The 72,089-nt window shown below is 39.7% G+C and overlaps 1 protein-coding gene across 1 annotated transcript; it reads left to right on the forward strand.

Moving 5' to 3' along the window:
* Positions 1-10,088: 10,088 nt before the first annotated feature.
* On the forward strand, positions 10,089-54,769 carry SPRY3 (sprouty RTK signaling antagonist 3). Its single transcript, XM_082263772.1, has 2 exons — positions 10,089-10,552; positions 51,833-54,769. Exon 2 carries the CDS (start codon positions 51,930-51,932, stop codon positions 52,800-52,802), a length of 873 nt encoding a protein of 290 aa, XP_082119898.1. The 5' UTR covers positions 10,089-10,552; positions 51,833-51,929; the 3' UTR covers positions 52,803-54,769.
* The last annotated feature ends 17,320 nt before the right edge of the window (positions 54,770-72,089 follow it).

Genomic DNA, 72,089 nt, shown 5'->3' on the forward strand with positions numbered 1-72,089 from the left:
TCGAGGACATAAGGTTGAGCTGAGCTGCAGAGAGGGATCCAGTGTGCTGAGAATCAAGTGGAGCTGTGGGGGTCGGAGTTTCCAGGAAAGCAGTGTCGTGAGTACTGTAAACTGTCCCGGGGTCTGCCTAGGATACGGGATCCAGGCGCCAGCTAGCCTGTGCAGCAGATATAGAAAGGTGATGCCAGTGTCTAGACCCTGAAGAGAAAGAGGATGCCAGGGTGTGGGCCCTGAAGAGTTAAGAGTTGCAGCAGTGCTTACAAATAGCTACCTCAGCCAGGAAGGCTAAAGGGAGCAGTACAAAGGACTTTTGAGTCACAAGGAAGTGTCAGAAGTCGGTTCAAGTTCACAGACAGCAAGTCAGTGTTAACAAGTGCCAACTGGCGTTGACCGGCATTCAGCCAGCGTCAAGTTAGCGTCAAGAGGCATTTTTCTCAGTTGTCCCATTACATTGTGTATAGTCGAGCCAGAGGAGTATCCCACTCATTCCCTTCTCCCATCCATAAATAAATAAATGTATACAGTTGGTTTGGGCTGCTCATTCACAAGAATTACATATATATATATATATACATACATACATACATATATATATATATATATATATATATATATATATATATATATATATATATATATATATAAAGTACAGTAAAACTACAGGAAAGGGCACTGGGTGGCAAAGTAATGATTTCTTTTATATTTTGAATTGTATCAGTGTGTTTGGTGTGTTTACATTTGAATTTGCCGCCGGTTCCACCCCCCTGCAAACGTCACGTCGCAGGAGAAGGAGAGGATCGGGAGGAAGATCCGCCGCGAGACACAGCCGGGACACATCGCTGGATCCCGGTGACAAGGTAAGTAACCCTGCTTACAGGATCCAGCGATGCTTCTGGCGGTACCCCGAGTGTGGCTCGGGGGTTACCGCTTTTGGCTCTGAAATTTAACCCCGAGCCACGCCCGGGAATACCGCTAAGAAGGTTAAATGTGCTGTTGTTACTAGCGGTATCCCTGGCAGACCCACATCCAGCACAATGGCTGCGAATTCTGCTACACATTACATTATCATTAGTTCACTTTATCACATGAAATATGTTTTAATTACTCACATAGTTATAATATATATGTTTGTGGTGGCAACAGCTATTTATATTCATCACTTAATAGTTTGATTTTTTTGATTTTGTGATTTATTTTCTGTGTGTATTTACATTTTTAATCACTAGTGCTGTCTGTGATATAGTAGCGCTGCACACATATTGTTTTAATTTAATATTCTGCTACATGTCTTTGTTAAAAAAAAATCCTATTACATATACATTTGTAGCGCTACCCCAATAGGAGCTTTTTGAGTATTACATAGATAGTCCTTACTTCTTCACTGGCACACACACACACTTAGGCTCGTTGTAGTCAAAGACCAGTCTAGGGGTGTTGTTTTGTAGTTTTATTTTTTGTAGGAACTTGGATAGGGTAGGAGATTTTATTCGGATACTCCGGAAGAAAACTATGCACAACTTGAGGACTCTAGCTGATCTAGAATTGAGTAGTAGTTAAGGACTCTTGCTGAGAGTAGATGACTTCTCCTGTGTAGCAGTGTAGAAATCAATAGCATGAGCAAAGTCTCTTGTAGTACAGGACAGGTAGACAGAGCTCTTCAGGTATAAGCCAGTTATGACAGACTGTTTGATACTCCAAAAATAGCGGAACTGAGCAACAGTTGGACAGGCTCTTCAGATCACAAACTAGTGATCCCTATAGGTGGACCCTTGGCTGACTGTACTAGCACACAGGAGTAGCCAAAATAAACAGGACCTTAGCTCATTGGTCTATACTCACTGGAGTTGAAAGCAGATCCTCTCAGGCACAGCTCTTTAGAAGCACTAGGGTCACTCTTTCCTTTAGCTTCAGGCCCTTGGGTCGACCACCTTAGGCCGCATGGTAGCAAGTGCAAGGGGTAGCAAGCCTGCCTCACCCCCAGCTGGTGTACTCCACTATCTGGAAAGGAACCCAGAGCTCACATGTTCCCTGAATATATAGGCCAATCCCAGCATGCCCAGGGGCACCTCCCCTGTAATTGGCTGGTACTGCTACATACTCATGCTGCCCTTTTGCCTAACTCCCACCCATTCTCCAGAAAGCTCTACTAGTTTCTGGAAGACGGGAGGAGTCCAAGCAAACTCAACAGCACCAGAACAAAGAAGCAGCCCTTACTAATACATTGCAGTATTCTGTTAAGCAGACCTGCTGTTAAATAGATTTGCCTCTAGCCCCACCGTTAGGCAGAAGAGCAAATTACACTAGTCTAACTATTTACATCCTAGCACCTAAACTAGGAGGGTGATATATATTGATTGTTTTTATTTTTTACACTATTAATAGCAGTGATTACACCTTGGTCGATCAAGGGGTCAAATGTGTTTGCACAAGAAAAAAAGGGAGAAGGCCACATGTGCTTAGACCAAGGTAATATTCAGTCCCCAATGGGACTTTACTGAGTGATACCAGATGAAGTAAATAACAAAATATCATAAAAATACAAACAATTTTTCATGTTGTATAAAAAACAGACAAAGTCCAATTTATAGTTATATCATCATGAAAAGCATGTCACCAATGTACATACATATTGCTAATATTAATGTAAAGATATTTTTACAAGGGTGCTTAATTCTTTTTTCATAAGAGCTGTAGTCTCTACACATTTCATGGGACAGTGTCTACTTCCTCGGTGAAAAGCCATGATTGGGTTTGCATGTATCTGTGGAAAGACAATGTAATGAGCAAAAAATTAACAGCCAGTTGCTTTGCTTTTTATGACTACTCAAAATTAAATAGCAGTAAGTCAGCTAGTGTGCACAGCCCATACTTACACAACAGTTAGTACATCAAGAGTATAGGTGCATAAATGTCACAGTCTGAATCAGTGTATCCAAAGTCCCAGCAATGTGGAGGTGCTTCCACATATTAGGTTCCAACCGGGAGCTGATGGCGGTGGGTAAGTCCGGGGCCGGAACATACAAAAAAGGGCAGGAATAAACAATCCCTAGAAAAATGAGAGGTAACAAAGAATGAATGGGACTGGAACCCATTAAGTGGAAAATAAACTAGTTTATTTAGTTAGTAATTTATTAAGTGAGTGAAAATCGAACCAAAAGGAGACATATTGAAGGTAAGAATCAAATATAAGGGTCCTATGGTGTGCAAGTTGCTGTTTTACAAGGTGGAGACTTCAGGCTAAAGCAGCAATACTGTATATGCAGCACTGGACGTGGCCTGCTTTAAGGAGAAAACAATTATTGTAATGATTGTCACTGTGTATTTATCTGTTTTGTTACAGCTGCCCTGTTGTGGGTCAGAAAAACATTATTTCACACCCAAAAGAGAGGTTGAACAGAGTTCCCAAAATATACAGTATTCCTTCAGAAGCAGTTTGCTGAGAAAGGACCCAGTGTTGGGGTTGATTTACTAAAGACAAATAGACAGTGCCCCTTGCAAAGTACAGTTGCACTCTACTAATCCAGTTGTTCCACAGCTTTGTAAATGAGCATAAGCGTTGCTGACTTCCATCATTCAATTATGTGCAAGCAAAAATTCTGTTTTTTTTTTTTATTTTTCCTTGCGCCTAATTGGGTATTGGGCAAAGTGAAGTATTACCTCATTTACTAAGCTCTGGAGCAACTGCACTTGCATAGTGCAACTGCACAGTGTGTAAAGAAACCCCATTGTGTGGCTCTGTTATTGGAGTCCAAGGTAATGGCTGATGTCAGCTTAGGCGTTTACTATCTTGCTGCAATAAAGGTTTTTTTTTTTTAAAAACTTTGTAAACCTAATGCCTAAGTGACACACATGTTAGTAGTGGCTGTGTGCATGGGCGTGCGCACAGGGCATGCCAGGGGTGCCTGGGCATGCCCTAATCACCCTGTGTGGTGCATATTCCCTCTGTTTAAATCCCTGATATTTCACCAAAGCCCCCTAACAGGGCTCCAAAAAAATTTGTAAAAAAACTATTGAAAAAAAAAAAGTTGTTTAAAATAATAAAAATAAAAACTAGTACTGACACCATCCACTGCCCTACTGACACCATCCACTACCCTACTGACACCGTCAGTATAAATACACATGTACACGCACATATGTGTTTGAGCTTTGAGGTGCATACCCTAATGCAGTGATGGCGAACCTTGGCACCCCAGATGTTTTGGCACTACATTTCCCATGATGCTCATGCACTCTGCAGTGTAGTTGAGCATCATGGGAAATGTAGTTCCAAAACATCTGGGGTGCCAAGGTTCGCCATCACTGCCCTAATGCAATAGACTGTGCACACCTATGGCTGTGTGTAATGTATTCAGTGGAAGAGAGATGTAGCCAATGCATGTATTGAAGCCACCTACTAACTGCTGTACATTGCAGATAATCTTCATTCACATTCTCCTGAAGAAGTGAACTAAAATTCACAAAACGCATAGAGAAAACATGTCCTCAATGACCTACACTACACTGAGCACACATGGTTTTCAATGACAATATTGAAGACTGAGGGCTGAAGTTTTCCTTGAGTTATGCTGCAATGTATATAAGCCTAGGTCAGTGATGGAGAACCTTGGCACCCCAGATATTTTGGAACTACATTTCCTATGATGCTCATGCACTCTGCAGTGTAGTTAAGCATCATGGGAAATGTAGTTCCAAAACATCTGGGGTGCCAACGTTCTCCATCACTGGCCTAGGTGATTGCATCTGTTTATGTATTCATTACATTGTAAACTTTATTTAATAAAATTATATGTCTTTTAACCTGGACACATTCTGCAGACTTTGGTTGGGTGCCAGGATGCTCCTATTATATATTTGTTGTAAAATGTGTAGGCTTTTATCTGTCTGGCTGTCTGTCTGTATGTCTGTCTGTCTTCTATCCAGGGATGGCTTCAGACAATTCTTTCACATGGGGTCCCTGCATATTGAAAATGAAAGATGTGTGTTATACAGAAACTATTCACACTGTACATTCACACTGTGGCAAACTTTTTTTTTAATTTGGATAGATAGAATTGAGAGGGATTAGAACACCTGTCAGTTTTTATTGCTGACTGTGCCCCCATTAGAGAGATTCACCCTCTCTGTTTGTCCTTTTTATTGTTATTGAAAGTAGACATGCGGCAGAGGAAAAAAAATTGCTTTGATTTGTTAATCTAGTATTTAGTTTAGTTAACCTCCCTGGCGTTATGATTCTTTGAATTTGCCGTCACATCGCAGAAGACGGAAGCCGGGGCACAGAGCATCAGTAGGAAGATCCGCCGCCGCACACTGCCTGGATACATCGCTGGATCCCGGGGACAAGCTAAGTACCCTCTCTTACAGGATCCAGCGATCTTCCTAGCGGTACCCCCAGTGTGGCTCGGGGTTACCGCTTTTGGCACTGAAATTTAACCCCGAGCCATACTCAGGAGTACCTCTAGGAAGGTTAAATTCAGTTCATTCATTCAATTTGGATTCGGAATTTGTATTTGGAATTCATATTCTGAATTAATTTTATGTCTTTTTCTCATTTTCTTAGAATTGACTGATTTTTTTGAATCGAAACGTTCGAATCGATAAATTTCAAATCGGTTGAAACAAAAATTGTAGATTTTTTTTCGATTTGAATGCAGGAAAGTGAAGAAACAAAAGAAACATCTTTATCAAATGATTACAATGACTCTTTAAATCATCTTTGGCTTAACAAAGACAGCATTATTTCAAAATGATACTTTAATAACACACACACAGTCTTTGATTTCAGAATTATGTTTACGGTTCAAATTTGGATGTAAAATGTAATTCTAATTTAAATTTGAATTTGTTTCGCTATTGGGAGCATTTGGTAAACTTAGTTTATTCCTTAATTTGGATATTCGGACATATCGGAATAATGAAAAATTCTTTTGAATATTTATTCAGAACGAAACGAACTGCACATGTCTAATGTGCACCTCAACAGTAACAGAAAATAAATCTTCCAATAGGAACACTAGTTCTAGTGACCCTGGTGACACCCTGGGATTCCCTCACTTTGGAGGCATTTTCCTTCACTTAATGTTTTGGCTATGGGACAAGAAGTGAAGGGAAAACTCCCCTATGGGACATAGAAGGCAAAAATAAACTTACAGGTGTTATAACCCTTCTTTACACTATTCAAAATGAAGAAAAAAAAGTTTGCCTATAACTACACTTTAGGCAAATTGAAGGGTACAGAGTGCATTAATCTGAAGTATGTACCATTGTAAAATAAGCCCTATTGCTGTTGTTAATTGCAGCAATAATAACCCCCAGAATTGGTTTCAGTGCCAGCAATGATATCCTCTGAAGTATAAGCTACTGTGGAGGTCTGCATTAAATGCAAAAATATATAGGCAGCCAGTGTATGCATTGCAGATCATTGGAGAATTTGTTATACCTTTTTTTTTTTTTCAACAGTCACTACAGACATCCTCAATATGCCTGATTTTAAATTTCAAATTTCATCTGGTGTGCAAGAGATGCTGGAGCAGCACATATCTTAAAATTAACCTTACCTTTAACTTAGAATATATAGATTAAGTACATTAAAGTGGTACCTAGCAATGCTAGTTCTCTGCATAAAGGTAAAAGAACGCTGTAGTACCTTTCTACAATCGCATATCCCCAAACACTCACCTGTAGACCGTTGAAACCGCTGCCAGGCACGGACAGCCTGTACAGCTTGTCTACTCTTCCAGATTCTGGAGGATGTACTGAGGGCAGGGGATCCATGGGCTCCTACTGCCATCAGTCAAATTGTTAGGAGGAGTGACGTGGAGGGAGTCAGGCCATGGACACACACAGCACCAGCTGGAAGCATGAATGCACAGGGGTTACCTAAGGACTAGCGAAGGAGACACTTGTAAACAGGGTTAGAGACTTGGAACTAGCCCAAGAGAATAAAATTGGCACCATAATTTAAAGTAAGTTTGGACTTCCTATTAAATCTCTATTCCAGGCAAAAATGAATTGTAAATCATGCATTGTGCATCAATTACCTTACTCCTCAGTCTTGATTCCAAACGCCTCTTCCTAAGCCATCCTGCAGTGTAATAGATGAAAGTCACAGTTTCCTCTGAGCCAAGCTAATTTCCTACTGTGGGGACCATTAATTTTGCCTTGCTTGTTATCTTCTTTGGCACTAGTCTCCTCACTGCCCATGTGAGTTCTCCTGCCTCTGAAGCATGTCAGAGAGAACCCAGCCACTGGAAGTGTCACCTCCACCAATAGGAGCTGACCACATCATGCAAGCATTGATGTGGATATCTGTCAGGAAGATCACGTACATGCCTTTGCCCGAAGATACCGGTATGCTTATGTGCATAGTACAGCTCATGCACCAGTGCACGGTATCAGGGCTGTGCGTGAGCCGATGCATGTTTGCTAATGTGCATGTAAATTAGCGTGAATGTATGTGCATGTTTGGCACTGTTTTTTTGGTGCCCAGTAGCATAATTAACCACTTTACGACCGCCCGCCACTGGCAGGCAGCCGCTCCTGCACAAACTGCCTAGGTTTACGTCGGTCGCGCGCAGGGATCGAGCACGTGCTGCCGGCCAGAGAGCTCCCACCCCCGCTTGTCAGCGGGGAAGCCGATGCAAGGGGCAGGCAGCTCTGATTGCCGCCTGCCGCCTGACACCCAGGATTGTTCCCCGCTGAGAGAGAAGAATGGACAGCTGTTGTAAACACAGCTGACCGTTCTTCTCCCTGGAATGATTTTGAGCCCATGTGATCCTTCTATATAGGATCGCAGGTCTCTATGGTCATTTCACAAGCCACGCCCCCCACAGTTAGAATCACTCCCCTAGGCTCACATTTAACTCCTTGATCACCCACAATGTTAACCCTTTCCCTGCCAGTGTCATTATTACAGTAACAGTGCATATTTTTAGCACTGATTACTGTAGTAATGTCACTGGTCCCCCCAAAAGTGTCAAAAATGTCAGTCAGGGGTCCAATCTGTCCGCCGCAATGTCGCAGTCCTGCAAAAAATCGCAGCTCGCCACCATTGTTAGTAAAAAAAAAAAACAATAAAAATGACATAAATCTTTTCTGTAGTTACTAGACGCGATAATGTTTGTGCAGACCAATCAAAATACACTTATTGCGATTTTTTTTACCAAAAATATGTAGCGGAAAACAAATTGGCCTGAAATGTTAACAAATTTAAATTTTAAATTTTTGTTTTTGAAAATGTTATATAGCAGAATGTGAAAAATATTGTTTTCTTTCAGAATTGTCGCTCTTTTATTATTTATAGCTCAAAAAATAAAAATCGCACAGGTGATCAAATACCACCAAAGGAAAGCTCTATTTGTGGGAAAAAAGGACATCAATTTTATTTAAGTACAGCATTGCACGACTGCGCAATTGTCCGTTAAAGTAACGCAGTGTCGAATCGCAAAATATGGCCTGGTCATTAAAGGGGCAAATCCTTCCGGTCCAGAAGTGGTTAAGGCATTACAGATTTTAGGAGAGTTGCTAAGTGATCATCAGTTTCAGTGACCAAACCTGCTTTCTGCTTCTTCTGTGCTTTGACCAGGATTGCCTTCTGACTCCGTCTGATCTTCAACTCCTGTTATTGACCTTGGCTTGTGATCTGACTCCATTTTTGGCCTTCTGATTTTGTACTGCTTCTTCCCGTGTCATACTGACCTCAGCCTGGCTTCTGATTATGCTTCTGCCTTCTGAATCTGTACTTCCTATGCTCAGTTGTTGCTGACCTTGGCCTGTTTGACCACAATTCTGACTCCTAAACCTGTTATTTCTTGTGCTCCATTTGTGTGACAGCATCCTGCATGAATTGCAGTCCTGTATCCACAGCATCCCAGTATTACCCAGACTGTCATCCGGTCAGGACCCATGCCATGCCTTACCCGACTATACCCTGTCACCAACTCCAGGGGGTGTGGGACAGGATGTGTAAGGTAAGCTCTACTGTCCGCTCAGCTTCTGTCTGGTACATGACAATATATAAAACAATGGCCCCAGGTAATAAACAGAAGGTGAGAAAAGGATCCTTATGTGACTTAGCTTTAGATAGGTAAAATGGGCATTTGGATAGGTAATCCCAGCAGTTAGTAAAAGGGGTAGGCTAAAATCCTGGAGTTGATCTGTAAAAAAATAGAAGTTTAATATTACTTTAAGGTCTTCCGTTTGCTGTGAGATTTCCTATGTCAAATATTTTAGTTGTGTGATGAGCTTAGTTGAATGTCTATAAAACACAACTGAAGCCCACTATGCAGAAAGTGCAGTTATGTACACCCATGTATTCAAAGTCTGCATTTTCACCAGGCACAGAAATAAAAAAAAACTGCACCAAAATAAATTCAAACATCTCCAAATCACCCTTTAAGCATGATCACAACAATAAAACTCAAATGATCCAATCTATTTTGAGCACAAGCCAGATGAATTGCTGCTTTAAAACCATTTTTTTTTTTTTTGCATTATTTTTTCCTTGTTTAATTCTGTTGCAGTCAGAGCCAAGGGACCGGATACAGAGAAGCCTATGGGGAGATCTAATGGACCGATTCAATTTCCAAAGCATGACGCCACTTAAGCATTAGGACTAGAGCAAAGGGAAGAGAGAGAGGGAGAGTGTGGGAGTGTGCACGAGAGAGAGAGAGAGAGAGAGGGGAATGAAAGGATGGGAAAAGATGAGACTGGAACATGCATAGAAAAACATTGTCATCAATTATTATAAATTATACCATTCAGTTTTATTTGTTAAAGGATTTGGTGGATTTGCAGGGATTAAAAAAAAAAAAAATAGGAGGATATTTAAATTTCTATAGAGCTTATAGTGTACGCCACTGAGTGTGATTGAAGATAGAGAGGAAAGGACATTTCAGTTGCATGGAGATATATCATAAAATAATGATACTATGGGAAGGAGAGACAGAGACATACACACAGCCAGTGAGGAGACTGACAAAACCCCTTGGATCCCGCCTCTCTCCACCCCCTTAACTCATTCACAAGATAACTGAGAATATCCGCATTCACAAAACACAGTGACACAGATCAGCACCACCTCTCAGCAGCAAGGCACAGTCAGTCTGTGCTGACCGGAGATGTACACATAGAGGAAGCCAAGGAAACACTGCTAGCTAAGGCTTGCAGACAAAAACCAATGCTTAGAGCTGTTCTAGAGATTTGCAGAGGAATATCACTTGAACTAAAGCCATATCTGTGGATTTATCCCAGAGACACTATGCAGCCCAGCTACAATCCTGGAAGTGATTGCATCTGTTTGTAGCATCTCTGGATTTCTGATGCTGTAAGCTGCAAAAAAAAAAAAAAATTGCGCGTGATCCCTCGCTGCTGGTGTGGTGTTTGGGGGGGACACACCTATACGTCAGTAGCCCACGGTCAAGGAGGAGTATTCATTGAGACTTTTCCTATAGCTGGGATGCATACAAAGGGCAAGACGGAGAAGCAGTAGCTACCTGGATCTGGGTGGAGACTATATACTTGCCTAGCACCATGGATCTAAATATGCACATAGGTAATCTGGATATATATTTTGTAACATTTATTAACCTTTTTTTTTTATGTCATCAGTCTTTTTATATAATATGAATGAACAATATTGGTAATGTGAGTACCCATAATTGGTTTGTGTTGGGTATGCACTTTGCACATCCGAGCTGTTGCTAGCACTGGTGTGTGTTGTATGTGCAATTCACATGCATTGGCCTTTGGTAAAGCAAAGAAAATATGCTAAGTGCAATAATGCATAGCAACAACCAATCAGAAATGGGTTGTCATCGCTCTAAATATTATACGCTGAAGAAAGTCAAATGTGATTGGATGCTTTTATTCAAAGCACTTGATGCATCACAGTTCCTCTTTGCATTGCCTTTATTAAATAATATCTATTGGCTGCATATTTTGTGATTCTAAATCTTAAATAAAGAAGGTGAGGTTGTTAAAAAAACTAGATTGATGAACTATGTAGCTGTTTAGTTATGTTTAACTCTACATAATCTACATTGTCTAGAGCGTTTACTATGAAAAGAATGAAAATGAATCTCAAAAAAATGTAGTGGACATTAATCCTTCCTTTACAGATAACAGGGCAATGGTCTTTACTCTACATCTAGCTTATAGAGAAAAAGAGAATATGCAGTAATAATACTTAGCAATGCCATTTTGCATATAAACCACACTATAAACATTAAATGAGGCAATGCAAAACCTTGTTAAGACTTTTAAAGAATGTGCTAAAAATGAAAATAAAACAAATTTTTTCTGTATACAGTATATTATACCATCAGCACATGCCTCCATGGTGGATTTCATATTGCTTAATTCTAATGTAGGATAAATAGCATCTGTATCTGTATTGATGCACAGCCTTCATGACAGCAGGCCTGTAACAGTTCAGAAAAAATACAAAAAATAACAAAGGCAGATTGTATATCATTGTACTAAATAATCTCATTTTAGCAGGTGGACTTTTCAGTTTTTTCTTTTTTTATCTGTATCCAATATTTTGCACTGGATTTTAACTCTCATTTATGATACAACAAGCTTAACCACTCCTTATTCCGCACGATGCAGCATTGTAGAGGCATGTATCTGAATTGTGCTGTAAACAACTAATAAAGCAGAGAATATACAAAAAAATACAAACTTTTTTGCTTTGATACTCTAACAATGATTATGCAGTTTAAAAGCCTGTTTGTAAATGCAAGTATGATTGCAGATGAAAATAGGTGGAGAAGATTCATAGTAAGAATACCATGATAAGAGCTTACAATTCTATAAATATTAGCAGTACAGGTACTGTATGTGTATGTTTATAAGGTCTATGGATTATAGTAGGGTAATGTGTTGTGTGATAAATGTATAGTAAGACATTTAAATAAATACTGTCAATAGTTTAGTTCTAGCAATATATTGTAAATGGCTCCTTAAATAATATTAAATATTCTTCCGGAAATATTGGGATTGTCACTATATCCTATAGCTTCCAATTTGAAACCTACATGAATGAAGAGGGAGTTGACTTACTCACTCATGCAGCAGATTAATGTTTTTCTTTATTCCTGGGTCCTTGTAACCTTGGCTAAATCACTGTGCTTCATCCATCCATATGGAACAGCAAGTTCTTGTGGCTAGTTACATCAGAGTCTGTGCCACAGATACAATACAAATGTTCTGTTCAAATTTTGGGTGCCATAACAACCTCAGTTCTTTTTTATAAAGCAGAGCTTGCCTTGTCTAGAATGACAGTTTAAAGATGGCCACACATAAAATCATACAATCTAATTGTACAATCTGTGTATAAGCTACTTTCAATTTTACCATCAACTGTGTAGTGTAAGGGCCTACTTTAAAATGCTATTTAATTTACGCCCCATTGACATAGGCCCATACACAATATATTGGTGAATCTAATCAGATGTGTGTGGCAGCATTAGGATTTTAAACAGGTCAATAGACAGATAAAGGGTAGCATGGGGTAGATTTATAAAACCGGAGCAATAGAAGTGAGATTATACCAATAATCAGTCAGTGGTATGTTAGCTATCATTTTCCTGAAAGATCACTTTTTATGCATCATCTCCATTGGGTAGTTTATCTGATAATACCTATTAGCTGAAATTATTCTATAATCCTAAAATAGATGCTTTATATTTAAGTATGTATTTTAGGAAAAGCAGGACACATAAATTACTGGCTATAATCTGATAATGAATATGTGTTGATGTTATTGCTAAACTAGCAACCGAGACATCTGCCTGATACTGCGTTGGGCCAGAGGTGGCTATCCACTTCAATACCGGGCATTTTTACCCCCTTCCTGCCCAGGCCAATTTTCAGCTTTCAGTGCTGTCTCAATTTGAATGGCAATTGGGCAGTCATGCAACACTGTACTCATCGTATATATTTATCTTTTTTTTTTAGACAGATAGAGCTTTCTTTTGGTGGTATTTAATCACCACTGGGTTTTCTATTTTTTTCTAAACAAATTAAAAAAAACTGATCATTTTGGAAAAAAAAAAGGTTTCTTAGTTTCTGTTTAAATTTTGCAAATAAGTAATTTTTCTTTTTTTCTTCTTCACTGATGGGCACTGATAGGCTGTACTGATGAGAAGTGATAGGCTGCACTGATGGGCACTGATGAGGCTGCACTAATGGAAACTGATGAGGCTGCACTGATGGGTCCTGATGAGGCTGCATTGATGGGCACTGATGAGACAGTACTGATAGGCACTAATAAGCTGCACTGATGGGCAATGATGAGGCAGCACTGATGGACACTCATGAGGCTGCACTGATATTGTGGCACTGATGGACACTAATGAGGCTGCACTGATGGGCATTGATGAGGCAGCACTGATGAGGCGGGACAGATTAGGTTGTACTAATAAGCTGCACTGATGAGGTAGCACTGATGGGCACTGATGAGGCAGCACTGAAGAGAAGTGATAGGCTGCACTGATGGGCACTGATGAGGCTGCACTAATGGAAACTGATGAGGCTGCACTGATGGGCCCTGATGAGGCTGCATTGATGGGCACTGATGAGACAGTACTGATAGGCACTAATAAGCTGCACTGATGGGAAATGACGAGGCAGCACTGGTGGGCACTCATGAGGCTGCACTGATATTGTGGCACTGATGGACACTAATGAGGCTGCACTGATGGGCATTGATGAGGCAGCACTGATGAGGTGGGACAGATTAGGTTGCACTGATGGGTACTAATAAGCTGCACTGATGAGGTAGCACTGATGGGCACTGATGAGGAAGCACTGAAGAGGTGGCACTGATAAGCTGCACTCATGGGCACTAATGAGGCAGCATTGATGGGCACTGATGAGGCTGCACTGATGAGGCAGCACTGATGGGCACCAATGAGGCTGCACTGATGGGCTCTGATGAGGTGGCACTGATGGTCACTGATGAGGCAGCACTGATGGGCACTAATGAGGCTGTACTGATGAGGCATCACTGATGGGCACTAATGAGGCTGAACTGATGGGCACTTCTAAACTGCACTGATGGGTAATGATGAGGCAGCACTAATGGGCACTGATAAGGCTGCACTGATGAGGTGGCACTAATAGGCAGCAGTGATAGGCTGCACTTATAGGCACTGGTGGGGTGTGCACTGATCATCAGGACACTGATGATCAGTGTGAATGTGCCCCGTCAGGATTGCTGGTTACTGGCTTTCCTTTCCTCATGCTGTGACAGCGCGTGAGGAAAGGACTGCTGATAACCAGCAAGTCTGTTTACATGTGATCAGCTGTGATTGGACACAGCTGATCGCATGGTAATAGGCCACTGTGTTTGGCCCTTTACTGCGATCTGTAATCAGCTGTGTCCTAAAGAGGAACTACAGTCTGCTCACATAATTTGTAATAAAAACATATTTGCCATTCTAAAGCTTCCCTCCAACCACTTTTCATATTATATATATACTGTGATTCTGTACTAAGCAAATATGCTGCAGAAATCTCCTTCCACTAAGTCTGGCTGCAGCCATTTTAACTGTGGGCAGCTGAAGCTGCTGCCTGTTAACTTCCTGGATTAACACAGACACACACACGCACACGCACACACACACACACACACACACACACACACACACACACACACACACATATATATACATACACACACACATATATACAGGCAGACACACTCATGCCACTACTTGCCTGCACATTTCTCCTCTGTGGATGAATGCACATGGGTCTCTGCAGTCTCCTGTTATCTCCACCCTCATCCGGCCCCCTCCATCTCTGAAGCTCACCTTGGTTCTCCTGTGATTCATCCCCTCCTCCACTCTTCTGCGGCAGACAAATTAGACACTAAGTCACACTTTTTACACTTTTTGGGGGACCAGTGAAACTAATTCAGTGATCAGTGCTAAAAATATGCACTGTCACTATACTAATGGCACTGGCAGGGAAGGGGGTTAACATCAGGGGCGATCAAGGAGTTAAGTGTGTGTATATCTGGTGTTTTACTGTAGTGGGGGAGGTACTTGTACTAGGGGAAAGCATAGATTCATGTCCCTTCTTTGCAGGAACACAGGATCAATGCCTTCTTTAAAGGTGATCTGCCTTGTTTCCATTGGCAAATCGTCGTTCTGCTTGTGTCCTGAATGATCAGTGAGTGCCGGCGGACATTGGGACCCACTAATTAGCTCCCGCTGTGTAGAATCACAGCAGGAGGGAGCCTCTGGTGGCATGCATTTTGCGCATGATATCTGGGAATGCAGGGTCAGGTATATATACATGATCCTGCCCAGCCCGGCCACCCTGTAGCAGTAAAACTGCTATAGGGCGGCCGGCAAGTGGTTTTTAATGTTAATTTATACCTTTTATTTTTTGTGTGGCTTTAAAGACCTGTGGTCATTAAATGCTGAACAGTAATAGCCATCCTAGAGGTGCAAATAATTAAATCCAGCTTTGATAGTAATAAATTGTGGTTTACTTAATTAAAGTATTTATTATCTCTTTGACTGCATGCACTCAATACAAATCCCAGAGTCTTCAAAAATAAGCCTAGAAATAAAGATGTTCTTTATAGTTACCAGTCAGAACTATCCACTATTTTACTGGTGCAGTTTAGAAAACATATAAAAAGATTGTATTGGTTGCTTTGAGCAACACTTCCACTGCTACTGATGCCTATGCCTGTGCTCCCCAGGCTATGATGGATATATATATTTCCACATTACACTTAGTCCCGTGATTTGACCTAATTTTCTCGTGAAGGACTGAAAATGTAAAGCAATGGAGCCTAAGCTACCTTCTTTTGCAGGGAACTTTTTAGGGTATTAACCACTTGCCAACCAGTCACGTACCTGGTACTTTATTAAACTGGTTGCACCAGGATGAGTCGGCTCTCTTGTAAAAGCAATCTTAGTGGCCAACTAGCCGATGGACTGCTTGGTTGCTTTACAAGCAGTGGAAGGGAGGCCACATTGGCTGTTTGCTATAGTAACCCGGAAGCGATAACATGACATCACTTCTGGTTTACTTGGATTTCAACAGTGTCATTTTTAAAAAATCAAAAGCATTCGAAGACACAAATCTTGGTGTTTTGAATGCCTTTAAGAGCAGAGGAGGGATTTGGGGTCTTATAGACCCACAACCACTGAATACATGACACATGCCTATTGCTGTCACACGGAACGGATGTTTACATTCCTTGTGACAGCAATAAAAGTTATAAAAAACAAAAAAAAAACTAATAAAGTGTCCCCTCACACTCCCCCCCCCCCCCCTCGTGCTTGCGTGCGTCAGTCCCGCACACAAACAGCAATTATCCCACTTGTGAGGTATAACCATGAAAGTCAGTTCATGGGCAGTAATTCTAGCATCAGATCTCCTCTGTAAATCTAAAGTGAAAACTTGTAAAGGCTTTTAAAACGTTGCCTATGGACTGTAAAATTTACGTTGTTTGTTGCCGCTGCATGGGCGTGTGCAATTTTAAAGCACGACATGTTTGGTATCTATTTACTCGGTGTAACATCATCTTTTATATTTTACAAAAAAATTAGGTTATGACTGTGTTTTTTTGCATTAAAATTTAAAAAAGTATATTTTTTTCCATAAAATTGCATTTGAAAAACCGCTGTGCAAATACCGTGCGACAAATAAAAATTGCAAACCCCACCAGTTTATTCTTTAGTGCCTCTGATCTAAAAAAGCATATAATGTTTGGGGGTTCTAACTCATTTTCTAGCAAAGAAGTACAGATTTTATAGATCTTTACATTTTACTTTTGTACCATGCGATCCGGTTACAGTGCATTTTAAAAAGTAGTGCATGCACTACTTTTGCTGTGGTGTGAGATTTTAGCCCATTCAAAATAATTGGGCCTGAAATTGCACTGCGCAAATCCTTATGTGAATCGCACAAGAGCGCACAACGCATTCCTGCGAGAACTGGCCTTTAATTGTTCATTTATACCTTTTTATTATTTATGTGGCTTCAAAGACTTGTGGTCATTAACCACTTCAGCTCCGGACGGTTTACCCCCCTTCATGACCAGGCCATTTTTTGCAATGCGTCACTGCGTTACTTCAACTGACAATTGAGTGGTTGTGCAATGCTGTACCCAAATAAAATATATGTTCTTTTTTTTCCACCTTCTTTTGGTGGTATTTGATCACCTGTGCGGTTTGAATTTTTTGCGCTTTAAACAAAAAAAGAATGACAATTTGGAAAAGAAAAAAAACAATATTTTTTACTTTTTGCTATAAAACATATCCAATAAAAAAATGTAAAAAAATCAAATTTCTTCAACAATTTAGGCCAATATGTATTCTGCTAAATGTTTTTGGTAAAATCCCAACAATCGTATATTAATCGGTTTGCGCAAAATTTATAGTGTCTACAAACGATAGGATATATTTATGGAATTTTTGTTTTTTTATTTTTATTTTGTACTAGTAGACACTAACACTTTTGACACTTTTTTTTTGAACCAGTGACAGCAATACAGTGATCAGTGCTAAAATTATGCACTGTTACTGTACTAATGACACTGGCAGGGAAAGGGTAACATCAGGGGAGATCAAAGGGTTGCATGTATGCCTAGGGAGTGCTTGCTAACTGTGTGGGGGTGTGCTTGTACTGTGGGCAGGCAGAGATCAGTGTTTCGGGTTAATAGAAACACAAGATCACTGCCTTCCCTTGTCACGGAACAGCATCCTGCCTTGATTACATAGGCAGATCGCCGTTCTGCCTGTGCCTCCTACGATCAGCGGGTCCCGGCAGACATCGCATTCACTGGACCCTCTGATACACACACACACACATATATGTATATATACACAAACACACATATAGGTGTGATGGGAGCGGAGCCCTATGCCTGCAAATAATTTCATTAGCGCAGGCATAGGGTTCTGCTACTTTCACACCTATATGTGTGTATGTGTATATATACATATATGTGTGTGTGTATATATACCCCTACACAGAAGTTCAGATGTCATGCCTGCCTCCAAAGACGTCCACAAAAAGGCCCAATAAACGCCTGCAACAAAAACGGCCAGGTTTTTTTTTCTACTGCAATTCTAAGACAAACAATCTTTTTTCTATGGCGGTCACCCTGACATGGAAGAGTTTGGTCACCCTGCCATAGCAGTCAGAGTCAGTTCACCCTACACTACACTACGGTCACCCTGACACTTTACACTTTCCCTACAGAAACTAGATTATTGAATCTAACTATAGTGGAAAATAGTACCCTAACTACACTAGATATCCCTTTCCTCACACTAATAATTGCTAAATGACACTTTTGAAGCAGGAGTAACAGAACTGCTTCCACTCTCTTCCACAGCCCCTGTATTACAGTGCTAGAGATTTGGCGGGGCTATGTTATATACTGGGGGGCGTATTCACTACTGATTGGCCTCTGGACCCCCTAGTCACTCCAATCACATTCCTAGCATCCTCCTGCCCCCTCAATTGGCTTTTACTGATGGTTCTGGTCCAATCGGGGGCTTTTAAAGCCCAGTTCCTGTCCCATTGCATTTTGGTCGGTTCTGGTTGCCGAATTCCAAACTTTTTCCGCAAAAAGTTCGGAATTCAGCCGAATTTCGAACAGTCAATGTTCGGTTCGAACCGATGGTCGACCCGAAACATTCGATCATCCCTAGCTATGAGCAATACGTCCACTGCTACTGATGTCTATGCCTATGCTCCCCAGGCTATGATGGATATATATATTTCCACATTACACTTAGTGCCATGATGTGACCTGATTTCCTCCTGAAGGACTGAAAATATAAAGCCATGGAGCCTAAGCTACCCTCTCTTGCAGGGAACTTTTTAAGCTATTATTTGATGCTAGTAACAATTCCCTATTGGACTTCAAATAGTAATTTCGATGCTCATTAATAACTTGTCACCAAATTGCAATAAAATATTTTTCTAATGGAATCTTTAAGAAACATAATTAAGGAAAACCTTAATTAAGGAAAACCTAGTCATCTTGCTGCTAAGCGAACCACTGGCTTTAACGTTTGTTACTTGCAATAGGATAAATTAATACAAGGCCCAGATTTCTTGAATGAATAAAGAATTTCCTTGTAAAGAATGCAAATTCTAAAATCAGGGGCAAGCGTTTGGTAGGATTCAATGGAAATAGCTGCACATTTTAAGTGACTTTATATTGTTGTAACCTACAGGTTTACTGTATAATTCTCTGTTTCATGTCTCTGTATATTTGATGGAATTAGCATTGCTGCTAAACATCTTTAAAGCGGTTGTATAGCGCTGGCCTTTTTTTTTTTCCTGCAAAGGTAAAGTTATAATGTGCTAGTATGCATCGCATACCAGCACATTATGTGAAACTTACCTTAAAACTAAGCTGTTCTAGCTCCATGATGTCAGCGATGCAGCCGCTTCTATCTTCACCCATCTTGCTTCCGGCTTTGCGGGCTTCGGGTCTTTGACTGGCCGGGGCCGTGATGACGTCACTCTCACACATGCGCGGGAGCGGCCGTTCATGGCACAGGGCACAGGGACCATGCCGTTCCTTCAGAGCGCATGCACCAGTGATGTCACTGGCTGCATGTAATGTAAATATCTCCTAAACGCTGCCCGTTTAGGAGATATTTACACTTCCTATAGGTAAGCTTTCTTATAGGCGTACCTATAGGTAAAAGTCAGGAAAGGAAGTTTACTTCCTCTTTAAGATTTGTCTTTGGAGGTTTGTATAACTGTGTTTCTACTAATAATGAAGGTACTTCCCCTCAGGCATCAATCAGATTAATACCTGCCCTGAAAGTGGTAGTGAAACCTCATGCTGATATATCAAGCCCCTATAAAGTACAATATTTTAATTAAAAATCTAAACCTGCAATGACACGTGACACTCTAGAAAGTGCTATAAAGAGAGAAGCAAAATAAATGTATAGATAATAAGCGAATATGGCTGCCAAAGTTTAGGTTTATACAATGTATTAAAAATAAAGTCACTGCATTCCACTGGGACTATTTATGAGGAAACAATCACATCTGCATGTCTGCCTATCAAAAATGTACAAAGGGCTCCTAGGCCCTAGAAATAGCATTGTCCCTTTATAATAAATTGTATCTAAACCCAAGAACATAGAAATGTGTAATATATTGCATCATTCCAGTCCTTAGATGAGGTGGCTGCATTGCTTTTCTTTTTTTTTTACTTATGTTTGCCAGGTGAATTTACCAGTAACACACATTATGTCCTAGTTTACAATGGTCACTAACTTAACAATATCTATGGAGGAACAGCATTGTCACCCTAGAAAGTTCTTTAATACCACAAAACATCAGCCCCTCTTCTTATCTCTGTAACATATGGGGAGGTGTTCTATAGTCCCCAGAGAGAGCTGGGAACAATTCTAATGAATAAATGTTAAAGCAGTATTGAACCCAAAATTAAAAATGTTATATTTTGCAGCTTACCAATTATTATTTTGTTCCCCTTTGTTTTCATCTGATGATCTGGCCTGTAACACACTTCCTCTATTGTAGTGCCTCCATTCTGGATGAAGAAGAAAAGGAGGCACCATTGGACAGAAACAGTGTCAGTCTAGGCTAGGGGTAGGGGATTGTTAGATGGACTAGCAGATTTAGCTAACAAATTGAAGCCAAATTCCAGCTCGCACTTTAGTTACACAAGCGATTACAGCAAACTTTTTTTATTTTTATCTTGGGATAAAGGTTTTACAGTATGTCACAAAAGTGAGTACACCCCTCACATTTTTATAAATATTTTATTATATCTTTTCATGTGACAACACTGAAGAAATGACACTTTGCTACAATGTAAAGTAGTGAGTGTACAGCTTGTATAACAGTGTAAATTTGCTGTCCACTCAAAATAACGCAACACACAGCCATTAATGTTTAAACCGCTGGCAAAAAAGGTGAGTACACCCCTAAGTGAAAATGTCCACATTGGGCACAATTAGCCATTTTCCCTCCCTGGTGTCATGTGACTCGTTAGTGTTACAAGGTCTCAGGTGTAAATGGGGAGCAGGTGTGTTAAATTTGGTGTTATCTCTCTCACTCTCTCATACTGGTCACTAGAAGTTCAATATGGTGCCTCATAGCAAAGAACTCTCTGAGGATCTGAAAAAAAGAATTGTTCCTCTTCATAAAGATGGCCTAGGGCTATAGGAAGATTGCCAAGACCCTGAAACTGAGCTGCAGCATGGTGGCCAAGACCATACAGCGGTTTAACAGGACAGGTTCCACTCAGAACAGGCCACACCATGGTTGACCAAAGAAGTTGAGTACACGTGCTCAGCGTCATGTTCAGAGGTTGTCTTTGGGAAATTGACGTATGAGTGCTGCCAGCATTGCTGCAGAGGTTGAAGGGGTCAGCCTGTGAGTGCTCAGAGCATACGCCGCACACTGCAACAAATTGGTCTGCATGGCTGTCGTCCCAGAAGGAAGCCTCTCCTAAAGATGATGCACAAGAAAGCCCGCAAACAGTCTGCTGAAGAAAAGCAGACAAAGGACATGGATTACTGGAACCATGTCCTGTGGTCTGATGAGACCAAGATAAACTTATTTGGTTCAGATGGTTTCAACTGTGTGTGGCGGCAACCAGGTGAGGATTACAAAGAGAAGTGTGTCTTGCCTACAGACAAGCATGGTTGTGGGAGTGTCATGTCTGGGGCTGCATGAGTGCTGCCGACAATGGGGAGCTACAGTTCATTGAGGGAACCATGAATGCCAACATGTACTGTGACATACTGAAGCAGAGCATGATCCCCTCCCTTCAGAGACTGGGCTGCATGGCAGTATTCCAACATGATAATGACCCCAAATACACCTTCAAGACGACCACTGCCTTGCTAAAGAAGCTGAGGGTAAAGGTGATGGACTGGCCAAGCATGTCTCCAGACCTAAACCCTATTGAGCATCTGTGGGGCATCCTCAAATGGATGGTGGAAGAGCGCCAGCCACCAGCTCCATGATGTCACCATGGAGGAGTGGAATCCAGTGGCAATCTGTGAGGCTTTGGTGAACTTCATGTCCAAGAGGGTTAAGGCAGTGCTGGAAAATAATGGTGGCCACACAAAATTTTGATATTTTAGGCCCAATTTGGACATTTTGACTTAGAGGTGTACTCACTTTTGTTGCCAGCGGTTTAGACAATAATGGCTGTGTGTTGAGTTAATTTGAGGGGACAGCAAATTTACACTGTTATACAAGCTGTACACTCACTACTTTACATTGTAGCAAAGTGTCATCTCCTTAGTGTTGTCACATGGAAATATATAATAAAATATTTACAAAAATGTGAGGGGTGTATTCACTTTTGTGAATTACTGTACATGAATAAATGCTAGCTAATCATTGTACACACCCCTATCAGTGGTAAATGTTTTTTATCAACCATCTTAACTGATACATCTGCAAGAGAGCATGTTCTGTTGAAAAACAACAAACTTACTGGCCAGATCACCAAGTGAAAAAAAAGAAAGCCTAAAAATCTAAATCAGCCATTACATCTAAGAATTGGTGAGCTGCTAAATAATCATCATTTGCCTTTGGGTTTATTACAGCTTTAACCACTTGCCGACCGCCGCACGACTATTTACTGCGGCGGTCAGCCCCTCACAGGCAAAGTGACGTAGTACTACGTCGCTAGCCTGTGAGGGTCTAGGGAGCGAGCACGCGCCGCCGGAGGCGCGCTCCCACTCCCGCGCGGTCACGGACCCCCCCGCGCGTGTGACCAGCGGACCCGATGTCCGCCGGTCACTCGCGATCGTCGGGTGGAGAGGGAGAAAGGCAGGCGGCTGATGTAAACAAGCCTCCTGTCATTCTCCCCTGTGTAGGAATAGTGATCATACGGTTCTACTATGTAGGACCGTTGATCACTGTTCCTACACCTCAAGCCACAGCCAGAATCACACCCCTAGGGACACACATAACCCCTCCCTCTCAAAAAAAAGTTAACCCCTTCACTGCCAGTGTAATTTTACAGTAACAGTGCATATTTATAGCACTGATTACTGTAAAAATGTCACTGGTAACCCCAAAAGTGTCAAAAATGTCAGTCAAGGGTCCGATCTGTCCGCCGCAATGTCACAGTACCGCAAAAAAAATTGCAGATCGCCGCCATTACGCGTTAAAGAAGAAACAACAAAAAATGACAAAAATCTTTCCCTTTGTTAGTAAACGCGATAACTTTTGCGCAAACCAATCAAAATACACTTTTTGCGATTTTTTTTTACCAAACATATGTAGCATAAAACAAATTGGCCGAAAATGTTAAAAAAATTTAGATTTTTGCATTTTTTTGGGGGGGAATTTTATATAAAAAAATGTGAAAAATATTGTTATTTTTGCAAAATTGTCGCTCTTTTTTTGTTTATAGCGCATGATCAAAAAATCGCACAGGTGATCAAATACCACCAAAAGAAAGCTCTGTTTGTGGGAAAAATTGTGTCAAATTTGTTTAGGTACAGCGTCGCACGTTAAAGTCACGCAGTGCCGAATCGCAAAATAGGCCCTGGTCAGGAAGGGTGGTAAAATTCTTCCGGGGCTTAAGTGGTTAAGCATAAGCACATGAAATTAGGTGCTCACAAAATTTCTGCCAGGTTTAACAGGATTTGTTTTCACTTATCAAACAGATATGTTTTCAATGGTATATTTAGCAAACCAAAATGAAGAAAAAACATAGGGATAATTGTTAGGGTTTTACGCTGCAAACAAAATAAAGTTGGGCAAAGTAGAGCTGTAGAAGGAAGCAACATCACTCAAAGCCAAGAGACAACTACAAAAGTTAATAAAATTTGGGTCTGTATAAAATAGAAGAACAAAACATGGTACAACTATAATATTGCCTCTGTATAAATCATTGCCAGAGTATGGGGTCCAGTTTTAGGTACAATATTATAAAAAATAATCTTGCGATTTTGGAGGGGGTTCAAGGAAATGACTAAAGGGAATGGCAAGTCTTATATACAGTAATAGATCAGAACAATTGGATATTTCCTAAAGATCTGGAAAGTCAACTCTTTATTTTAAAGAATGTAGGACAAAGGACAAGTGGATGCCAGTGGAAAAAAGATCTTACCATCAGTCTACGAAGGGCTTTTTTAAGAGTGAAAGTGGTTAAAGTAGAACTATAGGCTAAATGTTTTTTTTTTTATTTTGGATAGAGCAAGGGAGGGTTATAACCCCTGTGGGTTTTGATTTGCCATTGGGGAGATTTCCCTTCACTTCCTGTCCAATAGCCAGAAGTGAGGGAATCCTGGGGAGTCACCAGGGTCATCAGAACTAGTGTGCCCATTGGAAGATTTCCCCTCTATTACTGTTCTGAGGTCAACCCAAAATTTGAGATTTTCTTTTCACTTTCCATAATGGTAAACGGGACAAAAAGACAGGGAGAATCTCCCTAATAGGGGCACAGATAGGAATAAAGGCTCCGAGCACAGAGATCGGGATCTCACTGAGAGCCCCAGGTCTCATACTAATAATTGGGACCCGGGACTGTTGGTTCCAGGTCACCTGATAGCTGTGATAGCCTCGGAATGGCTATCACAGAGATCAGTCACTGTGAGCACACCCCTGTGTTTCCTTCCTCTTCTGCATAAAGAGAAAGATATACTGTTTCTTCCTCTTCTTGCAGCAGAGGAATTGTTAACAAACCAAATGTGTAAAAAAAAAAAAAAAATCAAATAAACAATGAAAAAAAAAAAGAATAATAATAATAATAATAAAAAATAACAAGATCAAGGTTGTCAGGATTAATGTAAGGGTCAAGGATAGGGTCAAAGGTCAAGGTCGGGGGTCAAAGGTCCCAGTCAGCATATTTTGGGTAGAACTGAAAAAAGAAATTGGTATCAGTGTCAGTTACGGGCAGTGTCAGTGTGTTTTAGGCAGGATAAAAAAATGCAAAATGCGCGCTACTCTTTTCTGGGGTATACTACGGGTACAAATAACAACTAACATACACATATGTGGTATCACTGCAATCGTCAGGAGCAGGAGAATTATTTTTGGATTGTTCTTTTGTAGTAAATTATGATAATAGCAAGAAATATACAGCTAAATTAAAGTTTTCCATTTATAATAAAATAATCAGGAGATATCCATTACCATTTACCACCAAAAGAAAGCCCAATTTGTTCTGAAAAAAAAAAAAACAAGGTATAATATCCACCTGGATACACTAAGTAGTTGTGATAATATGTACAGTTTTACTAACACATGTCAAAGTTGCAACATTGAGCTGAGCTATTTAGATTTGTTTTACCCTGAGGTGTGAAGGGGTTAAAGTTTTTGTAAATCCAAACCATTTCTTTTTTTTTACTATTGGAAGGAGTAGGGAATGGTGAAGACTTCTGGTTTTTTTTTTGGGGGGGGGGGGTCTCTGTATCCCATGAAGATTTCTCTTGACTTCCTGTCCTAGAGGAATACTGTCTAAAAAGATATATGTATCAGGAAGTAAGCGGATATATGCCCAAAATTAGAAAAAAATCAATTTTTTGGCAATTGCCACCAGAACAGGTGTTCCAATTGGATGATTTCTCTCCCTCTCACCGTAACATTTTAGAATTCCCATTACCTTCTTCCTCTTAGCAATTATGTTGTAAACCTCAAACATGAAATATGAACAAAGCATATCCCTGTATAGTGTGTATGTGTCTCAATTAGGAGCACTAAGTGTCATTTCTGTCTACTGCTAAGTTCCTCTGCTATCAGCATGAATTATTCTGTCAAGAGAAAAATGGTAACAGTGTAGGGACCTCCAGCAGATTGACAACCTCAGCTCTGTTCCTGTGTACTGTGTGGAGGGTGCTTTGTCTCTTCCCTCCAATCAGCTCTCAGAGCTATCCTCACTGGGCTCTGCAGAGTGTAATTTCAGCTCTTCGCCCCCCTTTTTTAGAACTCCCACACAAGCTTTATAAATTCAGCACTTTGAATGGATGTAGAGAAGAGAAGACTGCAGATAAAAAGGTACAACTAATGTATGAGGATTTGTTTGATCTCCGTGTATCGCCTGAGGCCCGTCACTTCACTGTGTATTTGTAAGGGTTTACTACCACTTTTAATACTTTCCCATGCTCCCCTCCCCCCCCTCCCCTCTGAGGCAGCCTCTGCCTACTGTTAGTTGGAAGCTGCCCCTGACCTGACTTCTTTCCTCCCCAGCAAAAATAAAATTGTCAAGAGGCAGTGGGTCGCATTGCCTGAGGTCCGCAGGTTGGACATGCCTGTTTTACACTATATTGATTCCCTTTGCTTTTCTATGCATCATTGGAATTATCCATGTCAAGAGACACCGATTAACAATATTTAAAGGGGGAGAACCCCCTGATGGAAAATTACAGTTAATTGGAACTCTCTGATACCAACATGCCTTACATGACTCATCTGTAGTGGGTCATTACTATCTGGTGAGTTCTCTGGCTTGGAAAGGGTGGGGGAGCACTGAAGGACTCGTTTGAAGCACTTTTTGTGTTATTTTAGATAGCACTTTACTTTACAGCACATTGGCACTTTATTGGAGGACTTGTAAAGCATCATTTACATTTTTGTGGACTGTTTTTGCAAAGTGATTTTTTAATAATTACATAGATTTATTTGTACTTTAAAAATTGCATGAATCATTTGCACTAATATATGATATAGCACATTTTCTACTACAGGTCAGCACTGTTCATAGAGTAAAGGCACATTATCATATCCCTTAACTAGGGAATATAGCACAGCTGCTTTTACCTGTTTAGTCGTATTTATCCTAAGCGCTTGTGGAATTTATGATTTACATATTAAGGCTACATTCACATTGGCGTTTTAGGCTGCTGCAAATTGTAGCGGCAGGGGTCTTCTGATTCCTGCTGCGGCTCCAAGCAGCTAGTTGGGGGCCACTGGCCCCATTCACTTTAAGATCCCTGCTGCTCAAATTCGCACCGCCCTAAACCACCGGTGTGAATGTAGCCTTAGTAACACAAGAGAGAAAGAAAGGTGCTTTTCATCCAACATAGTTGACCCTAATTAAATATTTATGTAAACAAATACTTTTATATCTTTTAGAGCAGGGGTCTTTAAACTATGGCCCTCCAGTTGTTCAGGAACTACAATTCCCATCTTGCCTAGTCATGTCTGTGAATGTCAGAGTCTTATAATGTCTAATGGGACATGTAGTTCGCAACAACTTGAGGGCCGTAGTTTGGAGATTCCTGTTTTAAAGGTTAAAGATGTGCTATTCAAATTGAGGGGATGAGTCATATTGGCCCTGGCCCCTGACCACATTTAACATATGTGACATATACATGTTTGTACATGGTTTCCAAAGCAATCACCATTCAAAAAATATATACTATACATAGAAGGAAGAACATAAACTAAATATGTGTTTAGAGCAAGGTTTCTCAACTAGGGTTTCTCCAGGGGTTCCTTGAGCAATGACCAATTTTTACCTTTCAGATAAGTTCCCATTGACATCAATGATCTTTTTAGCTATCTGTAAGAGGGAAATTATTCCCAATTACCACAAGTGTAATGAGGATTCTTCCCACTGACCATAACACTAATGTATTGTGAGTTCTAGATATATTAATTTTTAGCAGGGATTCCTTAAGAGCAGTAAGTGATTACAAGGGTTCATCTGTGTTGAAAAGGTTGAGAAAGCCTGGTTTACAGATGGTTCACATATATGCAATTTGGATGCGTTTTAAAATGCATCTGATTCGCAGGATATGTGAACCGGCAGTCTTCTATATGTCCATTTTATAAAAAGAGTCCGAAAATTGCGCTGCTGAACTGCTCTGCACATATATAAAACTGGTCTAAGACTGTAGAATTATTATTTCATTATTATAATCTAATACCTAATTATAATCGATATAATCGATATAATCTATAATCATCATTCATGATCAATATTATCTTCAAAATAAACCTAGGCACCATTTTCCTTTGTGTTTTTTCCATATTATGTCAAGCTATGACATTTGACACAAGAAAATAAGGAAAGAAAACACAATAACATAGTCAGTGTAATTAGAAAATGTAGGCGATGGAATAGTGACCAGATACAGGCAGGCAAATGATAATTGTGGGTAAAAATATACAAAGTATATTACACACGTGAGGATACCTATAAGGTATAAAAGGGCCTAGAAATATATAATAAATAGTGATATAATGAAATGTAAGTTGCAGCTGCTATAGTACATTTTTAAATTAATTTTCCACATTTGTATCTATTAAGCACTTTCATTGTCACTTTTTATTGACACTATTTACAGTAAGTTAATTAATTTATTAGATGGTTTATAACATTGTAGCAAGCGCTATAGGTAATCACATACTCACTGATTACTCTATTCACCAGGCAAATGATAATAACTAATAATACATTTTAAATCATGCCATTGACAAGGGGGCGGGCGGGGAGGGGGGGGGGGGGCGCTGTGTCCCCCTGTCTGTGTCAATGGATGTAGCAGCTTGGGAGCCAGCACGAAAGAGTGCCCCTATAGGAAGTAGCGTCCCGTGGGGCACTGGACAGAGAGGAGGAGCGCCAGCGGGGGACCTGAGCAGAGGAGGTTCGGGGCTGCTCTGTGCAATTCTATTGCACAGAGCAAGTAAGTCTAGAAATGTTTGTTATTTAAAAAAAAAAAAAAACAATCTTTTACAATCACTTTACAAAATAATCGTATTGCTGGTATAAAAGCAGCTGAGATCTGGATGCTAAGAAAGATACATATTTATTCAGTGTAATATTCTTCTAGGGTTTGTCTAGACTGGGGCCTAGGTTAGTACTGTAGACCACAGTTTGACTGAATGTGTGTTTTAGGGGAATGGTTGCAGGGGTTCGACTGTGACATTGCAGTGTACTCTAAGGCCTCATGCACACTAGACGTTTTTGCAGCTGCTTTAGATGCATCTGGCATTTTTTTTCCTACCTCTAAACATCTCTCCATGTTAGCCTATGTGTCCATGCACACATAGGCTTTTAGCAGCGTTTGATGGCAGAAGCTTTTAGAGGCAGGAGAAAAAAAAACACTTCCAGTGTGTCCAATAGCAACAGAGTTTGGGCAGAAAAAAATGCTTGAAGCTGCTAGAAGCTGCTAAAAGCTGCTAAACGGACTAAATGCACCTAAAAGCTAGTGCATGAGCAATAATTAATTTCAATGGCCAGAATAAATTATTTATTCTGGCCAATTAAACAAATTAACACCCAAGAGCTTGACACATGTAAAAGCTCCTAAAAGTTTGTAATAATTTTATATACTTTTACAAGCATCAGGGCCTTTTTTCTGCAAAAACACTACTGGCTTCAAGGAGAGTTAAAAAAAATATCCTGTGTGCATGAGGCATAATAATAGGGAGAATTTTTGGTGGCTTTATGGGTGTGCATTTTTCTACATTTCCGGGATGACTAGTCTCCTGGGCATATATTAAAAGGCAGCACAAAGTGCAGTGACAATGTGCTAATTGCAGTAATCACTATCAGCCAATCACATTTCAGCATACTCTAGTTAGCTCTGTAAAAATACGCATTTCAATGGGCTACCTCCGGTAATCAGTTTGCAATGCCTTACTTAAAAAGCCAAAATATGTTGCCGCTCTGACTCCTTTGTGTTGATTTACTAAAGGCAAACAGGCTGTCTACTTTGCAATGGAAGTTGCACCTTGCAAGGGAATTTGCCTCAGAGCTTAGTGAATGTGGTGAAATTTCACTTTGCAAAGAATACCCAAGGAAAATAATTGAATGCATACAGTTGGATGATAGAAGTCAGCAGAGCCTCATTCACTAAGCTCTCTGGCAAATTCCCTTCCAAATGCAACTGTAAATCAAGCCCAGTAACTGAATGAAATCATTTTATTGTGTTTCTGAATGTAAGATACTGACAATTTGTCTTAATTTCCTAAAGTCCAGGTCCAACTTATTTAAATTTTTTGCTCTGTACTGAGTTGGAAAATTGCGTTCTCACTGGGGAGATTTCCCTTCACTTCTATTAATGGGCCTGGGCCTTTGAGAGACAAGAAATCTGTGGATAAAGACAGCAACAATATAACTTTGGCTACAAGGTGGCTATTTATTGGCATCTGTGCATTACTGACTCCTGTTCAGCAAATCACAAAATATATATATGTTTTATGTTGGACTTTAAGCTGGGAGTGCTGTTTATGTGCACATTAGCTGATCTACATTGGAAATCCAGGATGATTTGTTGTCAGTGCCTCTCTTGCTTTAAGACCATTGGGAGTCAGTGAGAATCATTCTGTGCCCCTGTTCACTCTAACCAGTGTAGCAAACCCATGAAAGAGCCGCTGGTGAATTGAGTCCTATTTCCCCCTTAAAGTACACAAGCCAGGCTCGCGGCATTTCCAACACTCTTCCACTGGTTTCATAGAACAATCTAGGGGTTTCTTTGTTTGGTTTTTATTAGGGAAAGATGAACTAGGATAGGGATAGGGAACATGGCATACCTCACAAACTGTAAATCTGTGCAACTTGAGGACTGCTTCACTTCTGGCCTTAGACTATTTATGGGCTCTCTCACCACCTTCTGGGCACACTTCCCCAGTAACTGGCTAGAATCACATAAATATTCAAGCTGCAGACTCTGTCCTTGCTCCCATCAAGTTCCAGAACTCTCTGGAAGACGGGGGAAGTAATAGAGCAGCAGCCCGTTAAACCCTAAGCAGTTCTAAGCAATCCAACCCTACGCCTCTGATAACAGAGAAGCCAAACTAAAACTGTTTAGCAGCCTACTATGACTAGGAGGGTGGTACATTAACATACTTATAACTAATATATAAACTACAGAAGAAAAGACATTTATTGGTTCATGGGAGGTTTTTGTTCCTGCTTTAAACCTGCTAAACTCTCACATACTGTTAAAGAGAACTTGCCCCACACAATTAAAATTGGTGATTTCCACACCCTCAACTGTGTGCCACTTCTGACAGCTGTCATCTCCTGTCAGTAGACCTGTCAGGCCAATGTTTAGACCTTTACTGATATACTCTATGGCCAGCTTGAACCTCCAATTACAGGCAGTCCCCGACTTACGAACATCCGAGTTGAGAACGACTCCTACTTACGAACGGGGCCCCGTGACGAACGACTCCTACTTACGAACGGGGGCGTGACGAACGACTCCTACTTACGAACGGTGGTGGCACCCGCGTGACGTCACTGCTGGCTTCTTCCGGCTTCTTCTCGCTCCTGTGCTGGATAGCATCCATCTTAGTGCCGACCACAATGCACGCTGCATGTACTACATGTACTGATTGCCCCACACTGCCCAGAAGCATCCCACTGCACAGGCAGAAGCTGGTGGAACTGTCTGGAAACTGGTGAGATTACATTACTCTGTATTGGGAGCAGGACCACTGTATTGTACTTGTACTTCTAGCTATGTTGAATGTAACTATCCTTCTGGGTCTCTTTTAGCCTTTTAGTTTTGGCTAGTACAGTACTGTATGGTGTGGGGTTAGAGCCACAATGAGGTTTGTACTGCTCTCTGTATCCTTATGAGCTGGAGTTACACTTAAAAAAGTACATGTTCCGACTTACAAACAAATTCGTCTTAAGAACAAACCTACAGTCCCTATTGTGTTTGTAACCCGGGGACCGCTTGTACTGTAAAGGTGAAGTTTACTAATTTTAAGGCCTATATTAGGACAATTTGAATGTATTTTCTTTCCGCATGTTTTGATGTTGTTTTTCTGAACTTGTATTGGGGATTATGGTATATGGTCAGCCATGATGCTGCATTTCCCAATGCTCTCTAAGGCATGTATACTGTATATATATATATATATATATATATATATATATATATAGTTATAAGAATATAAACAGTATTTACTAACGAAGAGCATTTTTATAACCTTGATGATTTTGTTAGGAAGACTATGTATGTGGTTTAATCAGTTTGATATTAAGCTTGAGATGGGTAGGTGTCAGTTATTTCCAGTTACTCTTCCTTTCCTTTTCTCTTTTTGTGTAAGCTGTTCTACAGCAACGTGTTAATTTCATCCTCTCTCATCACTGGGTGCAAAGTGCTGCTCTTAGGAACATATCTGTTGTCCAAACTTATAGGATGTAGTGACAGAAAAGAGATTAGAATCAATGACCCCTCTGACATTGGAATCATGCTAGTAGGCAAATCTGAGTCATTAAAGCAGACTGATGGGCTGTTCTAGAATCAAAGAAACACAATCGAGCTTATTTATATAAATTGGAGCAAAGGAAAGTTGCAAGTTCTGTTACTGGCAGCCAATTATAAGGCAGAATTGCCAAATGAATCATTTTTTACACTGGCCTGTGTTCATTTCCAATATCAGGTACAAAGAATTTGAAAAAATGTCCCTAAATGTATTTATTATATTAATTTAATTACAAAATAGCAACTGGAATTTGATTGGTGGGTGACAGAAACAGCCTTCATGTACTAAAGTGTTGCTAGCTGTAATCATTTATACATTTGGCAATCTAACTTCACCATTTCCAAGAAGAATTAGAAATACTGGTTAAAGGAAATTATACACATCCCTCTATAAACAATTTTAATAAAAACACAATAAAAAGTAACCCAGGGGTCCTCTTGGTATGATGGTCCTCTTCCAAAAAAAAAAAAGTCAAGGATTAACTTTAGAAAAACAACATTCCTTTAAATTAGTGGTCTACAAACTGCTGCCTGGGGGACGGATGTGGCCCTTTGCCTGCCTTTATCCAGCCCTTGGGGCACTATTTGGCCCACTGATATGAGACACTATTCTGCTCACTGATACCAACAACGGAACATGATTCCTGCCTCTGACATCAGCAATGAAGCATTATTTCTCCCACTGAAACTAACAATGAGGCACTATTCTTCCTACTAATACCAATGATGGGGCACAGTTCCTTCCCCTATTACCAAAGATGGGACACTGTACACTTCCACTGATGCTAGGAAAATTTAAACTCTCGCTGGTCACAGTCCGGCCCCCCTAAAGTCTAAAGGATAATAAACTAGCCCTTTGTTTATAAAATTTGGAGACCCTTACTATTTACAGCATTATGGCATAGTTAAGCTGTTATTGAATACATTCCCATGAATCATTGATCATAGCAAAACTTGAGTGGAATCATGGGAGATTCACAACCCAACTCCCACATTTAGATAATTATTTTATCCATCCATTCTTCCACTCATTCATTCAGTCATGTAATATTGTAGGTATAGCTACAGGCCAGCAGTTGTAGGTGCAGCATAAGTGGAAGGCATACATGACTAGATTTGACAGTCTAGGCTGTAGAAAAACAGGTGTTAATAATAGCTTAAGGAAAATATAGGGCTTACCTTATTGGTGGAGGATGGGGTGGGGCAGGCTGTGGTCCTGGGGTCTCTTGGTGGAAGGTGCTGTCTTTAGCACCAGTTAGCAGGGGGACAGCGTAGGATAAGATTCTCACTCACTCCCGCCCCTTTACTGGTTAAACGGGTCTCTCTTGAGTAGGGTCGGGCTTGTGTTGTCATAGAAGCAGGCTGAAGTCGCTGGGTTTTTGAAGGCAGGGGATGGTTACATTCTTTGGAGAAAGAGGGGTTGGGCCCATCTTCGGTATGGATGTACCTGCCCTAATAAGTGTTGGAGGTAATATGTGTGCGGTTAGTTGGCTGTATCGGCTGGAGAATTGATAAACAATTGTTCCAGAGCCAGTGTAGTTGGGGCTAGGGGCCGCGGAGATGCAAGTTGGTGCCAGATACAGCCCGTTGGTCATTCAAGGGTGCCTTCAAAAATCTTAAGACCTAGCAGAAGACCAGGTCGCTACATCAGGCTATTATGTTATGTTATATTTTGTTTAACAAAGAATGTAATATTATGTAATTAAGAGAGATTGTTAAATATGGTTGTTTAATAAAAGGGCTGGTATGGCCATATAAACCTAAATAAAGGTGTTTGGTCTGAATTATTACAGTTGTTAAAATGGAAGAAGGCAAAATGGGGTGGTACTTGGGAAGTGTCATGGCAGTCATAACATGGGCAATACCCCAGTCAAGCGTATTTAGTGTAGTCACAGTAGTTCATAGGGTAGAACTAGATCTAGTCCCCTCTTATGTTTTATTGCTTTAGTAGTGCTATAATGAATGATTACCTAAGAGTGATTGACCAGTAAACTAGCAGCTGTATTGTAAAACAAGATTGTAGTGTTCCTTAACTACTTGCTGACAGGTCAGCATGTTCCCGAAAATCTCCGGGAATGCTCCTGGGGGCGCGCGCGTGTGCCCACTTGCCAGCAGGGAACCCGATCCACGCGGCCGGCGACCGTGACCGCTCCCCGTGAAGAGAGACTGGTGGTCTTCTGTTGTAAACACAGCAGACCATTGTTCTCTTTGAAATCAATACAGAGCTCCTTTGTTCCTCCTATTTAGGAACACAGTTCTCTATGTTGATTTCACAAACCCATCCCGCCACAGTTAGAAAACACCCCCTAGGCTTGCATTTAACCCTTTGATCGTCCCTGGGTTGACCTCTTTACTGCCAGTGTCATTATTATAGTAACAGTGCATATTTTCTAGCACTGATTACTGTAGTAATGTCACTGGTCCCCCCCAAAAGTGTCAAAAATGTCAGTTAGGGGTCCGATCTGTCCGCCGCAATGTTGCAGTCCCGCTAAAAATCGCAGATCGCCACCATTACTAGTAGAAAAATAAATAATTAGATAAAAATGACATAAATCTTTCCCCTAGTTTGTAGACGCGATAACTTTTGCGCAAACCAATCAAAATACACTTGTTGGGATTTTTTGTTTACCAAAAATATGTAGCAAAATACAAATTGGCCTAAAATGATGAAAAAATTTGATTTTTTTACATTTTTTTATATTGGCAATGTTATATAGCAGAACGTGAAAAATAAATATATATATTTTTTTTTCAGAATTGTCGCTCTTTTTTGTTGATAGTGCAAACAAGAAAAATCGTACAGGTGATCAAATACCACCAAAAGAAAGCTTTATTTGTAGAAAAAAAGGTCATCAATTTAATCTGGGTACAGCGTCGCACAACTGCGCAATTGTTGATTAAAGTAACGCAGTGCCGAATTGCAAAAAATGGCCTGGTCATTAAGGGGGAAAATCTTCCCATCCAGAAGTAGTTAAAGTTAATCTTTTATGTATTTTTTTTTTTCAAGCCCAAGACTGCACATAACCCTCCACCTGACTTCCACCCTAACCTCTTCATTGGTACTGGTGTCATGGAAGACACCACTCTCTTTATATTCTGACTCTTCCCTTGAAGCACCTGCTGAAGGACATTAAGGCTGTTATTAGCCTTTTAGAGAGAGGACATGTTAATGGCCCTTCCATCCAAGGGACACCAGCCTGCATGCTGGCCTGTCTGGTGTCTTTGGGTTAGTACACATCATTTTATAATTTACATGGAAATGAACAAAAAAAAAAAAAAACAGGCATATTAAAGACAGACTAAACATATAGGAATGAAACATGAGTCTTATGGCTCGTTTCCACTGAGCTTTCCGGTACGGTTCAGTTCGGTACGGTACGCTATTTATGCCGTTTCCATTGTGAATGGTACCCTAATTCCGAACCGTACCGTACCACTTTTTGGGACCCTTTCGTTGGGGTACCAAGCACATTAGTAACGTACCAACAGGGTGGAGCTACACTCTGCAGAACTTTGATTGGTTGATAGAGAATCGTCTATCACAGCTTTCCTGCTACACCACGCCTATCATGAAAGGGTACTATTGGCAGTGGAAACGCAAAGTGTACCGTTCCGAACCGTACCGTACTGAACCGAACCGTACCGTACCACTCAGTGGAAACGAGGCATTAGTGAACTCTCAATAAAGCTATACTCTCAGCGCACCTTCAGAACAATCATGGTATTCACATGGTACCCCAATTCACATGGTACAAGAGAGCTGCTGCATTGGGATAGTCTTACAGCAGAATCATCGAACGTAGTTCAGTATGTATACACAAGTCTTTCGTTTTTGTTGTCCATTGCAATCCACCAGATTTCAGCTGTCAAACATTTGAAAGCATTTGGACATGGTTGCATGATGAGCAATCCAAAACTTTCTTTCCGATACGTCCAATATACATACAGCATATGCAGAGATGGCAATAACCAAGTCATATTGATTTGATACATAGAATTATCTATCCTCTATGTACCGGGAAGCATCTTATTATTATTAATTTTTAGCATTGTTTGGAATAAATTTAGGACCATCAAAGACCTTAGCTAGGGGGAAAGTATAACTAAAGGCAAAGCGTGTTTCCTTAGATTTCAGTGGTTATAATGGCTGTCATGTTTTTATTGCTATCTGTGTCCCCATTAGGGAGATGTACTGTCTAATTGCCCATATCACCATTATCACTGCAAATAAAAGTGAGGGTAAATACAAAATTTTATTTTGACACTATAACAGAACTAGAGGGCAACTCTTCCAATGCAGACACTTGTTCACAGGGGTTTTCCTGTAAAGATATATTTTCACTTCCTGTTGAGACAGCAATACAGGAAATAAAGGGAAATCTCTTATATGAAACACAGATGGCAAAAAAAAAAGAGAAAAAAAAAAATGTGGGCTTTCGATATACTTTAACCTCCCTGGCGGTATTCCAGAGTGTGGCTCGGGGTGGAGTTTCAGTGCCATTAGCGGTAACCCTGAGCCACACTCGGGGTACCGCCAGGGAGCATTGCTGGATCCTGGAAGATAGGTTACTTACCTTGTCCTGAGATCACGCGATGTATTCCAGCAGCATACGACGGCCGGATCTTCCGTCTGATGCTCTGTGCCCCGGCTTCCCTCTCCTGCAAGCATCGCGTCGCAGGGGGTTGGAACTGGCGGCAAATTCAAAAAGTAAAACACACAAATACACTGATATATATATATATATATATATATATATATATATATATATATATATTATATATATATATACACACATATATATATATATATATATATATATATATATATATACACTTTAACTTATTTATAGTTATTTATTATATTATAATTTATGATTTTGTGTTTCAAACGTTATCATACCCGAGATGTTATAAAGAAGAACGCACAGTACAAAAAAATCACATCTAAATAGTTGGTTTGGGCTGTTCGTCCTTAAGAATTCCATGCAAAATAAATGTACCGCTTTCAGCACCTAAAATCAGAAACAATCATACCGCCAGGGAGGTTTATAAAAAATGTATTCTCCTTTAAAGTATATGTGAACCCTCACCTTTTAAAACAACCCATTAAGTTTAAAATAGAAATAAAAGGCAAAACATTTGTGTATAGATCTAAAAAACATTATAAACACATTTTTCCCCCTTTTTTTAATAAGTGATCACATTCCCTCTGTTCTCAGCTGCATAAAGAGCTCAGAGAGCTTGGGAAAGAGAAATAGCAGTACACTAATCTTCCTATTGAATAGTTGTGCGGGTTTGGGGGAGTGTGTCAGGACATGTCTGATCATTGGACAAGAGCAGGCTGAGTTCTCGACACAGTTAGAGAACTGACTACGCTGTGTTCTCATGCCTAGTGTGGTCAGGTTTTAATAGGAAAGCAGAGGGACTGGCAGGAACACCAGCAATATCACACAAAGGAAGCAATACAAAAAGAAAAGGATACATTTTTATACAAGTACATGGTATAGCAGACACATATCAGAAATATGAAATGATGGGTTTACATATTCTTTACGAAGAGGCAATTAATGTGGGATATAATCACTTTGTATAAATAAAACACCTATTGCAACTGGAAGAAAAGATGTTTAAAATGTTCATATATGGAAAGCGTTCTTTACTATAAAGAACTGCAAAATAGTCTTCAATCAAAACTGATTCAACCCTGCTCAATAGATTGTATCAAAAAGAGCTACGATGTTCCTAAATGTATGAATGTAAATACCTTTACAACCACTTTAAAGGCCCGTACACATGAGTGGAAATTCGGCCGGGAATTTATGTCTGACGATCGATCTGCCGATTTTCGGCTTGTTAGTATGATGCTTCGACAACCGACTCCGACTTTTTGGCCGAAAAAAATCTGGTGTGCATGCTATAAAATTTTTGTCCTCCGTCAAAACACGGCCGATTTTCGTGCAGTCAGTACAGATTTCGACAGGGAAAAATCTTATGAGCAAGACTGGGCATGCTCAGAGAAGAAAGAACACAAAGAAAACAATCCAACACATGACATCACTTCTGAAGTAGAATTTTGTCGTGCGGGAAAATTCGTGTGCAGTCTAGAGCACATTCCAACCAACAAAACACCACTCTGGACAAATGATGGACGACCGGTCGGCGGAAATTCGTTGCGTGTGTACTAGTCTTTAGTCACTGGATCAACATGACAGCCAGGCACCTTCCATGTACGTCAAGAGATGTTAATAATGGAAGTCTCCATATTCCACAGCGCAAGGTTTCTGTAACAAGCATATTACATCGCTTACAACAATATGGTTGCAATCACGAACATATACAGTTACAACCAATACATAGAAACATTTTTTTTTAATTAACATACTTATAACCCAAATTGAAAGTATTTAAATCACAATAATAACATACATACACTATATTACCAACAGTATTGGGGCACCTGCCTTTACACGCACATGAACTTTAATGGCCTCCCAGCAGGGCAGCCATCAGAAATTTTGGGGCCCCTTACAAAGCTTTAGGCCTGGGCCCCCTCGGGCCTGACCACCAAGTTACATCCTCCTCCTCTGCCTGTGCTTGTGAATGCATTTGATTGAATGCAAGGACACCAAGGGATCCTAGCAACCAATCATTTTGACAGTGGCGGCCAGGGGGAGGCTGGGAGTTGGGAGCCAGTGCAAAGGGTGGCACCAGCGAGAGTAGGGACTAGTTGCCAGTGCAGGGGAGGAAAGGAAAAAAGGGGGGGTGTCAACTTGGAGCCTAGGCATCCCTCGGGACTGGGCCCCTCGGGACGCCTGGGCCCCTTACATCTGTATGGGCTGTACCCCCCTGATGGCAGCCCTGCCTCCCAGTCTTAGTCCGTAGGGTTTAATATTGAGTTAATCTACCCTTTGCAGCTGTGACAGCTTCAACTCTTCTGGGACGGCTGTCCACAAGGTCTAGAAGTGTATCTATGTGAATGTTTGACCGTTCTTCCAGAAGCGCATTTGTGAGGTCAGGCACTGATGTTGGACGAGAAGGCCTGGCTTGCAGTCTCCACTCTAATTCATCCCAAAGGTGTTCTATCAGGTTGAGTTCAGGACTCTGTGCAGGCCAGTCAAGTTCCTCCACCCCAAACTGACTCATCCATGTCTTTATGGACCTTGCTTTGTGCACTGATGTGCAGTCATGTTGGAACAGGAAGGGGCCATCTCCAAACTGTTCCCACAAAGTTTGTAGCATGAAATTGCCCAAAATGTCTTGGTATGCTGACACCTTAAGAGTTTCCTTCACTGGAACTAAGGGGCCAACCCCTGAAAAAAAAAGCCCACGCCATTATCCCCTTCCCCCTCCACCAAGTGATTTGTGCTAGTGCACAAAGCAAGGTCCATAAAGACATGGATGAGCGGGTTTGGGGTAGAGGAACTAGACTGGCCTGCAACCCGATAAAACACCTTTGGGAGGAATTAGAGGGGAGATTGCAAGCCAGGCCTTCTCGTCCTCATCAGTGCCTGACCTCGCAACTGCGCTTCTGGAAGAATGGTCAAACATTCCCATAGACACACTCCTAAACCTTGTGGACAGCCTTCCCAGAAGAGTTGGTCGCTGTTATAGCAGGAAAGGGTGGGCCAACATAGTCCCTACGGACTAAGACTGGGATGCCATTAATGTTCATGTGCGTGTCAAGGCAGGTGTCCCAATAAATTTGGTAATATAGTGTATATGTCTTCAAAATTAAAAAGACCTAAAACAGGTCTTTTTACTCCATTTCTTCACTGTAGGTTGGTCTGCTCTAAGGAGAACTACCTTACTATACAGATCAATAAAATCTCAACTTTCGTTAGTGAAGCACTACCTTACTTCTGCTAGATCTACAAAATTAAAAAGGACTGCAAAGTTTTGCTGAAGTTGTGAAGCTGAAATTTACATTTGAAAACATTAGAGATATAAAGGCTGCCCTTAATGTACTTCTGAAAATTCTTTTTGCTCGGCTATTTTATGGTTGGAAACCTCAGACATGAAATCTGAACAAAGCACATATTTATACAGTGTCTATTTGCCTCTCTCCAAAACACTGGGTTTGATTTACTAAAAGGCAAAAAGACTGTGCACTTTGCAGTGTGCAGTGGCTCCAGAGCTTAGTAAATGAGAACAAGCTTCACTTTGCAAATAATACCCAATCACGTGCAAAGAAAACTAAAAAAACAGCATTTTTGTTTGCTCGTGATTGGATGATGGATGTCAGCAGAGCTTCTGTTAATTTACTAAGCCCTGGAGCAACTGCTCTTGCAGAGTGCAACTGCACTTTGTAAAGTGCACAGTCTATTTGTCTTGTATAAATCAATGCCACTGTCAATTCTCTCTGCTGCCTTCTACCTGTGTTAGCAGCATGCGTCACTTCTGACAAGTATTCCTGACACCAGAGCTAAAGTGACAAGGGAGGGATCTCCAGCACACAAAATGTGATTGACAGCCACAACTTTGTTCCTGTGTGCTGTGCTGAGGGGGGTGTGTCCTTTCCCTCCAATCAGCTCTCAGAGCTCCTGTAAAGTGTGTAACTGTAGCTCTCCACCCCCTACTTTGTGAGTCTGAAAAATCCTTTTGATCTCTGAGTTGTACAAGGATGTACAGAGCAAATGGCTGCAGACAAACCTGTGCAAACTCATGTAGTAGGATTTGTTTCATCTTTGTGTATTACCTGAGGCTAGTCATTTCACTGGGTATAGGTAAGGGTTTACAAACACTCTAATCCAAAGATGTCAACCTATGGTGCATCACTAACTCAGAGCAAGTATTCATATTAGGACTTTGGACTTCCATCAGATTTTACTTGCTTCATACTTATTACTGACCCAGAACGTACGAAAGCTTAAGAGCCAGGAAACTAGCATTTTCAGGAAAAGGCCAACAATGACAGCTCTTGTATTTCTTTCAATACAAGTTTCTATTAAACATACCCCATGGCTTGCTTTTAATGACAAAATGTGTAAAAGAGATACCATATTACAATTAAAAAAACTTTTACTACCTAAAATATATTTAACTGCTTGCCGACCGCCGCACGACTATTTAATGCGGCGGTCAGCCCCTCACAGGCAGAGCGACATAGTACTACGTCGCTAGCCTGTGAGGGTCTAGGGAGCGAGCGCGCGCGCGCCCCCGGAGGCGCGCTCCCGCTCCCGCGTGGTCACGGACCCCCCCGCGCGTGTGACCGGCGGACCCGATGTCCTCCGGTCACTCGGCGATCATCGGTGCAGAGGGAGAAAGGCAGACGGCTGATGTAAACAAGCAGCCTGTCATTCTCCCCTGTGTAGAAACACTGATCATACGGTTCTACTATGTAGGACCGTTGATCATTGTTCCTACACCTCAAGCCACAGCCAATCACAGTTAGAATCACGCCCCTAGGGACACACATCACCCCTCCCTCTCAAAAAAGTTAACCGCTTCACTGCCAGTGTAATTTTACAGTAACAATGCATATGTATAGCACTGATTACTGTAGAAATGTCCCTGGTAACCCCAAAAGTGTCAAAAATGTCAGTCAAGGGTCCGATCTGTCCACCGCAATGACGCAGTACCGCAAAAAAAATCGCAGATCGCCGCCATTACGCCAAAAACAACAAAAATGACAAAAATCTTTCCCTTTGTTAGTAAACGCGATAACTTTTGCGCAAACCAATGAAAATACGCTTTTTGCGATTTTTTTTATGTAGCAAACATATGTAGCATAAAACAAATTGGCCGAAAATGTTAAAAAATTTTAATTTTTACATTTTTTGGGGGGGAATTTCATATAAAAAAATGTGAAAAATATTGTTATTTTTTCAAAATTGACGCTCTTTTTTTGTTTATAGCGCATAATCAAAAAATCGCACAGGTGATCAAATACCACCAAAAGAAAGCTCTTTTTGTGGGAAAAAAAGGACGTCAAATTCAATTGGGTTCAGCGTCGCACGACCGCGCAATTGTCCGTTAAAATCACGCAGTGCCGAATCGCAAAAAAAACCCTGGTCGGAATGGGGGTAAAATCTTCCGGGGCTTAAGTGGTTAAGGGATGTATTTTATTTAAAATAAAATGTCCATTAAACAATATCATAAAATAGATGTTAGAATCCCCTATTTTTTATTCTTAATTATTTTTGTAGAAAAATACAGCTATTTTATTTAAAACAAAAGAAAACATTTGAGCTGGTATAATGAAATGAATACTTTATCTGGAAGAGAAGTTTAGGACATGTGTCTGTTTTTTAATATTGAAATTGCTTGTGTTGCATCCTTTTATAATCTGATGGATATGAAAAATATAACATATTCATTTAGATATGCAGACAAGATTATTCAACCGGTGCATTAGACAGCACCATGTAAATGGTAGTATGACACTTCACTTTCTCCACTAGTGTCTCCTGGAGGAATCTCAGGGGAGCGATGCCTGGAAAAGCAATTACAGGCAGGATAATAAGAAATAAAGTGGTTTTCTCCAAGCAGTCTGCAGTGTAGATAAGGTCATGCGTTTCCCTTGTGGTCGGAGTTAAGTTAAAACTTTCACTGAGTGCTTTTTAATACGCATTATATACAGGGCTAATATTAAGAAAATATTATGTAGCAGGAGGCTCGTGGCACAGGGCCCTCAGTGCCCTAATCCCTAGGTAAGCTATGTTTATCTACTAGGTGCACATCTTTTGCACAAAATGTTGCATAGTTTTCCAGGTCCTGTTATGGAGTCAAATATAGTAACTGATGAACCATATTCATACGATAAGAAAGGGCAAAGGATCCCTCAACTTCCGCTGCTTATCATACAGAAGACCTACACCCAAACATTTTTGAGTTTCTAAAGTGTACAGTATGTATGTCAACAACTTGTTGTTTTTTTAGCTTTTGGTGCAGAAGAGAAGGGTGAGAATCTCTGTTAGGTTTTCACTGCTGTATGTGTCCCTTCTGAGGAGATTTACCACCTCTACTCCTTTTGGTAGCCATTGTCACCTGTATAGAAAATGATTGGAAATGCAAAATTTTATAGTTATCGCTAGAACAGGAGGTAATGGTAAATCATCCAATCAGGGCTGGTGCTTCCACTAGGCAAACTAGGCAGCCGCCTAGGGCACATTGCCAACTAGGGGCGCAGCCACGAGTCGGCACTCTCTCTCCATCATAAATGATCCTTGTGAGCTGAGGGGAGGGATGGCAGTGGGGGAGGAAGAAGGGACAGAGGAAGATGCCGGGTGTCTTGGGCAGTGGAGGAACTACCAGGCCCTGGCTTTCCACCACTGTTGGGGGGCACAAGTAGCTGGTCTTGCCTAGGGTGTAAAATAGTCTAGCAACGGCCCTGCATCCAATGTGATAAGTGTTTCAGTAACAGCTGTCTAACAACTGTGTAAATCTCTTATTTCTTATTTTTGAGGTTTCCTCTCACATCCTGCTGTGTTCTATGGACTAAATGTGATGGGAAGTCTCCCCAGTGGAACGTAGGAAAGTGATAGAAACTCCCTCCTACTTTATCCAGAAAAAAAAAAAAATGACTATACCTACATTTTAACAGGTACTGATGCCAACAGTGCCAGTGATTTTGGTGAAGGTATAGATGGAGCAAAGGAGGTGGTGAATGACAACATTTAACGTGGTATTTTTTAATGCACTAATGACATTAAAAAAAAAAAACTGCATCAACCTAACACCTCCAACCACTCCAAAAGCCTTTCATTGAAAAGGGCTTGCATATACAAACCAGAAATTTTGTTCTGCATCAATTATCTATCTACTGTCCATTGAATATTTTAAAATGTGCAAGAACATTTTCTTTTAAAAGGTGCTTTTTTATTATTATTTGAAACTTGACCCTGGCCCTATACTAAATTACTTCCCCAGTAAGCAACAATGATCTTCAATGCATAGGAAATAACTGCATTTCAATTGTAACTTTCATACCAGAAGAGATTATCTTTAACCTCCCTGGCGGTATGATTCTTCCGGATTTTAGGTGCTGAAAGCGGTACCATTATTTTGCATGTAATTCTTAAGAATGAGCAGCCCAAACCAACTATTTACATATGATTTTTTTTTCTGTGTGTTCTTCTTTATAACATTTCGGGTATGATAAAGTTTGAAACACAAAATCATAAATTATAATATAATAAAAAACTATATATAAGTTAAAGTATGTACATATGTATGTATACATATATATATATATATATATATATATATATATATATATATATACTGTGTATATATATATATATATATATACGTATACATATTATATATATATATTTATATACACATATATATATATATATGTGTATATATATATATATACGTGTGTGTGTGTGTATATATATATATATATATATATATATGTATATATAAAAAGTACAGTAAAACTACAGTAAAGGGGACTGGGGGGCAATCTAATGTGAATTTATTTTATTTTGAATTGTATCAGTGTGTTTGGTGTGTTTTACATTTGAATTTGCTGCCGGTTCCACCCCCCTGCGAACGTCACTTCGCAGGAGACGGAAGCCGGGGCACACAGAAGATCGGGAGGAAGCTCCGCTGCCGCACACCGCCGGGATACATCGCTGGATCCCGGTGACAAGCTAAGTAATCCCTCTACCAGGATCCAGCGATCTTCCTAGCGGTACCCCGAGTGTGGCTCGGGGTTACCGCTTTTGGCACTGAAATTTAACCCCGAGCCACACTCGGGAATACTGCTAGGAAGGTTAACAACTTCTGGACCGGAAGGTTTTACCCCCTTAATGACCAGGCCATTTTTTGCAATTTGGCACTGTGTGACTTTACCTGGTAATTGCACAGTCGTGCAATGCTGTACCCAAATTAAATGTATGTCCTTTTTTCACATAAATAAAGCTTTCTTTTGGTGGTATTTGGTCACCTCTGAGGTTTTTATTTGTTGCGATATAAATGAAAAAAGACCAAAAATGTTGAGAAAAAATTACATTTTCTACTTTTTCTTATAAAAAGTATCCAATGAACTCAATATTTGTCATACATTTAGGCATAAAATGTATTTAACTACATGTCTGTGATAAAAAAAAATCTCAAAAAGCATATATTTATTGGTTTGTACAAAAGTTATAGCGTCTGCAAACTGTGGTGTAAATACTAGAATTTACGCAGCTTTTACTTTCTGACTGCCTATCTCATTTTTTTAAGTGCTAAAATGGCAAATCAGTACAACCCCCCCCCCCCCCAATTACCCCTTTTTGGAAAGTAGACACCCCAAGAAATTTCCTGAGAGGCATGTTGTGCCCACTGAATATTTATTTTTATGTCACAGGTGTTTGAAAAATGACACAAAAAATATATATATATATTTTTTTTTACACAAAGTTGTCATTGAAATAATATATTGCCCACACATGCCATGAGTATATGTGGAATTACATCCCAAATTACATTCTGCTTCTTCTCCTGAGCATGAGGATACCCCATGTGTGAGACTTTTTGGTAGCCTAGCTGCGTACAGGACCCCGAAAACCAATCACTGCCTTCAGGCTTTCTAAGGGTGTAAACTGTTGATTTTACTCCTCACTACCTATCACAGTTTCGGAGGCCATGAAAAGCCAAGATAGCACAACCCCCCCCCCCTTTTCGGAAAGTAGACACCCTAAGCTATTTGCTGAGAGGCATGTTGAGTACTTTGCACATCTTGCTTTTTGTCACAAAGTTTTGAAAATTGAATTTTTTTTCCAAACAAAAGAGAGCTGCAAAATACTCACCATGCCTCTTAGCAAATACCTTGGGTGTCTACTTTCCGAAAAGGGGTAATTTGGGGGGGCTTTGTGCTATCTTGACATTTCATGGCCTCTGAAACTGTAAAAGGTATTGAGGAGTGAAATCGACAATTTACGCCCTTAGAAAGCCTGAAGGCGGTGATTGGTTTTCGGGATCCTTTACGCGGCTAGACTGCTAAAAAGTTTCACACATGTGGTATCCCCATACTCTGGAAAAGCAGAAAAATGTATTTTAGGGCGTCATTTCACATATGGCCATGGCATGTTTGAGTAATATATCATTTAAATTGTAAAAAAAAAATTTCCCTATTTCCAAAACTTGTGGCAAAATATAAAATATTCCATGAACTCAACATTCCTCTCAGCAAACAGCTTGGAGTGTCTACTTTCCAAAATGGGATCATTTGGGGGGTTTTGTGCTATCTTGACTGATTGGTAGTGAGGAAATAAAATAAGCAATTTACGGCCTTAGAAAACCTAAAGGTGGTGATTGGTTTTCAGGGTCCTGTACACAGCTAGGCTCCCAAAAAGTCTCACACATGTGGTATCCCTGTACTCAGGAGAAGCAGCAGAATTTATTTGTGGTGCCATTCCACATTTACCCATGGCATGTGTGAGCAATATATCATTTTGTGACAACTTTGTGTAAAAAGCAAATAAAAAATTGTCCTATTCCCGAAACCTGTGGCAAAGTAGAAAAAAATTCCATGGACTCAATATGCCTCTCAGAAAATAGCTTGGGTGTATACTTTCTAAAAAGTGGTCATTTGGGGGTTGTTTGAACTCTTCTGGCATTTTATGCCCAATATTAGAAGCTTATGCCACACATCACCCAGTCTTCTAACCATTATTCTGACACTGTTTGTTTACATGAAACATTATTTTTTTACTAGAAAATTACTTTGAACCCTCAAAAATTGTATATTTGTTTAAAGCAGAGGCCCTACGGAACAAAATGGCGGGAGTTGCAATTTTTTTTTTGTCACATAGTATTTGCGCATAGATTTTCCAAACCCAATTTTTTGGGGGGAAAAAAATCTTTTTTAAATTTAATGCGCAAATACACTATATATTGCCCAATTGTTTGGTAAAATATTAAATATGATCTTGTGCCGAGTACATAGATTATGACATGCTTTAAAATTGCACACGCCCGTGCAGTGGCAACAAACTACATACATTTTTAAAAGCCATTTACAGAGGAGGTCTACTGCAAGAATTACTGCCCTCTATCTGACGTTCGCAGCGATACCTCACATGCATGCTGCAATTGCTGTATACATATGACATCAGACCGATGCTTGCGGTCGTCTTTGTGCGTAAACACGGGGAGACAGGGGTTGCTTGAATTTTTTTTATTATCATTATTTATTTTGCTTTTTTGTTTTATTTTGACACCTTCCCTTTATTTATTTTATTTTATTTTTTATCATTTTTATTATATTTGAGTTGAAATATCCCCTATGATAGCAATAAGTAGTGACAGGTACTCTTTTTAAAAAAAAAAATTGGGGTCTATTAGACTCCAGATCTCTCCTCTGCCCTTAAAGCATCTGACCACACCAAGATTGGTGTGATAAGATGCTTTCCCAATTTCCCAATGGCGCTGTTTAGATCTGGTGAAACCAGAGTCATGAAATGCTCATAGCTTCCGGTATCTTAGGCCATAGAGATAATTAGAGTCATTCTGGTCTCCAATTAGCTCTATGGTCAGCTGACGGAACCAAAAGATAAAAAAGAGGGGCACACCGTCCTAGTGCATTACCACTAAAAACATTTATTAAAATTAAAAAAGCATAAAATATACTCACAAACAGAGTGTGATAATACACACATATCAACAATTCAATGTATTAATAAAAACGTCTCCAAGGAGGCCAGGCACTGCGTGGTGCTGCTGTAGCTTAGGCTGGCTAACGCGTTTCGAGGGCGAACCCCCTTCCTCAGAGCCAAGAAATGCTGCTGCCGCACACTGTGCAGTTGGGGGGCTAAATGGAGACTGGCTCCACCCACTCCGGACATGCCCCGTGGGGGGCACAGGTCAACAGGCGGGGGATGGTGGAACCATCCACCCACACCAGTAGGATCCACCCAACCCCCCAACTGCAATAGGTAGAGGCAGCTGCATTAATAATGAGCAGCATCTAAAACACTCATCAGAAGAAAACAAACAAACATGAGCAGGTAATGTTCCTAAGGTGACGTACATGAGTACAGTAGAATAAACGACTATACAGATAATGTGACACATATACACATTTTTTAGAACAATGCGTTGTGTATATGTGAGAGAGATCCGCCCTCTGTGTCCACCCCATCCCCTATGCCACATATGCTCTTTTTTTAACTGCGGTGGTGAAATCACCTCCTACAGTGTTGCAATCATTTATTTATTATTATAATAATAATATATTATATAATTATTATTATAATAGCATACAGTACAGTAAAATGGTGGTATATGTAAAGCAAACTATGTTTAACAATGAAAAACAGTAACAATAACACATTACAGTATAGCAGTAAATTAAAAAAGTACAGAAAAAGAGTAAGAACAGAACGTTAACTCAATAAAACTACAACTATTTTTGCCTTTTTTAAAAAAAAAAAATGTAATTACATTTTTTTTTCAACTTTTTTTTACACTTTTTTTGTAACTGTAAAAAAAAAAAACTTTAAACGTTCCAGGCTAGGGTCTCTCAAAATGCAATAGCCATCTAACATCTTTCCAGACTTTCGTGCCCTAGACTGTGCCATGCTGTACCCTATACTAATACTCTACTAGTGTGTGGTAGTTACGGAAACATTCCCCAATGCAGAGACCAGGTTGGCCAGGACAGGAGGGACAAAAAAAGTGAGTGTCACGCCTATATCCGCGTTTTCTACAGATACAACATCTTCTTTGGGGTGCTCTTTGGTAGAGGTACCAGGGAGGACATCCACGAAAACATTCCGTGTGTCCCTCCACTTCACTGCAAGCAATTTATTACACTTCAAGCAGGCTCTCCCCCCCCCCCCCCCATCTAAGTCGGGAATCTACAAGCTGTTGGGGGAACCCCCGGCGATTAGGCGGCACTGTGCCACATGCGCCAATCAAAATCAAAAAAGTGACTAAAAAGTGGCACGCTTTTGTAATAATTGTCTAGGTATAAATGGTACCCCTTTCCGAATAAGGGTGACACTATGTTCCAAACAATCTTGCCACTGCTCACCATGTAGTCTGGGCAGTTGGGGGGCTCCACATTGCTACCTTTTTTCTCGTAAATCCAGAAAATACATGTTTAGCCAGTTGCCCTGTCACAGAGCTTATACATCTTGACCCCATATCTGGCACGCTTGCTGGGGAGAAACTGTTTGAAAGGAAGGCAGCCAGAAATTTTAAACAGGGACTCATCAACACAGACAGCTGGTTGGGGCATATACAAGGCTGCAAACTTCTGGTTGAAGGGATTTATGAGAGGCTGAATTTTGTGGAGCCGGTCATATTCAGGGTCACCCCGAGGATGACAGAGTTCATTGTCACCAAAGTGAATGAACCACAAGATTTGCTCGTATCTAGTCCTTGTCATGAACACGGGCATATGATGAATGGTTCAGTGGACCAATATGACCGCTACTCACTCTTTTAGTAATGCCCATGATGAGGGATAGGACCAGACAGGTTTTAAATTCGGGAACAGTGATAAGTTTCCATGCAAATTCTCTGGAAAGGGTAAAATTTAATTAAAATTAATCGGCATATAAATTTCTCTGGTCCACAATAGATCTGTACAGATATTCCGTGAAAAACAGCTCATGAAAATCAAGGGGAGTAAAATTGGCTGTTTCCACCTGAATTCCAGGTTGGCCAGTGAATGGGGAAGTACGAGCGCTGCAGAAGTGGTGGGCTACCAATCAGGATTTGCAAGCGCATCGGGAAGGACACCATGGGCTCTATGGGCCTGTCTTTGAATTCTTGGTGGCTGTGGGAGACTACTTGTGCTATCCACTGCACCAGCTTGAACTGCACTTAAGGGACTCGCCATGTCACCAAGTGATACTGCAGTGCTGGTTTGACTATGACCAGGATGTAGTAGGCCGCTGTTGCTTGCCAGTTCACCAGAAGGTTGAGCGGCACTAGTACTGACACTCTGCTGCATACGAGAATACTGCGATTGTCGCACCTGAGCAACTGAATGGGGTCGGGTACGCCTGACCTTAGCAGGGACCACTACTCCGTCTTCAGAGCTATCTGTCAGGGTGCTGCTTCTCTCTACAAGTTTGAATACTGAGCCTGATTCTGACTGTGAGGCTTCCCCATCACTCTCATCTGTCATGCTTAGTATTGTGTAGGCCTCTTCACTAGTGTACCTCTGTTTGGACATTTTGGCCAATACATTTATAGGTACCTTGCGGGACTCACAGGTAAAAAAGCACCTGATTGTCAAGGACTCTTTGAACTGCTACCAAAAATGTTAACTGCTAGTGCTAGCATAGATCAGGCCTGACTCTGCTAATGCTGCGGTTTAGTATGCTGTGTATTGGAAGTGACAGTAATCTGCTGATACTGCCCTTCTTGGGGGATGGGCGGAGGGGCTAAACACAGGTGCTGGCAGGTGTCAGGGCTGATCCTGCTAATGCTGCATTTTGGGAACACGATATTAAACTGTTAGGGGCGCCAGTATAGTTCTCATATTAATCTGTTTAGACACTAAACTAGTAATGAAGGTGTGTGTGTGTGTGTGTCTGGCAATCAAAGGGTTAAAATGTATTACTATATATGTGGCAGGCAATCTGACGCTGTCCTGAATTGACGCTTACTAACTGATGTCACCTGCGACACCAATACAGTGGTCAGAAAAAGATCTGTGCACTATAATAGTGTCACAGGGCAATACAGGGGTTAACTGGAGGTGCTCAGGGGGTTATATTTTTATTAGGGGATGTATGGCGGGTACTCTAAACCTATCTGAGACAGACACTAATTACCACTAACTGCTGCTGACACTAACTGACATCACAGTGATCAGTAAATTATCTGTTTACTATATATAGTGACACTGTGACAGGGAGTGGAAGGGTTAACTGGGGGGTGATCAGGGGGTTAAATATTTGCCTATGTGTACTGTTGTCAGTGTAGTGTTTGTGTACTCACAGTTGATGCTCTCTTCTCTCATGCTGGAACTGAAAGGGGCTTACATTATACAGGCACAGGACATTCTGCAATTGGTCAGAACCGATCACCAGGTCCAGTTCAACGATTGGCCTGCACCAGATGACTGATTGGTTCTGAACCAAATCAGCACATTGTAGGGAAGACAGGCCCCTAGCCCAGCATGGGCCCCTCGCACAGCTGTGATTTTTGCATGGGTTATGTACAGCACAGTGATGATGTTACTGCTACTTTTTACAGGGCAATATCTGGGTTTGAAAAGGTATTTTGATGCATGCAAAGTGGATTTATAAGCTTTGTGGCTATTTAGGAATATATTACATGTTTGAAAGTGGTTGTGTCCTGAATTTAGATTTAAATATGCTGGTTTGAATGCCTCTTTTCATGGTGCTGTTGCAGTAGGGTGAACCCCCTGCTAAGTAGTTTGTTTATCTTTGTTTCAACCCTTGCCCTAGGGTCCTCAGGAGGCATTCTTCTCAACAAATAACTGTTTTTTTCTGCCCACAAGCCTAGGATATGAAAAGAAAACTATAATGCTGCAATGTTTAATACAGTCAATGTGTACACACAATATGGCAGTTATTGTAATAAGGACTTATTATGCAAGTTATTTTCCTGCAAGTTTAAAAAAAACTAAAGGTTAATAATGATGACATTTATTACTTATTTCCTTGGCATGTCATAAAACAATATTGTATACTTTCATCTATTTGATATATCACATATACATTTTAAATATATTTTGTATTTTCCAGGATCTTCTGATGTACCTTGATGGAAGATACAACTTGAACATATTACTATCCAAAGAGTGACTGTCATTACATACAAAAGGAAGGAGGTTGTAAGGCCATGGATATTTCAACTGGAGACATCCAGCAGGTCCTTTCCCTTGACCAAATTCGTTCCATCAGGGCAAACAATGATTATGTGGAGCGACCAGCTGTCTCGTTCATGCAGACTTGGTCTAATCCTTCCATTTCCCAACATGCTGCAAAACAAGAGTGGTCTAATGACCACCTGGTGTCCTATAATCACCAGGATCTACATCGCAGCCAAAGCCATCAACACCAATCACAACATCTTGTCCACGATCTAAGTCATTCCAGTACAATAAGCTCAGTTTCTCGGAGTACCACAGCATCAGACCAGAGACTGCTAACTGGAATCACTCCATCTAATTCAGGGCATTCACTTATGAGGACACAGCCTAAGGATGGTGACCTGAAGCAAGACCAGTTTATTAAAGGGATAATGGAGAAGTCAGATAGATACATGGGCCATCTTTTCATCTGTGAGGAGTGTGGGCGTTGTATTTGTGATGAATGCACACAAGTTCGGAAACTCCCTTCTTGTTGGATTTGTAACCAGCGCTGCTTGTGCTCGGCCAAAAATGTCATAGAGTACGGAACTTGCCTTTGTTGTATCAAAGGCCTCTTCTACCACTGCTCTTCCGATGATGAGGACAACTGTGCTGACAACCCCTGCTCTTGCAGCCAGGGATCCTGCTGTGCTCGATGGGCAGTCATGAGCTTCCTTTCTTTTTTCATGCCCTGTCTATGCTGCTACCCTCCTCTTAAAGGTTGCCTGACACTCTGTCAGAAAGGCTATGACAAAGTAAAAAGACCAGGCTGTCGCTGTGAGAATCATACCAACACTGTCTGCAGGAAAATATCTTCATCTAGTGGCACACCATTCCCAAGGCCTTTTGACAAACCAGTATGACCTAAGAAGACCATCATGGATATGATTCTACTTCCTACTCTCCTTTAGTACTTCCCGCTGTCCACTTCTTGGAAACACTTGGTGCCAGAGTCAGCGAAAGCCTTACCAACACCCTAATAACAATTCAGGAATGTAAGAAATATTTTTAACCGAATGTAATTTGGGTGAAACAATATACAATTACATAAAGATATACAGATTAAAAAGACACCTCTTAAACTCCTTAAGTTCACGCTGCAGTAGACCATGTGACTTTTGGTTCTGTAATGATGACATTGAGATCTCTGCCATATGATTTCCTCTGAGTAGGATATCATCTGTGTGAGGATGGAAGTTATATAAAAGCGGTCTGAAGAAATCTTTCACCTGGACATTTTACAAGTGAAACACTTAAAAAAAGCCAGGACAACTGTCCACGTATTAAGCAAACTTGGCACATGGTGATATATTCTTTAGCTGTGTTGAGAAAGGAACAATAAGGAAGTATAAAACCCAAGATCAACTGCAAAAGCTTATTATAAAAATGAAATGCGTGCACTTTAATTTAGCAGACATAGCAATCACAAGAGGAACTGCACTTGTAAAACAGTATATAGAAGACATTGAAGGTAAATTGCAACACGAATCAAACAGGGAAAAGGAAAAAAACATATTTAAAGGATGCTTGGATTAGTCAAATTAGAATTAACGCCTGATTAATCCACATCTAGCATACATTTGATGCAATGACAAGCTAGGGAGCCATATTTTATTTATTCTTTCAATTCAAGAAGGAAATCTTTATTAAACTACTTTTCAACTAGGTGAAATGCATTTTGTCAAATATCAAGATATGATGTAAACCAAAGGAGATATATTTTGCATGGATAGGTTATGTTTCTATTCTTTCTTGCCCATACCTCTGTATTATTATATTTGTTAAGTTTTTAGCCACTGTTTCTATAGTGGCATTGAATGCAAACACTTTCATTTTAATATCCACTGGGGATAATTTATCAAAATTAGTGTAAAATAGTGCTACCAATAACAAACAATGAGATGTCAGCTGTTATTTTTTTAATACAGGTTATAAAATGAAAGCTGGCTCCTGACTGATTGTTATGGGTAGCAGCACTTTTGTTTTTTTGTTTAATTTTTTTTTATATCGATACCCACTATGTTCCAGGAACCTTGTGGGTATAGTCTTGCTGGTGTATCCTGTGGTAGAATTATAAGCTAGTCCAGAATGGACAGATATACCACTTGAGGTGGGGATGGGGAGGGGGTATTTATAAATTGATGGAATAATGAGTATTATTTTGAATTAACTGTGGGACTAGAACTCAATAAATGAAATGTATAATTTTCTATAGGTCTGCAAAAAGAAACTACATTGGGAAAACCCAAAGTCAAACATCTATAAATACCCAACTAAGTCATATATAATATTAAAAACATGCACAATTAAAGGGAATCTGTGAAGACAGATATATGGGAATCGCTAATACTGACCTGTTCTTGAAGCTGCAAGCTCCAAATCTATAATATTTATCTTTTTTTTTTTTTTATCTCAAAATTGTATATTAAATGTCAGGATGTTTATTAGACACGTGCTGCTTCTGAATTTGTGGTTTACCACAGCAGAATGCCTGCCCTGGATCTTGCCCTTCAAAAGCAATCAACAGCGATAACTATCAAATTTGTTCACTGACAGGTTCCCTTTAAGAGATGTAGAAAATCTGTAGCATGGTCTAAGTATTTATATTCTCAGAAGTTACCTGGGATTCTTTGTTATGGCAAAGAGCAACATGAAAACGAATGTAACCCCCAAACAACCAATTAGAAATAGTATTGCATTGTTCTGCCAGCTAAATTTGTTACCAGGAGATATTGGAACATGTCAATGCTCTTTTCACTATTTAGAATCATCTCTGCCTATTTCAGATTGTTACCATGAAGGTATTGAGGCAATAATTTACATTAAATTTACAATTTCCTTCTGTTTTTTGAAAATCCATAGACAATGTCAATGGAGCAGTAATAGTATCCCCACTTGCTACTGTGCTCATCCCAACTAACAAAATCCCTTTTCTAAGACCACATGTTTGGATCTCATCTGTTTTGTGAAGTTCTAAAATTATAGACACACTTTTAACACTGTGCAAAGTATATGCCCTTGACGATATGAGAGAATACACATTGCTTAAAAGAGGAGACCTAAAAGAATAATACCTAATAAGTTGTTTCAGGGGTTTATGGAGGGAGAGTGCTTTGCAGTAAGGCATGGGTTCAGTGCAACAATGGGGATGGTTACTGAAAGCAGTTTTATGTATATAGGATTATATACTCTTCTATAAAGGTGTTTTTTTTTTTTTATAAATTGGGACAGGCACAAAGTAACGTAGGTTAGGTTAAAACAATGAAGCTTTACATGGCAATGTGCCACAATAATGCACTGCAGATTGCAGGTCAAAAGAGAGCAGCAGCTTTCAGCCAGTTTATAAAGCAAGGAATGGTCTTTTTTGAGATTATCATTCACTAGTGTCTGTGAAAAACCAGTCATTTCTTTTAACATGACATGATACCGTCCACCGTCTGAGCTGTATTTAATCTCTAGCAGATTGAAACAATGTGACTAATTTCTGAGAGAAAACTTGTATCACAGTCTATGCTGCTTCTTAAAGCGGAGTTCCACTCAAAAGTGGGACTTCCGCTTATCTGTCTCCTTCCCCCATCCGGTGCCACATTTGGCACCTTTCAGGGGGGGGGGGCGAGTGGGTTCCTGTTTACCCCACTTCTGTCGGACCTCGCCACGGCAAGGTCCGTCAGAAGTTCGGCCCCCTCCTCCTCCTTCCTCTGCTTCTAGGCCAGTAAGAGAGAGTGCAACTCCCTTTGCACATGCGCAGAAGGGACCTGGCCGTGAAGCCGCAAGGTTTCACTGCCTGGTTCCCTTACCGGCAATGGCGGCGGCAGCAGCAATCCTTCAGCCGATGGAAACATCGGCTGTGGTGCCGACATCATTGGACTCCAGGACAGATAAGTGTCCTAATATTAAAAGTGAGCAGCTACAGTATGTGTAGCTGCTGACTTTGAATTTTTGGAGGGGGGGGGGGGGACACCGCTTTAACAGGCTATTCACTTTATTGTATCTACAATATACCCTGACATGCTGCAACACAGACAGGGATCATTTTTCTCTCAGACCCATAAATTAGTTACACTTTTCTTTTCAACAATCCAAGTCCAGATTTTAAGACAAAGCCTACCTGAAATGTAATTCTGCACATAAAATGTTGGGGGGGGGGGGGGTAGAACTCCCCCTTCTCTGCCAATAGGACCTGGGAAGTCTGGGATTGCTGGCGGGTACATATACCCTTATGGTTTTTTTTTTTGTTTCTCATCATATTCATTGAGTATTTCAAGACACATGACACATTGGTGCCCCAGTTATGTTAAGGAGCCATTATAATTCAAAATGTAAACATGTAGCCAATCTTGTGGAATCATGTTTCCTTTGATGCTCTACTGACCAGAAATTAAACCAATATTCAAGTTTAACTGTGTAGTGATTACATGTAACGACATACCTTCCCTAATTGTCTATATATATAAAGCATAGCGGATTCTTAAAATTTTACATTTTAAACACAAACCTCAAACTCAACCTCAAACTCGACCTCTCGGCTCCTCTATTAGTTAAAGTGTGATTACATGATATTATATGTTTTTAGTTTCTGGGTATTACCTCTGACTAGTAACAAGAATAAACTCCAAAACAAAATAGTGTTTATAACACCTTGCTCCTAAATCCAAGCTCCCCAACCACTCTGTCCACGGGACTCACACTTGGCATCTCAAATGGCTATGGTCTTGCTGCCCTACAGGACTGGGGTATTCCAACAGGTACTGCAAACAAAAAACAAAAAAGGGCGCACCGACCTAGCGCATTATCCTCAATGTAGGCTTTATTAATAAAACATAAAAATGACTACTCACAAACATGGATGTATATCAGTCAAATAAAAACCACTTATGTGGATATCAGGAGCAGTCCATACGAATGTCCACTGTCCTTAGTCCTTAGTTTAAACTTGTGAGTTCAACAAGGCACAGTGGCTCTGAGGAAGAGGCGAAGCCTCGAAACACGTCAGCCGTCGTCAGCTAAGGACAGTGGACGTTCGTATGGACTGCTCCTGATATCCACATAGGTGGTTTTGATATGACTGATATGCATCCATGTTTGTGAGTAGTTATTTTTATGTTTTATTAATAAAGCCTACATTGAGGATAATGCGCTAGGCCTTTTTTTTTTCTTTGTTTGTAGTAACAAGAAGAGACTGCTAGAAAGCCTGGGGTGTAGTCTGCTTTATATCTAATATTCCATCCAATTATACTAGCAAGTTAGAACCAAGATGGTATCCTTGCTTTTAAACGTCCTTAAAGTAGTATTAAACACAAAAGAAAACATTTATTCTATTGCAGCTTACCAATTCTTAGATGTGCTGGCTTTATTAATTTTCTTTTTTAAGCTTTCTTTCTTTTATTTCCCCCTGGTTGTCTGGCCAGTAAGTCTGTTGTTTTTCCACAGAACAAGCTGTGCTAGAAATCTATCAGTTATCACTATTAGGGGTGTTTACAATGATCAGCTTTTATTTATTTATGTAAAACCTTTATCCCAAAAGTAAAAAAAAAAAAAAAATGTTGCTGTAACTGCCCGAGGAACTGTACTATTAGATGGAGTTTGGCCTCATAATTTTAGTGTATCTAAATCTGCTGGTACATCCAACACCCCGCTCCCCCCAGACCGACAATGCTGCTGTCTGCTGTGCCCCCTGTGCTCCTTCATCCAGAGTGAAGGCACACTAATACAGGAGGTGTGTGTCAGGCCAAATCACCAGGGGAAAAAAGAAGGGAAAAAGCCTAAAAAAAAAAAAAAAAAAGAAAGAATCAAAGCATTTACTGTATAAGCTGAAATGTATTTGATTTTTGATTCTAGGTTTAACTCAGCTTTAATGTGTCTTTTCACCTTTGCAATGAAATTATTTATGTGTTCCCATTCACTCAGCATACCTACAAAAATTAAAACAAATATTTCTTAACTTTCTAGTGGTCCATTAACATACAATGTATCACACAAGCCTTGAAATGTTAAGCTTTTTGTTAGGATAGACAGAGTGCACATCTGGTTTTCAAGTGACCATAAGATTTGCCAGCCCAGTACAGAAAGGGTTAATGATAGAATACATAATTTCTCAGCCCCCTCCTTAATAATACATAGAAGGGGAAAGCTAAGTAGGATTTTTCAGCAAGTAAAAAGGTAAGCAGCATTTTTAAATATTTTTAAAGGTTATGCTATGTGAATGGGAACATAAAAAAGTAGGTTTTAAATGAATTAGGTTGCAAAAGGGGAAATACATTTAAAGTAACTAATAGTTATGGCACCATAGGAAGTCGACTCACTTAAAAGAGGCTACTTAAAACTGTAGAGGGGATAAAAACTGCATGATCTCTAAATCAGATAAGTAGAATAGACTACAGGCTGTTCCAGGGATAGGTAATTCCATACTTACCATTCCTAGACACATATTGGGCCAATAATTATTCTATATTTTAGATAAAAGCCGTATTTCCTTAGCAGCAGAATCACTGCATTTACTGAACGCAACATATGTTCTTTTTAATATGTATACTTGCTTTACATACTCCTACTTATGGGTATCGTTATACCAATGGTGGTTATAGCACTTCTGCAGTTGGTCCATGGCAAGTGCATAAAAGTACTTGTAGAGACTAGTGCCAGTCCCAACACATAAATACTGCATATCTTCTAGAACCAACACCAGGGAAACAGATCAAGCTTGCCTAGTTCACATTTCTGTGTAATTTCACCAGTGTAAATAGCAATGTACCCTTCCTAAATTGGGAAATGTGTAGTTTTCTGAAGCCATAATCTTATCAGATCATTGGTGGCAGCATTTAAGTGCTTTCTCAGACATCATTGACCATAGCCTTGCTCCTGGAAAAGACTTGTGTTCTCTTTGAGGAATGCTAATGTCATTACTCATGGATGGTTTCTAAAAGCTGGATGCACCTTAGAGGCTTTCTACAGTATATGAAGCAGGTCAACCTTTCTTCTGATCATCCATAAGAACCACCCCATGGTAACTGTCTTGATGGTGGAGCTTTGCAAATTTGCCTAAAATTCCTACTTGGCATGTTAGCAGGCCTAAGCAGATACCGTGTTACAACTCATAAATATTAGCGCTAAAGAGAGTTTTCTGAAAACTAAGTTCCCAGGCCCATTGTTAATATAAGCAACAACATAAAATAATTTACATTTAAATATAATTGAGAAAAATGTAGGCAAAAGAGAAATATATTTTGGTAATATTAACATAAAAATAATAGTATAAAAAAATATAATTGAAATCATGCAGTAAAAAAAATGTTAGTATTGAAAATTATAGCATCAGTTGGGCAGAAATACCTTTATGGTCTATAAATGAGAGCTATCCAATAGTATGCTTTTTCTGCATTAGTACTGTTCTGTTAAGGGTTCTATACTATTTTTACTATTACTATTTACTATTTTTTAATGCAAACTTTACTCAATAGTTTTTGATTTCAAAGTAGTAAAATGAGCCTACATGGTAAAATGACTCACCCTAACAACCCTGCAGGATTTACCTTACACTCAGTCCAACTTCCAAATCCACACTTTTCTTTCTCCCTTCTGGTAAGCATTTATTCTTATGGGGAGATTAAAGAAAGAAAATGTTTGCCTAATGTTGAACTTTAACAAACAGTCGCATATATGTGCAAGTACCATTTAATGCTAGAAATAAGTGGTTGCCAACAGTCAGAATTTGAGATTCTTACAACAAAACGTTTCATATGTTTTTTACGAGAAATTTCAAGATCGATGATTAGGAGCAGAGTACTGAAAACCTATGGAATAGGTCATTATGAAAAGTCTGCTTTAGATTCCTTGAGAAATACATGGAAGAATTAAGTTATTCAGCTATCTGGCATCTAGAGCAGTGGTCCTCAACCCTGGCCTACAGGGCCCACTAACAGGCCAGGTTTGCAAGATAACTAAAATACATCCCAGGTGATATAATTTGCTGCTCAGTGATTGCAGTACTCTAGTCTGCATCTCCCCAAGGTAATACTTAAAATCTGGCCTGTTAGTGGGCCCTGAGGACCGGAGTTGAGGACCACTGATCTAGAGTACCTAACACTGATATATGTATGTTAGGTGGCAAACCCTTTAAGGAATGATGGATTGAAGATAGATCACATTTTTAAGGGCTTCCCCATTTTCCATTGAAAATTTGCTTACAAGTTTTCTGGAATATGATAACTTTTTGATGCCACATATGTTAAGGGAGATCATCCTACAGATGTAAACAGATATTAAGTGATCTGTGTGCCTTTAATAAACTTTTGAAAAAGTGTACTTACCCACCCCTAAAGCACATCCTGTCTCACTAGAATCATTTCCATCACCTTGTTGGTAAACAGCTTATAAAAGTTAACTCATAAAACTGATACTGTCATTATTTTAGTAATATAAAAGCATTTTTGTGTGTGCTCATTGTAAAATAAATTGTACTACTTTGGTAAAAGCCATCAGTGCAGTAGTTCTGTTCCACATGCACCTCTAGTATAGTATTCTACCATTTTTATCATATTTTGCACTCTGGATAATGTATGGCATAGAGATATCAAGCAGTGTAGCCTCATCTCAGGTTAGAAAGTCTAACTTACGGGTTATTTTACTCAAGTCACAGGTTTTTTTTTTTTTTGTGTGACTTCAATGCAACTTTTATTATTCTTACCTAATTTTGTAAAATAGTTTTTTGAACCTAAATAATTACACTTTACAATTTAATTAGAAAAAAAAGCTGGATTGTATTTATTATTCCGTTATAATACCTCTGTTAAAATATTTTTTAGTTTTTAGATATTTTAGTTAATCTTAAAACTCCAAGATTCCATCTCAACATTTTAGTCAGTATTCTTATGACCAGAAGTTGAACTGTCATTTAACATAGCATTTAAATAAAACCTTGCAACTTCTTTATCAGTATAGCACTTAAAATAGATTCATCTGCATGCAGCATTTTATCAGCTGACATGCTTGACAGAAGCAATGATACAATATTTCCCATTAAATGCAATAGGCTTCTTTATAAATAAAAGATTTATTGTAAATGATAGGCTAGAGAGTATGCCTTTAAAATTCTAATTGGAGAAAGCGAAAAACTTTATAAAATGTACATCTTACCAAATGTTAGCAATTTGTTAAGGCAAAATTCTGAAAGGTTTTTTATTGTGATGGGTTAACATTATTGTTTTTTCATTAAAGTATTTGTAAACTCTAATCCCATATACTGGAAGCTTTAACATGTTAATGTAAATTAAGAAGCAATTTGAAATACTTTTAAATTTTCCGCTTTTATTATAATAATACCTGGTGATCATGCCATAAAGGTCCTTGTTCAGGTACTTCCTCGTAAAGTGACAACTCTTTGTCCCTGTCTCCCAATTGTGACCTTGCATTGTCACTAGGGTTTCCGATGGAGACTACAATTGTGTGTTTCAATATAAATAACATGTAATTACAACCTGTAACCATCATGAAGCCTGTCCTGAGAATTGCTATGCAGCCATTGCTGGGGTTCATGTAGATAGGAAGGGGGCAACCCTAAATTGAAAACAGTATTATTTAAAAAAAAAAAAAAACAATTGTTAATGACACACAGGTCTTTAGTAAATTGAATGTCAAACAGTTAGGGTTTATATCCTTTATCAAAAACAACTTTGCCACTGAAAGCCATATACACCATACATTTTAAAGTTAAATGTTAAACACCTCTTTTTTTTAAATATATATAAATAAGTTAGAATGTCTTTTCACAATAAATACAAGGTTATTCTTTTAAAAAATGGTGTGGTCAGATAAATTAACCTTAGTTATTTGCTTAGATAGTAATGGATTAGTTCAATAAACCTTGTTAACACACACATTTTTAATTTTACTGTTTTTCATTTTATATTTCACTCATAAAACGTCCCCATCTCAACATTTTAAAATTTGAAAATCTTTGAGCACTTTGACCCTTTGGTCAGCTCAAACTCCATCCACATGTACTCAACCACTCTTCTATTCCAGTGAAACCCCTCCAGATCTTAGTAAGTCCTCCCCTTCTTTTATGGTTTCAAAAAATTAGGGCTTTCACAAAAAATAGGACATTTATTACATGTGCTAGTGGAACCATGAAGGGCAGACTTCCACCAAATCTTTTCTTCTACCTGACAACCTGTTCTTTTTATTGTCTAATTCAGGAAAGCTGACAGTACTTTTCTAATTTTACATGAAAGAATGATAATCTAGCCCAGAGCTACTTCAGTTTTTTAGAAGTATTAAATTATATTTAATTTGGCACTTTATTGTATACTGTACCTCTTTCATTTTCGTATTTGTGAATGCATAACTCAACATGATGAATGTTGGACCCAGTTTATTGTAATCAATCACCGTAACATATTCTGATCCCCATGTATAAAAACTAGAGGGGACTTAGAATGGAGATGTTACAACCAACCAAATTGCAGATGTTTTTTCTTTAGCGCTTATAATAAAATCAATGCATGCTTCTGATTGGTTGTTGTGGGGAGTGCATCCACTTTTCCTTCCCTTCATTTTTTATACAAAGTGCATTATTTTTTGTCTTTGAAAGGGGATTCTTCTTTTAGCTGACACTTACTTATTGGCTCTTTCTGTCTGGATTCACTTCAAGAAAGTATGCCATATTTTCTCTTGTTGTCAGTTACTGTGCATAACTATATTACTAAATAAGACCCAACAGTGTCTAATTTAGAAGCAGTATGGTTTTCTACAAAAATATTTAAACTCAATCTAGACAGAAAAATAATACAATATTTATTAACATTTTAGAAGGCACTTACAGCCAATAAGTGAAAGTCATCTAAAAACTGTATTTCCTTTAATGACCAAAAATAATAATTTAAAACTATAAAATGTGTATTTATAAATTGCTAATACAACTTGCAAGTTAATTGATAACTGCACTTGTTATGCATAACCTTTGACTAGTTTTTTCCCCCTAAACACAAAAAAAAAAAAAAGGAAATAGCATGAATACCCTTTCTATTCCTTATTGGTATGTTTGACACAACATGGCCTATAGACTTCTTGGTCTCTTTCCATGTTCATGCTGTGGAGGCCACCACTGCTGGATACTCTTGGGAGACAGGTTGTTCCTTATAGTGGAACTATGAGGAAAATAGGAAAAGACATATATAATGCAGTTTGTCACTATAATTAACACAACGGTTTTTGTTTTTCTGTGTCCCGACTTTAATATAGCTTTATGCCCTGCCGATCCTGTCAATAGATCTATAATTTTTCCATTTTCACTAAAGCAGAACTAAACCCTCCAATCCTTTTGCAGCCAAAGAAAATACCATCTTAACCTCTATTAAGAACAACAGGTGCCATGGTGCTTTCCTATTGGAAACAGTTGAAGCGGACCTTCACTGCCCTAAACCACTTTGTATCTTTGCAACTTGTACGCTTCCACAATCTTAAAAAAAAAAAACAACCTTTTTTGTTTACTTTTTTCTTTTGTATGATAAGGCCTGCCCCATCCCTTCATTCTCATCTAGGTAACAATGATGTTTACTTTGCTCCAGCAGCCTCCAGAGATATCTATTAGTGATCAACCGATTATCGGCAAAACTGATATATCGAGGGCCGATATGCACTTTGCCCGATGTATCGGAATCCGCCTTTTGATTTACCGATATTGCCGATATTTCGGGAAAGTGCTTGTACTGGGGTGATGCCTGCAGCTAGAGGCATCACCCCGGTACCGGTGTCCATAGCCAATGGTCAGCTGTCTTGTAATGACAACCAATGCGGCTGAGAAGCCGCTCGACTGTCATTCCAAGGAGCGGGAGGGGATGCTCCTTCCGCGGCTCGCCTGGGTCTCCTGTCCCACCGGAAGACCCGGGCATCCTACCTTCACCGCCGCCGTCTGACCGGGTCTCCATCTGCCCCGCCGCCGTCTGACCGGGTGTCCATTTCTTTGAATTTGGCGCCCCCGAGTACCCGAAAGTGATGTCATGATATGACATCACTTCCGGGTACTGGCAGCGCCGAATTCAAAAAACTTACAGCATTTAAAACAGCCAAACTTGGCATTTTGAATGCTTTTAAGTGCAGAGGAGGAGGGGCTTGAGGTTTTTTAGACCCCCAGATCCCTCTACCACAGTACCTGTAGACATTAAAAAAAATTAATGTCCGAAAATATCGGCAGATATCGGCCGATACCGATATTCGATGACCAAAATATCGGTATCGGTGGTAAAAAATCGATATCGGTCGATCAATAATATCTATGTCAAATATTCAAGGAGGCGGTAGCTTACAGAGAGTAGCTGGAGGATGGTGGACTCAGTAGTGTGTAATTGAGGGCCAGCTGAGTGAACCTGGAAAAGACAGCCGGCTCCCAATGACACAAGGGAAATAAGTTGGTGCCATGGGACCCAGCAGGCAGTAGTGGAGCAGCAGGACAACAATGAATTCCCTGTCGATTTGTATTTTTTTACTTGAGCACAACCTAGCACAAAAGGAAAAAGGGGTTAAAACCAAACCTATCCCCAGGGGGATGAAGTTCCTCTTTAAATTTGTTGGTTTTGATCCACTTTAACAGGCCAAACTGTTCAGCCATGATGACAGTTAAAGGAGTTGAGCATTTTAACACTGTTTAATAATTAGTTTCAACTTTTTTTTCCCAAAAGAAGAAAAAAATCTTTTAAAATTGTTAGCTGGAGTTGGGTTTTATTTTGTTTGTTATTTACTTAAAGTCAATTTAGGGCTATCCTACCTACATGTTTATAACATATCTGTGTGCTTTTAGTGCAGAAAGAGCAGCTTTTCCACCCTCTTAAAAGAAGTAGAAAAATAATGCATATTAAACAGATAATAACACTATGTTACTGGAGGGAAGTGAGAAACAAAAACTAAAATGTTACTGCTAGTGACAGTCCACAATATACAGCATATGTTATTTTTCATTTTGCCCATGGTTCCACTTTAACCCAGGTTTCATGACAGTAACCTGTCCCCCCACCATTGCCATCCAGTAGCAGTCTGGAATGAGTTTCTCAACACCAAATGATGTTGAAATAGGCTGGAGATTAAACAGTGTCTCAAAACACACTTATCTGGTTCAGAAACATAAATGGTGCTATTTGCTTCTTCCATTGTGCAGAGACAAGGCTCGCTAAAAGAAATGCAGTTATCCTTTAACTGTCAACAAACTGAACCTCAAATGTATTTTGTTGGTTTGGTGAAGATACCATCAATGAGCAGTTTCTGTTTTTAATCTATGATGTACTATTACATTTCAAGGTATTTCAAAGTTTCACCTTTCTCAGGTAGACAGAGCAAGTTAAAAAAGATGGATTTATGGTGAATTTTCTTGACTGTAAGAGTAGGGGGTTCTTTGTAAGCATTGTTGTGCTGTCACACAGATCAATTCTGTCATCAAGCCATGAAGACAGTAAAAATAAACTGTCTATAAATAATCCCAAATTACAAATTTGGGAATAAAAATGTATAATCCAAAATATTACAAGTAATCTGTGTGCCTGTATTTATAATGTACAAAGTGTTTGGGGTCTATGTATTGAGGTAATTTTGGAGCAGTCCATACGGAATTCCATATGTCCTTTAAATAGAGCCTGCCATGAAAGTAGTGTTGTGTCTGAGATTAATTTCCTATTCATGGTTAAAGAAGGTGAAATGATTTAAAAAATGCAGGCTGAAAGAAAATGCATATGTTTGTTAACTGTTGCCAGTTGTTTAAAGTCCTGTAAGGATTTTTCTTCAAAAGTAAATGAGAGAGAGAGACCAAGAGTGTGATTTGCAAAATGGAACAAGTCCAACATCTGCATTAACCCATGTTAGTTATTTTATATTCTTTAAATGTACCCTAACTAAATTAGACTTTTAACAGTGGAATAAGGATGGGGTTCCTGCAGTCACAATAGAAACCAGGCTGCAGGGGAGTCGTAAATCTTCTTTGAGGTCCATGTCTCAGCAACAATCCCTAGACTTACATAGTGTAGCTCTGCTTTCCAAATTGGTGTTGTTCATTTCCCCATTTTTGTAACTATACACAGTTTTGACACACAGTCAGTTACAGAAGGGATAGAATAGTAAGAGGCTGGGAGAATTGGGAAGATGGGATTTTGAGGACAAGCTTGAGTCCCTATGGGTTTGGTATTTTGACATGTGTCTTTAAAAATAAACATGGGTTTGCAATACAGGTGCAAAATTGTGCCCTTCAGTAAATCACCTCCAAATTTTGAAGCAACTATGGCATTAAGATTCTATTTACACATTAATATTGACATGGGTGTTGTTGACATTTTATGTGATTGATATATTGTTTTGCTTTTTTATGGTGCTGTTTGTTACAAAAACTATCAAAATTGATTGTTTATTCAAAAACATACTTCCAGTTTTGCTTCAAAATTACCAAATATTCATGGACTGCCAATATCCCTCATCCTTTATTTAATCCTTACTAAGCTAATCACTAAAAGCATAAGCATTTTCTTCACTATCAGTACCTAGACATTTTATGATATTTGAACTCTGCACCTTCCGTTATGTGTATGCGTGCAAAAGAATATAATATATAGAAACTGTAACCTTGAATATTATATGAACAAGAAAAAAATGTAAACAATTATATGCTAATGAAACCGAACTTCAGACTCTTCCTCTGTGTTTAGAGTTACTTTGATATATTTTTGTATATATATAAATATATATATAAATATATATATTATATATAAATTAAAAGGTATAGAAATCATTATTAAAGAATAATAATGTTGTGTATGGTGCCATAATTAAAGCATAGTTCTAATTTTTGGTACATTAACAATACCAATAGTATACACACACACACACAAACACAAAGAATGCAGTATTTATTAATAATAAAAAAAAAAAGGAAAACATTACTCCTGCCTTCTGTTCTTTGCGAAAATATTTATTTATGTTACAAATGGAAGGCAAAAAAACCAATGTTTAATATTTTACAAATATTATCATCATCATAATTAACTTGAGAGGGGGAGGTTCATTTTTCTTAACTGATATTTGAAAAAGTCAAATGTGCACTGCATTGTAATTACTTTTATAATTTAAAATATTAATTATTGTAATAAAAAGGAAAAAAATATAGAAAAAAATAATATTTATATTAAAGTAATAGCTGAATCGTAGCTTAGAACAGTTAAGTAGCTAAGAGTAGGTAACATAAAATTCTTGCTCTTACCTTTCCAGGACCTCTTTCTACTTCCATAACACTGACACCCTAAATCCCTATGTAATTATCAACTCTAAAGGTTGGCTTGCAATGCTTTCCTCTGTCCAATGTGACGTCGCTCGAACCTGATTAGTGGTCACTCAGACACGGTGAGACTGGGAAAGTGTGATGTGTTCCCCCCATTCAGGATAAGCATTGTATATTTTTGTTTAAGACAGGGGAAGTCAAAAACTGACCCCTTATGGTGCTTACAGTCACACTGCTGTCTTACTGAGTTGTGATTCAGCACACTTTAAAGCGGCGTTCCACTCAAAAGTGGAGCTCCGCTGATCTGCTTCCTCCCCCCCTCCGGTGCCCCATTTGGCATCTTTCAGGGGGGATGGGGGAATGGGTACCTGTTTTTGACAGGTACCCTTTTCCACTTTCTTGGAGACAGCACCGCGGCGCTGTCACACGGAAGTTCGGCCCCATCCTTTTTCCTCCGCCGCTTGGCCAATTACAAAGCGCAGCGTGCTTTGCGCATGCGCAGTAGGGAACCAGCAGTGAAGCTGAAAGGCTTCACTGCCGGGTTCCCTTACCCTGGATGGCGGCGGCAGCACCCGAGAGCTGATACGTAAATCGGCTTCGGATGCTGACATCGCTGGCTCCCTGGACAGGTAGGTTCTACTATTTAAAAGTCAGCAGCTACAGTATTTGTAGCTGCTGACTTTTAATTTTTTTTAAATGGGCGGAACTCCGCTTTAAGTATAATGTTTTTTAAAGCTGAATTACAGGGAAACAGCTAAATACACAGATAAAATATACATAAGAGAACTGTTTTACCTGCCAACAAAATTGTATTTCTCTTCATCCAGTCATAAGATTTACATATGTGCACCACACAATACAGTCAAGAGGATGACCCTACTATTTCTGTTATAGATTAAGATTGTAGAAGGGATATAGTAGTATATTTTCTCCACCTCTAGCTAGATGACTGGACAGTGAAGGAGTAACAGAAGACTGATGGGGTCTGTTCTCTGCTCTGTCACATCTGCTCTGTCACATTTGGCACATTTGCATGCTGTACACCTGACTGTCTCCCAGTCTTACCCCTCTTTCTCCCAATCTGAGTGCTGCTGTAAAGGAGATTGCAAGTCATATTTAAGTATCTACATTAGTTGCATTTAAAAAAAATGATTTTTTTTTTTAATGAATACATAGCTGCATTCATTGCTTTTTGTTAAACATATCTGCCTGGAGTTTAGCTTAGAATAAATACTCTGCAGATAGGATTATTTATAAAGCAATGAATGTGACATTTACCAATTCACCATTCATGGTTAATGTGTTTCAATAGACAGTGAATAATTTACCACCAGTGAATGCCTTACAATTATGAAAATGAACACTCCAATTATCTTTTCTTAATAACTAAGAGTCTTCAGTATTTACAAAGATCATGTCTATTCTGAGCTGTCCTTCCCTGAATAAGGATGCTCTAAAATGCATGCTAGAGAATATCTATAGAATGCTAGGTAGCTGTCCCTGTAAAATTAAAACATTTATTGCAGTGGGACAATGTGAGACTACCTGTGCTATAAGAATATCTATGAGAGAAATCATAACTACTTGTGTTAAATTTCTAATAGGTCAAATAATAAAACAAGTTGCAAATCACATTAAAAACCATTTCCGGTTCTGCACTGTCTGGAGAATATTTATAAATTAGATTTCCTCATTTTACTTGTGCATATAATTCTGTAATGTCCATTTACTGTGCAATTACTTCCTGGATTCAAAAAAAAATAATAAAAATGCAGTTAAAAGTTTTTTTTTAAATATGTTTATAAATAACACACTATGAAAAATACAATAACAGCCATTTCCTCACAGCTGCAAAGAACAAAACTTGGTGTGGAAAATCCCTTGCCCAACATCAAACTGGACAGTAAGGGCGTAACTTACTTGAGGGGTAATTTTTGGTCTTGGTTAAACAAATCTGTTTTGACTTCAAAAACATAATCATGTGCATTTAAATGTGGTTGGATGCTTCAATTAGGCAGTCACTTATTATTAAATAAAAAAATTACTGCATTATAAATTCGGCCTGTAAATGTCCAATGCCATTCAACTGGCTGTACAATGGCCTGGATACAGCAGGACTTGTCTCATGATCTCATGTAGGCTTTTTCCTCCTTAAGATGTTTTTCAATCCACTTGTTAGCAATCTGGTATCATGATTATTATTATTTACTCCTACCTACCAAAAAGAAGGACCCTGAACTATTTTGAAATGTGTAATACCGATTAAAACATTTTGCAGCTGTCATTTGTCACATATTTGAGAGAGTTGCAACATTAATAGCCCCAATAGTTAAATTAAGAACCCTAGTTGTTTTGATATGTTTATTTAAAAGATGTTCATCAAATATTATTATTATTATGGATTTATATAGCGGCATCAGTTTACGCAGCGCTTTACAACTTGAGGGTAGACAGTACAAATACAATACACTTTAATACAGTAGGAGGTCCCTGCTCGTTAGAGCTTATAATCTAAGAGGGAGTGTCAAGAGATACAAGATGTAATAACTGTGGGGGAATGGCTGATGGAGAAAATAAAAGTACAGTTGTTAGGTAGATGACAGATAGGTTTCTCTGAAGAGATGTATTTTCAGAGATCATCTGAAAGTAGACAAAGTAGGAGATAGTCGGACAGATTAGGGTAGAGCATTTCAGAGGATGGGAGAGGCTCGAGAGAAGTCCTGGAGGCAAGCATTGGAAGAGGTTACAAGGGAGCTAGAGAGCAGGAGGTCATGGGAGGAATGAAGAGAACGAGTTGGTTGGTATTTTGAAACCAGGTTAGTGATGTAGCTGGGCACCAAGTTATGAATGGCTTTGTAAGTTATGGTTAGTAACTTGAATTTAATTCATTGGTTGAGTGGTAGCCAATGGAGGGATTGGCAAAGAGGGATAGCAGACACAGAAGAAGAAACTCAATCGTACAGAGTGGTGTCTCGGTTGCTGATGAGTTTTCAGTGACTGTGACTCTTCCGCAAAATGATAATCTGAGTCAGTGCAAGCAAAGAGATGAACAGTCTACTTTTGCATTTTTCCAAGCAGCAGAGTTGCTTTAAAGTGAACCTGTGCCCTGACTATATACCAGAAATATTTACATATTATGAACAAGCAATTAAGGCCCCTTTCACACAGGCTTTCCGATCAGGTCAGTTTTTTCAGGCGGACCTGATTGGATGTTCCATGTATCCCTATGGAGCGGCGGATGTCAGCGGTGACATTTCCGCTGACACCCGTCGCCATCCAATCTGTTTCTGTCCGTGAAATCCAGATAGATGGAAACCTTATTTTCCATCTGTCTGGAGGATCGGATCGGATGAAAACGGACAGGCGGTCCATTATCTTCTGATCTCCCATAGAGGAGAGCGGGGATCTGACAGGTCTGTCTCTGTAAACAGAGCTGAAAGTGGGGGGTGTCATGGCGCTCTTCTAATATCCCAAGATGGTACAAGGAATGTGGGTGGATGGGAGGGGGGGGGTTATGGGGCTGCGTGGGGGGGGGGAACAAAGTTTGGTACTGTAGGGAAGCTATAGTCCGCGGCAGCCGGCTGAAGCGTGGAGAAGCCCTGAGAGATGCAAGAAAGGAGAGAGCGGCGCCAGCTTAGTATAGTACAAGTTTATTTAACACTGTTAAAATTGGTGACTCACTGTCCGAGGTTGGGTGAGACCGGTACACAATGACTGTTAGGGTCATCCATCTTCCTCTTCCAGGATAGTGGTCATAGGAGAAGGTGGTGAGGTTCCAGAAGTATAGCCGAGCCGCTGTGGGGCTGCTAGTTGTCACTGGCCGCGGCAGAGCATGCACAACAGGGCTCCGGCTGCCGACTTCTGATCCCTGATGACATCACTTCCTGGCAGGAGAAAAATAGGGGTTGCACGCGTTCGGAGCATCCGTGCTCCTTCGTCATGCGATCAATCGCCTGACCCCCAGTATGTTAAATTATATAAACTACATTTAAAAAAATTAAGTTGAATGTGGAAATGACAGAGTTATGGGCATGGTAGTTAGGGAAACTTTGTTGTACCCCTCTTTCCTTGATGCTTTTTGCACAAGATTTTTTTTGTTTTTGTTTGTTTTTTAAAGCAACCCTGCTGACTAAATGAATTTAAACCCACCAAATGTAAGTCAAAGAAGGGAGAAAATACTTACCTCTCCTGCCAACCACCATATCACTACTGTGACCTGCAGGAAAGTGGAGGTTGGCAGGAGGAACCACTGAGTGCATATTAGATACCATTTAAGTAATTCTGATTACTGGTATATAAAAATGCATAGACCAATAAATAGCAGAAACCATGGAAGTTAAAACTTGCTATGTTATTTAGCAGATATCCAGGCTCAGTAAGCAGTAGGAAACAGGTCGCATCAAAAAACAACACTATGAAGCTATCAACCAATTTTTATAAAAAAGATACACAAACAGAATGAGGGCATACCCTTTCAGGGAGTGATAGCAAGGAAAACTATATCTCGCAAGAAATAGCATAGTTTTACTACTTTCATCTATTATTCAAAGTTCCAAAAAGAGTTTGGATAAATACCGTATATAGGTAAAAGTCCAAGGTTTAGGTCCAACTACACCTAACATGTATATTTTAGTTTTATGTGGTATGTGACAAGTTTAATCGCACCTAAAACCTACCAGGGACTTCGACAGCAAGTAACCTTTTCAAAATTTCACAAACGGCCTTTACAAAGCCAATTGATGTTGTTATAAATAATGCTGTCCTCATATATGTTTATATCCAGCTGCAAGTGACTCCTTTGTTTTGACCTTGGAAGGCAGTAGGTTGGGGACACAAATTACTATGAATTTTTCATTAGAGCACCAAAAGATATGTGGTGAATACAATTGCACTTAAAAACAAA

This window comes from Pelophylax lessonae (genome assembly GCF_965119305.1).
Source record: "Pelophylax lessonae genome assembly, chromosome: 7".
In the NCBI taxonomy this organism is placed as follows: domain Eukaryota; kingdom Metazoa; phylum Chordata; class Amphibia; order Anura; family Ranidae; genus Pelophylax; species Pelophylax lessonae.

Excerpts from the sequence above, each read along its gene's own strand:
- SPRY3 (XM_082263772.1), top strand. The coding sequence starts at position 51,930 with ATGGATATTTCAACTGGAGACATCCAGCAGGTCCTTTCCCTTGACCAA.